Source organism: Emydura macquarii, unplaced genomic scaffold (genome assembly GCF_026122565.2).
Source record: "Emydura macquarii macquarii isolate MOO-44397 ecotype Brisbane River unplaced genomic scaffold, CSIRO-AGI_Emac_v2 contig_2473, whole genome shotgun sequence".
NCBI lineage: Eukaryota > Metazoa > Chordata > Testudines > Chelidae > Emydura > Emydura macquarii.
The window spans coordinates 679,853-746,472 of record NW_027132610.1 but is presented as its reverse complement, the minus strand read 5'-3'; the positions used below and the strand labels follow the sequence as shown (position 1 = coordinate 746,472).

At 43.5% G+C, this 66,620-nt stretch overlaps 2 protein-coding genes across 3 annotated transcripts; one reads left to right on the top strand and one right to left on the bottom strand.

Annotated features, from left to right (window-relative positions):
* Nucleotides 1-9,603: 9,603 nt before the first annotated feature.
* Nucleotides 9,604-36,688, top strand: SLN (sarcolipin). 2 transcript variants are annotated; one of them, XM_067562723.1, is made up of 3 exons: nt 9,609-9,755; nt 34,804-34,926; nt 36,104-36,688. In XM_067562723.1, the coding sequence occupies exon 3, from the start codon at nt 36,214-36,216 to the stop codon at nt 36,307-36,309; it is 96 nt and encodes a 31-aa protein (XP_067418824.1). In that variant the 5' UTR covers nt 9,609-9,755; nt 34,804-34,926; nt 36,104-36,213; the 3' UTR covers nt 36,310-36,688. The 2 variants fall into 2 exon arrangements, with proteins under 2 accessions (XP_067418825.1, XP_067418824.1); XM_067562724.1 differs by lacking the exon at nt 34,804-34,926 and having other exon boundaries at nt 9,604-9,755.
* A 23,702-nt stretch (nt 36,689-60,390) lies between these two features.
* On the bottom strand, nt 60,391-61,668 carry LOC137163144 (uncharacterized protein F54H12.2-like). The gene has a single exon (XM_067563294.1). The coding sequence runs from the start codon at nt 61,666-61,668 to the stop codon at nt 60,391-60,393; it is 1,278 nt and encodes a 425-aa protein (XP_067419395.1).
* Between the last annotated feature and the right edge of the window lie 4,952 nt (nt 61,669-66,620).

Genomic DNA, 66,620 nt, shown 5'->3' with positions numbered 1-66,620 from the left:
GACTTTCATGAGAATCGGATCAGGGACTATAGCTATAACGGTGGTGTAGTAATGGGTTAAAAGTTATAGACCAGTGCTCTAATGACACGGTGAACAGGAATTGAAAGCAAAAGCTGCTGCAGGTTGTGGGTTGAGGTGTGGTGGCTTGCAGACAAAGGAATGATGCAAATGCTGATTTCTCTAATAAAAATCCCATATAAGCTTTTTTTCTCTGTGCTGCAGTCTTTGCAGGTGGTACTGCTCTGAGAAGATGGGAGATGACAAAGAACAGAGCAGGATAGGAAATGAATTGCAGTATATGAGATGAGGTTTGGCTTTACATTCAGTGTACATGCTTATGTTTTGCAGCACTAAGAAATCAGAAATGTCATCTGTATGTTTGTGAGGCTTCCGGAATGCCGTCTAAGGGGATGCAGTGATGTGAAGAGAGACAAAGAACATCTGTTTGATTTTAATAAGGCATTTCTTATGTTCCAGGGGAAGCTTTACTGGGTACAGAAGCTTAACTGCTTATATGAAAAATCTATTATTTTACCAGTGTGTTTTATATAAAATGGGGGGAAAAGAGTACGACAGAACACATACAGACATGCACAAGTACACACCCAAATACACACACACACTTTTTGCCTGTCCAAGTAGGCAAATTTATAAAGGAGCAGTGAGGAGAGAGGCATGGGGCACAGTCAGCTGCCTGAAGAAGTGTCCAAAATGATGAAGCTGTTAGAGGAGTCCCTCAAATCTAAAAAGGATGAGGAAATAGAAGAGGGAGTCTCCTTCTTCATGATTTCCCTCTCTCTTCCTCTTTTTACTAACCTGATTAGATTTTGTACAAGGACATTTTTAGGTCAGAATTGTTTTTTTTTAAATTAATATATTTTCCCCCTTCAAAAACTGAAACCTAAAAAAGGAAGAAAAAAAAAGGCATCTTGTAGTTCTCCATAAGTGGAATCCCCCCCTTCAAAGTATGTCAGATAGTGATCTCATAAACAGCTGTCAGTTCTGGCACGTGGCAAGAAGCCTAGAATGTACTATTCTTAGATGAAGAAAACATAAGTAGGTCAAGTTACAGCGGTTCTTGTAAACATCATCTCCACGAGAATCAGAAACCGATACAAGGTCAGAAAGTTGTACCAAGCTGAGCACAGAGAGGAAAGCATGACAGGATAGATTCAGTCTTAAAATATCCGTCCCTCCATCTAATTTCAAATTTTACCAAATTAGTTTTGTTTCGTATTCTGCCTTCAGTGGCACAGTGTGAGAAAGTTTTACACCACAAAGCCTTCACTAAGGCAACGGGCAATGGTTTGGTGATGTTTTATTTATTTTAGCAACCCAAAGGAAAGCTAAAGAGATCAGACCAAAAAGGAAGTTGCACCTTGGATAGCTACTTAACGCGTGCTAGCAAAATATAATGCATGAAGGACTACAACAACCATATCAATTACAGCACTTCAGAGTCTTCTTTTATGGTATCTAGATTGGTGTTCCTCTAAATTCTTCACCTGCTTCTGGACATTTAAAGTTTAGCTCTTTGCAAGCACTGTTGTGGTACAGCCAAGAATTACCGGCTTTAGTCTACAAATGGGGAAAGAGAGGCACAGTGAAGTTCAGGGCCAGATTCTGCAACTCTTGCTCAAGTTTTACTAGCCTCCTCATGAAGTACTGTATTAATCAGCAGAATAAGAATGGCAAAAATTTGGCTTTAAGTGTTTTGCCTATGGCTGGTCAATGGCAGAGACAGGATTAGAAGCCTGAAATGTCTAGTTCCCAGTCTTATTTATCAGGCCAGACCACAGTGTCTTCCCCTCCCCCCCAGAAATTAGCTGTTTTTTCTTTTATTTCTGGTGATCAGCAAGTCACTTTCATAAATACAATTAGCTGTGATCTATCTACCTACTTACAGGTTTGGTTTTTTTATTAATAGTGCCCATCACCGTTGTAATTAAGCATTTATGCACCGTCTCTCACTTCCCCATCCTGGTCAGTCTTCCAACACATTTTGAGCTACTTATACCTCCTGGTTGTGTAATATCTGGCCAGAACTGTAGGGGCACAGGGTCTGCCCATGTATGGCTGCTCACTGGGAGCAAGTCTCCTGGAAAGGAGGAGTTAGGGGCAGGAACAGACAGAGCAGGCTGGCCAGCAAGTCTGGCTGGTTGCACAGAGAAAGAGTATGCTGCCCCTCTTAAAGGGCTGTAGCAAACTACTCCCTGCAACCTCCACAGCACAGCCAGGGAGTTGCTTCAGGAGTCAATGTGCCTTGAAGCAGAATGCCTCCTGATGCCCTACTTGGGACGATGCAGTTCTGCACTGCCCCAGCTACGGGCTGTGGCTACATGCTATGTGCTCCATTGAAATCAATGGGAAATGGCCACTGACCCAACACTTCCTCTCTGGGAGGCGATGGATTCACAGCCTCCAGGGTAACCGAGCATTCTGCACCACGTGATGCATTCAAACGCGTTTTCAAGAGTCTACCATCAACAAAACTCCCAGGCTGAAAATAAGGTTAACGCTGTTATTCAAATGCCTGTTATCAGCTCTAATAGACACATTCAGCCTTGACTGCACTTGTTCAGAGAGTCAACACATTCTCACCTCTCTCTTCCTTTCTCACGGCAATGTATTATGTCGCTTGCTTGCTCCTCGACCTATAGATCTAATAGGAACATTTGCAAATTAAAATATTTTAAATTATTTTAATTTTATGGTAATCTTTTCTACAGTAGATTGGATGCAGATTTTAACTCTGCCTGCTTTCATTTATTTCCAGGCTTCATTCCATATTTTATCTCTTTGCTTCTGGGCTGCTCCCAGCAAACTTCTTAAATCTTTTCCTAGTTTCTTATCCATTAAAATTTTGTTTCTATTCTGATTTCTCTTAGGTGTTATGTTATACCTCAGGGATCGTCTCTCCCTAGATCAGGCATTACCAAACTTCTTCTCAAGCTTGCATTTCAAGAGGCATGAGATCCTTTTCAAGTTATGCTCAGCTATGCATTCTCAACCGTTATTTTTTACTCACAGATGTAGAAGAAAGAGATTAATGTTCCAGACCTTTATAGTCACCTTGAAAGAGGCAGTGAGCCAGGAACATGGGTCTCTGTTTTGCATTCGTAGGAATCACCCTGTGCAAAAGGGAAACTGCATGAGACAGAACTTCTGTATTTAATGGCAAAGGAATACAAGCAAATATCACTCCAGAAGGTTGTTTCAGAGTAATCCAGATGGACAAGTCACCATGAGAAAAATAAACAAAATCTTTCTGTGACTGATGCTCATACTACTATTATATTATTCAAGTGACCCAGTTACAGCTGGGCTGTTCCTTGCCCTCATTAAAACATAGTTTAAAATTGTATCATAGTTGAGACCAATTTGTATCCCAGAAACCAGGTTAAAGTCTTTGACAGTCCAGGATTTCATTCAGAGTTGCCAACTCCTAAGGATTTTATTATGAGTCACGTGATGTATGGTGTTTTCCCTTAATGTTCCAGTTTCTAGAGTCATGTTATTATGTCATAAATGTCAGCTTTCATTTTAAACAAAAAGTAAGTTTTTAGCTCTCACGGTTGCAGAGAAAAAGCTTCAAAATATGAATTTTAAGAGCTCAAAAACCTGAAGGCCAATAACAAGAATCCCAAATTTATTTATTTTCAAATCTCATGATTTTAAGCAAATCTCATGATTTTTGAACTCTTGAGGTTGGCAATACTACGATGAGGTCCCAGGTGGCTCCTAGTCACACTATAGCTCTGAAGGGGAGGGGACACTGTGCTGTAACAAGCTACCCTGTCTCAAATATAATTATAGTGTAGATGAGGCCTGCAGGCAGAGGTACAGGTGATTCAAACAAAGCATCTTCAAGTAACAGAAATAAATAAAGTATCAACTACAACTACAAGAATGTGCAATTCGGGAACTTTTGTGAGTATTAAAGAAAATGACACCAAATAGGTGTCAGAATGACTGAGAGGATCACAGCACAACTGGCTAAAATTCTGCTGATGAGCAAACAAAAACCGGCTAAGGTTAAACCTGACAGAGACAAAGATCAACTCGTCTATAGCAAATTCCAAAAACAGACTAGTTCACAAATAAGAGGAGTTAAAGTGTGGCCCTTTACTCAAGAGCAGGTTATTATTTCAAGTTTTTCTAGAGAACATGGAAGTTGCTTGTGGTAGGAGAAGTAGAACTCAATAGCTTATTAATGTGCATATTCCGGATTGGAGAATAATAGGAAAGAAGCAAGTAGTTATTGGCAGGGCTCACTGCATCAGACAACAATGCAGCTGTGCAAAGTATTGCCTCGTTGCCCTTCTTTCTGAATCTTTTTGAATCTGCTGTATAATTGCTCCAGGATCTAAGGTTTGACTTAAAATTAAATCTCTAGCCTTTATAGTTGCAAAGATAACCTTAAAAACATTAAATGAACATATATCAAGACAGCTATGTCTGCCCAAGTCTACAGACAGCTTGAAAAAATTGCTCTGGCCAAGCCTACATCTAAACCTTAGTTTGACCTAGCTACATTGCTCAGGGCTGTGAAAAATGTAATGCCCTGTGTGACCCAGTTAGGGTCGACCTAATACGGACAGTAGATGCAGCTAGGTCAATGGAAGAATTCTTCCATTGACCTAGCTACTGCCTCTCAAGGGGGTGGATTTATTACAGTGATGGAAAATCTCCTTTGTTGCCATAGTGTCTACACTACAGAATGTAGCTTCAGCACTGCAGTTGCGCCACTGTACATTTTGTAGGGTAGCCATCCTCTCTGAGAGAGGTACAGAGAACCCCATTCATTTCAATGGAGAGTTAACTGTGAAGCTTAATGATGTCATCATTATTCAGGATTCACAGATTTTCATAAAAGCAGAAACATCAAGCTAATGCATGTTCCTACCATTGTTTGTTGTAGTGGAAGCTACCGAGAAGAGGTGTAGTGGGGTAGGCAGTTCTTGACACGATTTGATGGGGTGTGGAGTGATGAACCCAATCCCAATTGCCAAATTTAAGGTCACCTCTCGCCCTATCCAAGGCAAAAAAGAGAAGACACGGTCCCTCCACAGTCGCAAAAGCTTCCATTGCCTCCTGGATAGCAAGAGGCATGCCTACGCATCTGCCAAACCCTCCAGCTTTTCCCTTGGCAGCTTCTCTGATGCTAAAACAGGTACAGGAATCTGCAGAAGGTTGAAATGTGAGACTAAGGTTGCAGCATAAAATATATTCAATTAACATATTTAAAGAAGAGGTACTGGACCGATCATGCTGCACTGGATTATAGGTGAGAGGGTGGAGTCAGTGCCACATTAGTCAGGCCTCTCTGCTGCATAGGTCATTCAAACCTGGCACATCATTTAGAACTATTGTTCCTCATAGGACAGGGGGCACTGGTAACCAGTTAAGTTTGTTTAAATTATTTAACAAATAATAGTTATATAGTTTTATATCTTGATGTGAGCGTGGCTGCTTGGGGGCTATAATGAGGATGCTTACTCAGGGAAAACTGCAAGGAATAGGACAGATAATCCCCCAAACTGGTGGTTTATTCTATAATTAGATTCACTAAGCCAATAACAAAACAGCTTCTGTATTACCACACGGGTTACCAAGAAGCCAAGATATAGTCCCCTTTAAGCAATCCAGCCTTTGGCTCCCATCAAGACAGCCAGTCTAGTACAGTGAGATTACTGAAAATGTTATTCACCGTACTTAAAGTTCTACCAATCCCAAAAGACCAGACACATTACCCAAAAAAAGAAGAGAGTTGCTGTGGTTAAAAGATCAATATACATATAGATCTGAGTAAAGTTCTTGCTCAATTTCATAGCAAAGACAGTGAGGCTGCTGATCTGCAAAAGTCCTTCTAGAATCAGTTCAATAGATTATAGTCCAATAGGCAGTCTATGTACGATGATTATTCAAATTCTTCCATGAGAATGTTCAGGCTGGATCTAGAGTCAACCTGGATCCTTAAGGCTTAGACTTTCCCTGTAAAAGATTAAGCAGTTCTGAGATAAAAAAGGATCAGGCCCCACTTCCTTTTAAGCTGAAGCAGATTTTTAGCCTCTACAAACTAATTAGCTCACATTGTTAAACTACTAAAAAGATATAGGTAAACACAGACAAATACAACTAGTATCTATTCTTGATTGCCCAACAATACAGACCTACATTTCAAGGACTCTAGTCTATTTAACAAGACTTTGCTAACTCTCTCTAAGGCATGGCCCTGTTTGCCATTTCAATAGTCTTCCAATATGTCCTTAAGGGTTGCTTTTGGGTCACTCAGCCTGCTGGTTGCTTACCTCTTGCCGGCTCAATGTCACACTTGACTTTGTATTTATTGAAGGGTGCATTTTGGATTAATTTAATTTTTTTAAATGGTCACAAAGCTTGGGAAAGGAAGAGGACTAGCGTTCATTAAAAGTTAAATAAGCACAATCTGACATTTATGGGAAAGAAACCTTAACAGCTGTTTTATAGATTCATAGAATCTAAGGCCAGAAGGGACCACTGTGATCATCTAGCCTGACCTCTGGTACAGCACAGATCACAAAACTTCCCCAAAGTAACATCTTTTAGAAAAACATCCAATCTTGTTTTTAAAACTGTCAGTGATGGAGAATCCACCATGACTCTTGGTAAATTGTTCCAATGGTTAATTACTCTCGCTGTTAAAAAATTATGCCTTATTTCCAGTCTGAATTTGTCTTGCTTCAACTTTGGATATTAGATCATGTTATACCTTTCTCTGTTAGGTTGAAGAGCCCATTATTAAGTATTTGTTCTGCATATAGATACTTATAGACGGTAATTAAAGTCACCTTCTCTTTGTTAAACTAAATAGATTGAGTGCCTTGATTCTGTCATTATAGATCATGCTTTCTAGTCCTTTAATCATTCTTGTGGCTCTTATCTGAACCCTCTCCAATTCATCATCATCCTTCTTGAATTGTGGGCACCAGAAATGGACACAATATTCCATCAGCAGTCGCACCCGTGCCAAATACAGAGGTAAAATAACCTCTCTACTTCTACTTTAGATTCCCCAGTTTATGCATCCTAGGATCGCAATAACTCTTTTGGCCACATCACACTGGGAGCTCATGTTCAGCTGATTATCCACTATGACCCCCAAATCTTTCTCAGAGTCACTGCTTCCCAGGATAGAGGCCCCCATCCTGTAAGAATGGCCTACATTCTTCTTTCTCACATGTATACATTTACAAGTAGCCATATTAAAATGCATATCGTTTGTTTGCACCCAGTTTAGCACGTGATCCATATTGCTCTGTATCAGTGACCTGTCCTGTAGATTATTTACCACTCTTCAATTTTTGTGGCAACCGCAAACTTCACTGGTGATGATTTTGTTTTCTTCTTTATGTTTGGTCTATGTTTAATAGACAAAGAGTGGGACAGAATCCTATAAACCCCTTGTCAGTCATCTAGAGGGGCTCGAAAAGGCCTCGTCTGAAATAAAATACATCCTACTGAGACTGGTTTCCTGCTTTTCTGTGGCAATGTGACCTGATGAATAACAATTGGTGCTGAGGATGTGAAAAGCACAACTGTCACACTGGACACATATTATGGGTGTGCCCCTGCCTATACCTAAAATAGAACTAGATGAGCAAAGTTCTGAAATGCGTACTAGGATACCAACTCCCAGCTTTACCATTTCAGTACTATTAAACAACTTCACTCAAATCACAAGCTTCTCTGCCCCAAGAAAACAGTTGGTAGCTAGTGCAGCACTAGGTACCAAATGATTAATGCTACCCAGGTGGTGTAGCCGCTCCCAGACATTAAAGAACTGTGGATGGGAAACAGGATCCTTTGAAAAACTAATAAACCAGCTACATGACAATGTGGCTAAAAACAGGGGGCCCATTTTCCAGCTTTTCATTCCTGCACTGAGCAAAGAAATAGGGAAGGCAGGGGAAGGAGGTGTGGGACATGACTTAAAGCCACCTTAATGATCAGACTTTGGGGCTAGTGGTGCCCCAGGCAGTTAGGCTCAAGACTGCACTTACTTGTGTTCCATTTCCCATGGCCTCCAACGAGCCCTGGGTAACTGAGATTAACCATAGGACAGTTTGCTCTGGATACCTTCCCGTTCTGAGGCTTCTTTTCCTTAGCTGTACCCGCAAAGTGCCCTGCACAGGGGACTGGGAGTAGCACCAGAGCAGAATCCTTAAACAAATCTTCAGTCCAGTGCTTGGATTGGGTGATGCAACCTGCATACTTTGTGTTTGGCTGCAGACTTGCATGCCAAAATCTCAGCTTTCACTTAAAAACCAAAGTCTCTCGCTGTTGCTGCAACCCCCCAGAAAATGTGACGCGAGTGTCAGCATGTGACTGATGCTGTGATGTCTGCCTGAGTCTGCTGAGAGCCTGACACAACAGAGGGTATAAATTGCCCTCTCTATCTCAAGGAGGTGTCAAATGACAAAAAATCTACACAGTTAATCATTTCATTGCTGCTCAAAGCACAAAGAAAACAGGTTTCCCAAAACAACCTATTTTCCTAATCTAGACAAAGCTGCAGTGAGATGGTGCAGGGAGAACCCATAAAATGTGAGCTTTTCCCTTTCCTACTGTTCTGCTTTTTCCTGATCTTTTCCTTTCCTTCCCCCACTTCCTCCCTTTTCTGCCACAATTATCCCATGTATCAGACCAACCTTTAGAAAGGGATCCAACAAAGTAGCAATTTAAAAATTCAAAGCAACTTACCTGAGAACCAAACGCTAGGGAAGAAACTGTCAAATGTTTAGTTTTCTTTTTAGTTAATTTACTGTCAATTGTTGGTTTATATATATACATATATTTTTTTTTCCAGCATTAATTTGTGAAGATTACTTTCAGGAAAGGTGGGGGATTTAAAAGTCTGCTGGAAGAAGTGTGTTTGAACAGGGGACATCATAGTTTGAGAAGTCTGAAAAGAATAGTAGTATTAATAGTTGTACCTTTAGAAGGACTTCCATCTGAAGACTACAAAGTTCCTTACAAAAATTAGGGCTCCCTTTTGGATTGGCTAGAAGGCTAGCACCAGGTCTATGCAATATTTAAGTGCCACTTCAGTACTCGGAGTAGAGCTTAAGTGATGCATACACATTGCGTTAACCCTACTGATTTCAGTAGGACTTCTTGTGGAGTAAAGTACTCAGTATGATTAAGAATTACAGCATCTGGTCCTTAGTTAAGTGTATTTGGTTGGCTTAAAATGAATTTCAATTAAAACTAATCTTACTATGGATGTTTTAATTGGATTAGTTTTCTAAATAGATATATATGCTTATTGTTTGGGTGGGTCAAATGGAATGGCAGTGCAGAAATGCAACAACTACGTCCATACTCACAACTGTCTTGCTTTAGTCAGCTTGAGTCTCAATCTTTACACAGGCTTTATATTTTGGTGTCAAATTAGGTGGGTGAGAGAGAGAATGCAATGTCTTAACAACCCATTCCTGGAGGGTGTTTTCAGCACAATGAAAGCAATTTACCCATGTGAGGCCTGTCAACTCTAAGGGCAATCATTTGACTAAATCCCTAACTTGCAACAGTAAAAAGGCTGCACTAAGAATGAGTTAATGAAGACAGAGAAGGATGCAGGCAGATTGCAATGTTCGATGCACCAAAAATCTTTCTGCAGCCCATCTCCTACAGTTCTGTGAGGTATTCTCTGTTCCCCTCCCCTCTGCAGCTCTGGCGGTGTCTCAGCATTGCAGCAGAAAGGAAGTTATCAGGTAGGAAATTTCCCATTCATCATGCTTTTCCTGACTTAGGGCCAAAAACTTCCCCTTCGTCCCACAGGAGCAGAAGGCCCTGAAAACAGCACACCTGCAGCCATTCTTCTGAAGGAAGTAGGCCTCCACGAGGTCACGTGGGGACATTCACACTCTCTGTGTGCTTCAAACTGCGGGGCTTTTCCCTGTGGCATCATGAATTGCGGGTTTGAGGACCTGGTGGCAGAGGTAAGCCACTGTGCTGATTCACAGGCATAACTTCATCAAACTGCTGCTACAAACCATTGGCTGCAGCGGTAACAACAAAGCAGCTGCACAGCTGCTGTGCTGGGCAAGATTTTTTCCCTCTCGCCTACAGTGAAGAGCCAGTTGTCTCAGACTTTGCACAGTCTATGTGTGTACACATGGGGCATTTGGCACTTAATTTCAACAAGGAGATTAGGATAGAGAAAGAGATACTGGCAGCAAAGAAAATAAAAGAACATATGAGCTGTGATCCCACTAATCTCTCCTCCACCCTGCGGGCACAAAATCCTCTGACTTTGCTGCAGAATCTATGACACCTTGGTGGGCAGCCACATATTTTCATCATCTGTGCACACTGCCTGTTGTCTAGTTTCTAAAATTAAAAGCTACGTCTTGCTGTGCCTGAAGAATTCGTAGCCCTGTTGTGACAGGAAAAAATACCAACTGAACTTCAGACCATGTGAGTTTCCTTGCAACAAATGACACAAATTTTGGATTAGCAACATGAAAAGTGAAGACAGGGCAGCGTCTTCATTAGCTTGCTCATACAGTGAGTGGGGATGGAGGCATGCATTAATATTGACCTGTACCAGAAATGAGCAAAAAGGAGCTGGGATCTGATATGCTGGAAGCCAATAAAAAGAATAATGATGAATAGAGAACAAGAAAAATGAAATGTACCGGGGTCTGTCACTCTCTATATATGTATATTTTAAACCTATTTTAGCACTTATGATGGTTTCTGGATTGACAGCCTAAGAGAAAAACCTATTTTCCCCAGAATGAGTATAGCATAGGCAGTTGCAATGCAAACTTCTCCAGCCTGCCTTGGCAATATGATTTAACCCTGATTTAAAGGGACCACAGAGTGAAAGAGTATCTTGCTCTCCTTGCCTATTCAGTGTTTGGTCTTTCTGGGGTCATCTGCAATAATGGTTTTTGTGTTGCCAGCACTTGCCCTCTAGGAATTGGCATGAGACCACCCACTCATTTCACAGAGGCCACAGAACAGCTGCCAAATTCATTCTCCACCAACCTGTGCTGCATTTACACTGGAGGCACACAGAGGTGAAATACTCTGTATTTTGTTGCCAACCTTCTTGAGCTCTCAGCTCCCCCCTGCCTGTCACTTTCCATTTATTTATTGCTGTGTGTGAAGGGTTTGGGGTTTGAGACCTGAAGATTTGCAGCTTCTGGCTAATGAAAAGATGAGGATTTAAACATTTTTTTTTTTAACATTTCAATTGTTTAAATATTTATTTCATTTTTATTGCTCTGATGTTTTTGAGGGCCCTGGTCACAGTGTGGTAAAGTTGCAATTGGCTACAATATGAGCAGGATCAAGTCCCTCATTCAGAGCTATCACTAGCTGATTTTACCAAGCAAATATAGAGACTTGTGTTGTGCTCCCTAAGTGCTTTGCTGAACCAGGGCCTTAAGAATATGCTTAACTTGAAGCATGGGAGTAGTTGTACTGAAGTCAGCTGGACTGCTCATGTGCTTAAAGTTAAACGTGCTCAAGCATCTTGCTGAATCAAGACCTAATAGGGTGGATCATCGCACCCTAGGAGTTCCACACACTGCAAGACCATGTTTGGGTGAGATAGCACAGCGTGGAGAACTATATATTTTCTGCACTACTGCAAAAAAATATTCAACTTTAGGCATCTATATCCAATAGACATCTAAATAAAAGTGACTTGACATTGACCTGGTTGAGCTACCTGTACCAGACAATCACTACACTGCTGTGTTTTGACTCTCACTGGGCCCATGTGTTTTTTTTTAAGCACCACTTGGTCCCTGGGTAGTCTCTGGCACCCTTCCTTGGCACAGACTCTCGGTCTGATACCCCTCATTGGAAGTGGGGGCCCCACGGCACAGCTCCTCTAGCCCTGCAGGACCAGTACTGACCTCCAGGACACTCCATAGCTTAGACACATCCTTCTGCAGCGCTCTACCTCAAGCACACTCTTCTTTACAGCTTCCCTTCTCAAATCGTCACATCGGATCAGTTCACCACCCTGAAAGACTTTGTTTGGGTGAAATGGCACAGTATGGAAACCTGTACATTTACAGCACTATGGTAAAAATATTTAAATTTAGACATCTAAATCCATGATTAGCACCTAAATAAAAGTGACTAGATATTGCTGAGGAACCCCAGCTCCCACTGACTTCAGCTGGAGTTGGATTGCAAATCAAGACATTTTTATTTAAGTGCCTTAACATGGATTAAAGTGTCTAACTTTAGGCATCTATATTTAGCTATATGCAGGTCAGATGTAGCACCATTGACCCTAATTGCTTTCACCGAACAATTAAGGTAACTTTTTGCTTTCTTTAGATGCATTTCTCTACAGCCTGCGGATATTTTAGTTTCAGTCCTCAGACCATATATGGACTCATTCTCTTGTCAGTTAGGTCAGCTCCATCAGCTAAGTACATTTTGGAGCTGACCTTTTGTAGCTACGTTTATTAATACCATATGAGGAAACAAAGGTTTTTCTACAGTAAAATATTATAGTGGATTATTCTCTTGTACCCCTACGGGGTCATCTAACCATTCTAATATTTCTTGACATAGCCATGTCATCTGAAAAAACAATTAATCCAAACTTTAGCTGAAATATTAAATCACAGGATCTTCACTGTAACAATAATTCATGCATCTGGACAAATCCTTCTGGAGTCAGATAATGTCCATCTGACCCTTAAAGAGGTCGAGAAGCAGAGAGTGACAGGCATCCGACTGAAATAAATGCAAGTTATGAAGTGGTTACCAAGAAAACTTTATGATGTAAAGAGATGGGGTAGCTATGGCAGAAAGATATCAGAGCCCTATTATTCACAGTGTGCATTTGCTATAGATTGGATTTTTGTTGTCTTTCAGACTTATGGAATACAGGAGTCTGGGAAATCAGCCAAGTCACATGCATATATTGAAATAGGTGCAATGTGCATACATGCAAACCACAAGCAGCAAAGAAAAGCATGCTTTAAATGCAGTTCTCACCAAGTATTAAAAGGCCTGCAAAGTTAACTCTCTCTGGGATTCTGGAAGAGAGGCTGTTACAAAGATTGAATTGTCATCACCCTTCAGGAAATTATTGTTAGTGTGACCCAGAGCAGCGAGCTGAAGTTTGGGGCCCTGCAGGTTGTTTCTGTTAGAGGGAGAGGTTGATGAGAGGTCAGGGGCGTCTTTGACGCAAGCCTGTTTATTTACAAAGACTACACAAAGTCTGTAACTTGAGCACAGGCAGAATCAAACAGCAGGAGGCAGTTTCTTTGCTCATGGCGTCAAACCCCTTTCAGCCAGCCCTCAGCCCAATCAGCTTTCTCACTAGGCTTTTCTCAGGGCCATGCTCTCTCCCGGTGGCTGTGTCCGGTGCTTCCTTGCTGCTTTCGCTCTCAGCTTTTCTGGTCTGTCTGTTGTTTCTTTCACAGACACACAAACATTCACAATAAAATAGTCAGCAAAACCCACCTGCCCACATGTGCCTTTGTTCTGGGCAGTGACATGTGCCACAGTTTCAGGGTAACTGCCCCTCTATCCGCCCCTGTGTGGTCCACTCCAGTCACATCTCAGGTCTGCAGCCATTACCTGTCTCTGGGCAGGGACTTTTGTCCAACACCGTTCTGGCCACGGGGTATAAGATTCATAGACTTTAAGGCTAGAAGGGACATCATGATCATTTAATTTGACCTCCTGCACCTTGTAGGCCACAGAACCTCACTCACTCACTCCTGTAATAGACCCCTAACGTGTGGCTGAGTTACTGAAGTCCTCAAATCATGATTTAAGAACTTCAAGTTACAGAGAACCCACCATTTGCACTAGTTTAAACCTGCAAGTGACCCATGATCCATGTTGCAAAGAAAGGCGAAAACCCCCCAGGGTCTCTGCCAATCTGATCTGGGGGAAAATTCCTTCCCAACCCCAAATATGGTGATAAGTTAGACACTGAAAATGTGAGCAAAATCCACCAGCCGGACACCTGGGAAATAATTCTCTGTAGTCGCTCAGAACCCTCCTCATTTACTGTCCCATCATTAGCCATTGGAGATATTTGCTGCAAGGAGTTGCAGATTGGTTACATGCCATTGTAGGCAGTCTCATCACATCATTCCCTCCATAAACTTATCAAGCTCAATCTTGAAGCCAGTTAGATTTTTTGCCCCACTGTTCCCCTTGGAAGGCTGTTAAACTTTTGTCTAATTTTAAGCCTAAATTTGATGGCCAGTTTATATACATTTATTCTTGTGCCCACATTGATGCTTAACTTAAATAACTTCCTCTCCCTGGTATTTATCCCTCTGGTGTATTTGTAGAGAGCAATCACATCTCCCCTAAGCCTTCTTTTGGTTAGCCTAAACAAGCCTAACAAGCCTCTTTGAGTCTCTTCTCATAAGGCAGGTTTTACATTCTTTGGATCATCCTAGTAGCCCGTCTCTGAACCTGTTCAAGTTTGAATTTATCGTTCTTAAACATGGGAGACCAGAACTGCACACAGTGTTCCAGATGAGGTCTCACCAGTGCCTTGTATAATGGTGCTAACACTTCCTGTCTCTACTGGAAATACCGTGCCTGATCCATCCTACGACTGCATTAGCCTCTTTCACAGTCATGTCACATTGGTGACTCATAGTCATCCCATGATCAACCAATACACCCAGGTCTTTCTCCTCCTCTATCACTTCCAACTGATATGTCCCCAGTTTATAGCAAAAATTCTTATTAGTCCCTAAATGCATGAACTTGCACTTTGCACTATTAAATTGTATCCAATTTCTATTACTCCAATTTACAAGGTCATCCAGATCTTCTTGTATGTTATTCTGGTCCTCCTCCATACTGGCAATACCTCTCAATTTTGTGTCATCCGCAAACTTTATTAGCACATATGCACTTTTTGTGCCAAGGTCAGTAATAAAAAGGTTAAATAAGATGGGTCCCAAGCCGATCCCTGAGGAATTCCATTAGTAACCTCCCTTCAGCCTGACAGTTCATCTTTCAATATGACTCATTGTAGTCCCCCTGTGACCAGTTCCTTACCCACCTTTCATTTCTCATATTAATCCCCATCTTCTCCAATTTTAACTAATAATTTCCCATGTAGAACTGTATCAAATGCCTTACAGAAATCCAGATAGATTAGATCTACTACATTTCCTTTGTCTAAAAAAATCAGATATCTTCTCAAAGAAAGAGATCCGGTTGGTTTGGATGCATTTGACAAAGTGGGTAGCAGCCCATGAAAGCTTATGCCCGCAAAAATTTGTTAGTCTTTAAGGTGCTACAGGACTCTCATTATTTTTGCTGTATACAGACTAACACGGCTACCCCTCCGGAACTTTTGACTTCCTCTTGTCTTTCATCTTCCTAAACATGCTGTTTTGTTGTTTTTTGTTCTCTCCTGGCATCACTCTGCTGAAGAAATCTTCAAACTAGGAAAAGAATCTGCCCTGATGGACACTGATGCCCCTGCAGAGTCTCATAGGGGATTAGGAGCCAAAATAGGGTGCATACATTACCCTACTTGCTCAATTATTTCCTTATTTAGGGTAATGTCTCTTTTGTGTAACTGCTAACGGTAATTATCTTTATTTTCAGTCCAACTGTATCTTTTTGCCTTCTATGCACAAGCTCCCTTACCAGTTCTTAGTGAAACTAGACCTGTTTCCATAAATCTTCCTGTGCTCTCTGTGCATCAGAGGTTAGTGAATTACTCCCACATGAAGTTTATATATAGTTTTCTACCTACGCCAGGGATTCTTGAGAAAAGATGGAAGCACCGGGGGTGGCACCAGAACTTCCAGTTCCTCAGCTGGTGTAAATTAGCATAGCTCTTTGGACTGGCCCATTGTTTGTTTGTGTGAACTGCACACTATAGTTTAAAGAAGGCAAATTTGACTGATTGTGTATTTCTCAGCCTCCTTGTCCCCTTTGAAGCAGCTGGAACCCTAGGCATGCCAGGAGGAACAGTCTGCAGCCATCCTGAGGGGAAATAAAAGGCTCCTTTTGCTCTCTTTTGTCAGCACAATTGTACAAGGGCCAGGAACAATCAAGCCTTTAATGTATCCCTTGTTGAGCATTCACCTTTTGTCTGTCCTTTTTAAGCATATTGCTGAGGTCTGATGGTGTCCCATACATATTTCCTAGGAACTCTGTGTAACCGTTGTGGGTTCTGTGTTTGTACAGAGCCTAGAACAAGGGGGCCTGGTCCATGACTAGGGCTCCTTGGCACTAAGGTGATACAAATGATAATAAAAGAGATCTGAACACAATGTGCTTTCCTTCTTAGTCAGCCTTTCCTGCAAGACTATGACCTTATGCCTTTTCCAGTGCTTCATCAATCAGATAAAGTGACATCTTATTAAAAATCCTAATCAAAATCCAGAAGTTTATATTATAAATATTTCATAGGCTGTAAATTAAACAGCTGCTCTCTTGTGGTAATGCTAATAGCATTGCCCCAGTCTGCTGGGATTCTCATTTACCTGATGCATGTTATGAGCACTGCGGCTCTCTTGTAAACTGCCTCTCGCCTGCATTAATAATGAGCACCAAATGCTGTCGTCTTCCACCCGTACAATTTTGTGTTTTGTTTCACTCATCCCCAAAGCATCTACAGAGGGGTCAAGAGGTGGGAAACCCTGGGAAATGGACTGGGGAGGGGAAATGCAACCATAGGGTAGATTTGGATTGTGAACTCCCACAAAGGACAGGATCAGGAAGGAGAGTTAAGAGCTGAGATTTTGGTTTGGCCCATAGTAAAATTTGGGGTCATTCGCAAAATTTGTAGCTGAGTTCAGATTTCAACATTCCTAAAGTTCAGTGCAGTTACGCATTGTCTGTTCTGATCTATAATTCTGGTCCTGGCCAATCTCTAATATCTAAGCACTGTCTGCAAACCATATTTATTTATCTGATGATAATGCAGAGAGAGAAGAGGATTGTTTACTTTTATATTTATTTAAATACAAAACTTCAGTTCACATCATTTGGTGCAGCATGTTTCATTTCAGACTTCATGCAGCTCACTCAGGGTAAATGAACTACGTGACTAGACAAGCATTAAAACAGCCCTTCCCCCCATGACTTGGTCTTTGGGCATATCTAAGCACTTAAAGGATGGCAGAGAGAGAAGAGTGACTGCTGAGCTTCGATCAGCTCCATCCTTGTTTTCCTTCATACCACTAGAACCTGAGCCTACTTCATTTTACATAATGAACAAGACACAATGCCACTAGTCCTAATTTCACCTGTGGTGAAAACACCAGCTGACCTCAGTAGGAGCAGGATGAGACTCTTAGCGTATGTCTATACTGGGATAAAAGTCGTGCTGCATGGCTGCACCTGGCCAGGGCTATAAAAATTCAATGTAAATGCTCGGGCTGGAGCCTAGGCTCAGAGCCCAGATTCCCACCCAAGCTTGAATGTCTATACTTCAATTTTTAGCCCCGCAGCCTTAGGCCCACGAGCCTGAGTCAGCTGACCTAGGCTCTGAGACTCAGTGCTGGGTTGTTTTTTTTTATCAGTGTAGACACACTCTTAGTGGGCTAAGGAATGTGAGGCAGGCCTGTAACCATGAACAGAAGATAAATGTAGCTGACTGAAACGTGGCTGCTTAAATTAAGGTCATATTTGCTATTGCATTTCATATTTCTCTCATTTATTTGGCTCCTGTGTTGCTATGGTTACTTGTTACTGTTGCTCAAAAAGGTCCATTTCAGTCCATCAGGGAAATACTGAATGTGGGCAGTTAAAAAACAAAACAACTAAAATACAGCATTATCTATAACAAAGATCTCCAGAGTGGCTCAAATCTATTAAGTGAATACTGCAGGTACTGAGGTAATTTCCCACTCAGTTTGGGCTCGTAATATAAATGATGATCTTTGCTGATTTCTCTGTATAAACACCCATCTATACCAGTTGAGTATCTGGCCTTGTAACTGAACAGGGAATGTAATACTAATACTGTAATTAACCCCACTTCCCAGTGGCGGCTGTAATGTTGTGAGATACCAGCCCCTCTGGTGTTTGGTAACATGCTCTGTTTATCACCAGTTCATAGGTAAGTGCTCTAGGGAATCTGACATATTATATATATATTTAGGCACAAATATTTTTCTAAAGCATCTAAGATTTTGGTTCCATCTTGCCTTTCTCTCCATCTGCTAGGTGTAAGTGCTGACAAGTGAGGCAGCAGTTCGCCTACTGCTGTGTTCAGTGGAGCCACTCTGACTGCCATGCTGTCTTTGTCCAGCCTCCAAGCTACTTGGTAATTTGTCCAGGTTGCCTGAAGAAGCTGCACTTTTCACAGACATCCCAGGCATTTGCATTGTGGCTGGCAGTGGAATCCTGCTCATAGCCATTATTAAAGGGACTCAGGGAATCCAGACAGCCATAACAGAATTGAAACAGTAAAGAGCTGCACAGAAGGTGCCATTTGCGGTGCACAACAGGAAGTTTAATTGATCACACAAAACCCACAAACTAGGGTACATAGTTCTTCAGAGCCACCTCCAGACACCTTCTCTATAAACCATATCCCATGTGTAAAGCACTCCTTTAGCACCGCGAGCACTAGTCTCTACAGGAGCTAGTCTATTCTGAGTTCAGAGGATTCCTTGCCTAGGGCTGCCAGAAACTAAGAAGTGTAAATTCCCTAGGCACAATTACTTCAACTACTGTCACAACTCAACAGCTTCTAACCCTGTCCCCAGGGCCGTGCAGTACTGGGGTTTAAAGGTATCAGAATAATTGGGTTTCTCTCTGCACTGTCCTCTTGCTGGGCATGTGCATTTGCCCCCTCGCCTCCTGTTTGCATCCTGTGACCTCTGCTCAGCCAGGTGAAGAGAAGGCATCCATGAATGAACTAGATGGTTCATTACAACAATATAGGCACCGTTAGCCATTCTACTGTAAAGTTCTTTGCCTCTATCTGTAGAGGAGTGGGGATGATTATACAATATGGGCCTGATTCGGGTTCTGCCCTATGCCTCTGAAAGCGTTCAGGCAGTGCTTTCCCCGCCCTCTAGAGGGTTTAAGCCAGAAACCCCATCTTTATACTCCCTAAACAGAAGCAGGAGGGGGATCATAGTAATGCCAATGATGGCAGGCACTCTAAAGAAGGGACAGCATGTGGGGCCCTCACTCTGTCCACACTGGCTGGCAAGCTGACCTGGTGCAGATGTTACACCTCCAAAACTGTAGGCCCCATTTCTTGGCATGGTCCCCGCAGCACCCGTGAGACAGTCTATCTGCCTCTGTCCTCCTCACAGTCAAAATGCCTGTGAACACAACCAGCGATACAATGATCCTCTGAATTCATCCCTGCAATATGGCTGGGGCTTAGCCACTCTTACATAATAGCTCTTACATTACAGGCTGAGTGTATCACACAGCACTGGCATAGCAGTTGGTGGCTATGGTAGCCAAGGGTAAAAGGTATGAAGTGTATTTAGGATATAGAGGTGAAATATAAGGATTAATTAATGTTGTAACACTGGGCCTACAGGCCTGAAGCCTGTAAAATATTTAGCTTAGCAAAATTAGGCCTTGGGATTTAGGACAAGTTAGCATAAGTAAGTTAATAATAAACCTACTGTGTTTATGCCTATGTGTGTGATATGCTGATGTTTTGACATTTACTGCTGAGTTTGGATACTAATGTCAAGGAGAGAACAGTAGACACCACAAGACAACTGTTGGTAGACACACGAGATGACTGTTGGTAACCAGGGAGAAATGTTAGAGACTTCCTTAAGGTAACCCATTGTTACCATGGTCATATGGTCATGTAAATGTTAATGAGTATAAGGGGAACTAACAAGTTAGCCTAGGAAATATGTGGCACCCTAAAAGTAGTGGGGTGTGGAAGTTCAAATAAGGAAAAGGGGTTAAAACCTTCATAAATGTGTCTGACCTCCATTGGGCATCAGCATAATGCATTATAGAAGCTACATCCCATCCTGCACGCCGTGGTGGGGGGAGATACCAGGCTGATAATCCTGGGTGAGGATGAGGATGTAGGCTTTTTCCACAAGGCATGACGTGAGTAATGCACATATTGTGCATTCTTTATTGGTCTCTCTCTCTCCTTTACCAAATTGCTGTGTGTGTATTGTTTGTTTTGTTGATAAAAGTAAGTATTATAGAAAGAGCACTAGGCAGTCTCTGTTGTGCACCACGGGGTTTCCCTTTCGATTAATCACCTTTCTACTGTAGAAAGCCTTGGGGGCTGAACTTTTACAGATTAAAGTAGGGGTGAACCCTCACCTTGAAGTGGGTAATTGGTTAAAGTAACTGTAGCCGGGAGTGGTGGTCCCCCTCGGAAAAGGACCCAGAGGGGGAGCTGGACCCACCCTGGCTGGTAGAGCCCTGAAGGAAAACCCCTGACCAGAAGCAGGTGGGCGGGTTCAGGCCATCAGAAGCCCCAGGGACACCACCTGCCCGAAAGCAGGGGGTGGATCCAGGCCTTTAAAACCCCGGCCTGCGAGCTCAGTCAGGTGGAGATGGCCGAGGGAGAAGGATGCCTCTTCCTGGAGGCGCCCAGCTAAAACCAGGCTAGAGACCCATGCTGACAGGGAGTGGCTGGTCTTACCCACCACCTGGGAGCCGGAGGAGGGCCCACCGGAGTAGTACAGAGCCTGGGACCCGAAGAACCTACTGGCCCTGCCCGGGGGCTGGAGGACCTGGAGGAGCTGCCCTCTGTGGAGGAACCCATGGAGTTGCCAGAGCTGCCACCCGTTGATGAGGAGGGCCTTGTGGGACTACCACACCCCAGTGACCCGAAGGAGGCAGGTACCTGGGGGTCCAGGGAGGAAGAAGCCCAGGGGCAGCCATAGGCCGTGGCTGAGTCTGGGGCAACCTGGGCAGTGTGTTGCAGCAGGAGCCCCGCCAACCCTGTGGCAAACGCCTTTTGCCACTGCGAGTGCCCTGGGCTGGGACACAGTGGAGATGGATGGGCCTGCGTCCCCCTTCCCTAGCAACCCCGAGAGAGAGAGCCTCACCCTCCATATTGCTCCAGAGAGTGGGCCTGCTTATTTGCCAGCCCCACCTGAGGGCCTGGCAAAAGATTGCCTGCCCGGGAAAAAGATTTGAGACTGCTCCCTGGCAGGAAATAGCCGGGAGGGGTGTTCCCCCTCGGAGAAGGACCCAGAGGGAGAACCCTAGATGCTGCCCCCCCTCACAGGGGCCCGTCCACAGTAACCCATAATGATAGATAAGGTTTCAGTACATAATAACCCAGTGCAAACCTTTCCATGCAGCAAGTATTTATAGGCTGCCTTGTAAATGACTCTGGAGATTTAAGACACTTGCATAACAGCTGTATGAGTTAGAGCTGAAAGCCTCTCACATAGCCGTAGGGCTGATATGGCTGCTCATGAGGATAAAAATTGTATTTCTATGTGGTGCCAAAATGTTGTTTGCCACACACCCTCCTATTTTCCTGTAAGGAAACAGAATTTGACGATGCATCTGATGAAGTGGGTTGTGGCCCACGAAAGCTTATGCCCACAGAAATTTGTTAGTCTTAAAGGTGCTACAGGACTTTTGTTGTTTTTGCTGTATACAGACTAACACAGCTACCCCTTTGGAACGTGTTAATGGTATAACAGAATGCGTTATACTCAGTGACAGCTTCACTGTCTCCAAAGTGTCTTGATGTGATGGCAGACCTTACAATTCTTCATCTCCAGATGTTACGCAATATATGGCTAACAGTTATAAGGAAAAATCTAGACAATTACAAGGATGATCACACTCCTCTTTTTGCCACTGATGAATTCTGTTAATTCATGGGTGTTATGTCATACTCCAGAAGAGCCACCAAATTCTTCCAATGAAAAGAGTTACACACTGACAGCTTCTGAGGATCAGCTGCTCTGGCACTCTTTAAGCAGTAACCATTCCAGCAGTGCATTACCTGCTCCAGTGGCATGTTGAAGAAGGAATGACAAGAAGGGACAGGGTTGGTGGAAAAGGAGGAAAATAAGAGGGCATTCTTGTGTAAAATATGTGGAAAGGCAGGGCAATTTTTAATTAGGTTGCTAGGATTTCCTCTCAAGTTTATCAGATGGACAATGTTGCCTTAATGTTACTCCTTATATAGCTAACAATTATAAGGAAAAATCTAGAAATCTTCCTCTGCTTCAGTCTCAAGTGATGCCCAGGGAAGAATTCAAAGAGGAGGAAATCAAATGAGTTGAGATAAAACAAACAAAAGAAGAAAACAACCCTGGAAAAGGCCAAGGACTGACCTTTAGGGAGCACTAGTGTAGGCTGTGGTGGGCTAGCTATAAAGGAAAGTCACAAAAATAAAGGAATTGGATAGACAGGCATTGAACAAGAAGGGCAAAGTGTCTAAGACTCCAGCAAACTGTACCAATTGACTGAAGAGATTGTCATGGTTGATGCAATGCTGGAAGTCAGGAAGGATGAGAGGGGAGGGGGTTCCCAGGCCAGACTACAAAAAGAAGATTCTCTAGGAGATTCACTGGAGCACAATTAAAAGGGTACATTTGATTAATCAAAAGGGGTAAGAGCAAAACTGGAAATGATCAAGGGTTGTTGTTTGGGAGAGAAGGTTAGCTAAATAAGATGATTTTCTCCAGAGATTTAGTACTGTGGGCACTGGTCCCGATCCAAAGCCCACTGAAGTCAATGAGAGTTTTTCTATTGACTTGAATGGGCTTGGGATTAAGCCCTCAGACTGCAAGCTTTCTCTAGATGAGTTTGTGAAGTTGCTCAGTTTGATCTGCTGATTACATGGTGATTTTAAAATGAAAAGCCTGAGGAAAAACCTTCTTTTCTAAGACTAAATAGAATAAATGAACAAGATGTTTACTGCATGATCAGGTCACATGTTATGATACTGCATCATCAGGGTCCTTGGGGTTTTGTTTTGTTTTATTTTTATTTGTTTTGCAACTGTTTTAGGAATTTGGTTTATCTAAATTCTACCGTTTACTCTGAGTTTGGATTCCACTTGGGACATCCTCTGTCTTGATCTGGATGATTAAAATAAGAACACTTATGTCACGCTGGCAGGATTTTGGGGGGGGGGGGGGGGGAATGGCTGCAGCACTGGCCTGCTTAATGGCCCTGTCACGCTGGCTGGATAAGGGGGGTCCTTGAGGTGTATTCAGGAGCTCTGATTACTCCCTTCTACACCTGTCTCGCGCTGGGGGTGTCACGCTGGCTGGATTCGGGGGGGGAGGGGGGGCATTTATTATAATATTTAACATCAGTATGTCAAAATCATAATTCATGTGAGATAATGCCATGTCAGGTACTGTTAGAAAGGCTATAATGTGCTAAGTAAGATGATGATGTTTATGTTCATGTGTTATGCGTGTAATGGAAGTTATGGCTACGGTTGATATATCTGTATTTCAAATTGTGCTGTATCTGGGTAACGCTCCAGACAGGATGGCTGCAGGGATGGCCTACTTAATGGTCCATTAAGACATTCACAGGTGCAAGGGGCCCAGGGGGAGAAGCCAGGGATATACCTGATGAGTCACCAGGACTTGCTCATGTGACTCTGGACTCCATTTTGGTTCCTGTGAAATTCCACAAGCAGCATGGCAAGGGCCAGAGGACATAAAAGGCAGGTGCCCAGGATCCATTTTGTCTTCACTCGGTTTCAGCCACCTATCTACCTCTGGATCAAGTCATCTGCAACTGAAGCTGTGAAGCAAAGGACTGAGACACATCCAGATACTGGATGTATACCAGAGGGACTATACAAGCCGCAAACTCCACAATTCTTCTAGAAACCTGATATATATGGACTTTCAACTCATTTGTATGTATCTGATTGCTTTAATCCTTTAACATTTCTCTTATAGTTGGTTTCTTTTTATAATAAACCTTTAGTCGTAGTTACTAAAGGATTGGCTGGCAGCATGGTATTTTGGATAAGATCTAAACTTATATTGATCTGGTACTGTGGCTGACCTTTTGGGTAAAGAGCATAGAGTTTTAAATATCTGGTCTCTTTACTGGACCTAGTGGCTGATTGGGAACCAGAGACTGAAATGCAGTAAAGGGGGCTGTGTATATTTTTATTTTGGCTTCTTGATAACTGGTGTGGGGAATCAGAAGCATTGTTTGTGGCTGGTTGGGAAGTCTGACTTCAGTGTCACCCACCAGTGCTAGGAGAATCTGCTCTCCTTTTGAAGCCTGCCCTGACCTTGGCATTTTCAGGTGGCTACCCTAGGCACGGACAGGTCACAACTTAGTAACAGAACAAATAAATGTGCTTCAATAAGTTAATTTTGCAGGGCACATATATTGTCTTGAGTGGCCTTGGATTGTTGTGCAAGTGTGTGATGCCATGAAAAGGCACTGTTGTGCTGGCTTATAAAGCGTGGTAAGGCTCAGGAGATCATTGGTGGCTTTGCATGCATGGGGTTCCCAAACTGTATTGGGACAATTGATGGGACCCAGGTGCCTCTTATTTGCCGCTCTTCCCCCTCCAACCAGAGTGCAGAATTTATAAAGAGAAAGGGGGTATTCCTCCATGGTGCTCCAAGGGCTGGCTGACTGCACTGGCAGATTTGCAGATATAAATACAGTGGTGTCTGGAAAGGGCCACAGTGCTAGGAGCTTTCTGAACTCAAGGCTATTTACCTTAATGGAGAAAGGACTTTTTGCCCCTAGGATCATCATGGACACTAATGGTGTGGATGCTGCTACAGTTATCCTGGGAGACCCAGCTTATCACGTGCTTCCCTAGTTAGTGAAGCTGTTCACAGGCTGCTTGGATAGAAGGAAAGAGCTGTTTAACCACAGCCTCAGTAGTTACAGAGTGGTAGTGGAGCATGCATTTGGCCATTTGAAAGGAAGGTGGCACAGCTTGTGGAATACGTTGGAAGCAACAGAAGAAACCATGCCAAAGATCCTAGCAGCATGTAGTTTTTTTGCACTGTGTTTGTGAGAGTAAGGGAGAATGCCTTAGCGATAGGTGAGAGGCTGAGGAGCAGAAACTTGCTCAGCAATTTGAGCAGCCAGCAAGGCATCCAATAGAAAATGGGAGCAGCCGGGGCAATCCTATCGGGGATGGCTAATGCTCATACTTTGAGTCTCAGGGCTGAAAATGCGCAGCTGTGTATCCCACCATTAACTTGTGGAGGGGGGTTGGGATGGATTGTGAGCTGTGCTGTGTTGTTTATGGGTGGTGCAAAGTGAACATTGTGGCAGCCTTTACCTTGCGACTGCGCCTAGATATCGGAATCTATGGATTTTTCTATGAAAAATGCATTGACAACTCTTTAGAAATGCATTTTCAACAGTTTGTATTATTAAACGCTGCATTGTGTAACAAACCGATGTACCAGTGCAATTAGAACAATAGTGAAAGAAAAATGCAAAGTGCAGAAAACAAAAAAAAGAAACCAAGATTGAAAGTGAAGTAGTGCAGTGGAGGGGAGAACACAACAAAGGGAGCCGGGGGATTCAACTCACAGACGATTATATGCCAGCCTGTGCCTCTGCATCTTCTCGTTCTTGGGCCTTCCAACCATGACTGGCAAGTTATTAGAGGTATTAGATGACACAAAAGAGCTGGGCTCTCAGGTGCAGCTGATCTCACTGCTCTGAACTTAAGTCTATGCAGGGAATGGCCTCTGGGAGCACTGCTGCAGTAGTCCAGCTGGGAGGAGTTGGTGTTCCCTGTATTGTCTAGGGGCTGCAGAACATGGCTGGGTCCTGGTTTAAAGCTGCATTGCCTGTGCCCTGAAGTCTGTGTGTGTGGCCATAGAGCATTCTGGCTCTGTGTTGCCTCTGGGAGTTGCCTCTGCATCGGCCTGTCTTTTTCAACACTGTCTTCTGCCGTGACGAATTCTATCCCTGGCCATGGTGACACCCTTGTCGGCCACACCAACAATCTCTGTGGAGAGCTCCATCTTTTTATCCCTCTCTGGCCTCAACTACTGCCTCCATCTTTCTGCTATTTTTGTTTTTCTTTGGGACTCTGCAGTCATGTCTGTGAACATTTCCATCCCCTCCTGCCCCCCAAGGTTAGCCAGCTGCTCAGCCACTGATAAAGGCGCTGTCCTTGAGGGTCTGGCTGCTGCAGGAAGCCATGACTATGAGAGTAGGAGAAAACCCACAAGCGATTATTGTTCATGTTCCACAGAGGCTGTGATAGCAGTTTTTATATGCATTTCTGACTTTCCCTCCCCAAGACTCTTTCCAGTCTTGGGGAACCTCAGAGATGGGAAATGGTGTGCATGACAAGGGCTGCACTGGGATTTTTGTCTGTGCAAGGTATGCTGTTTGAGTTTGCTGTTGTATCTTGGAGGCTGGGGTGGTGGGTTGGGAAATATGTTTCCAGTTTGGGTTTGCGGTTTTGCTTATATGGTGTCGGAGGGGATTAGTGGGGGGTGAGCTGGATAGTAATCTTCTCTACATCCCCCTTAGGCTGTCCTGACTCTTGACGGTGTTACACTAGATCAGGTGAGTAGGAGGCAAAAAATGCAAAGGATAAACCAGTTAGATGTGCTGTGAAGTTATTCACCAAGATGGTTCCCGCAGAAGTGCTGTAGGAGTGCACGGGAGTGGCAAGCTATATGGGCGGGTCAGGGGAGAGAATGATGTTGCAGTTCTCAACATAATGTTCAGACCAAAATAAAGCAGAATCTAACACTGAGAAATTGCTCTATCTCCACTGCAAGCATGCTGGAAGTGCAGAGAAAAATATGTAGGGTTCTGCAATGACTGTCTCAAGCATTTCATTGTTCCCAGAGTGTTTCTCTATGTAAACTCGAGGCTACGTTTACACTGACAGCAAAATCGCCGCCACCAGATCGATCTTTCAGGATTGATTGAGTGGTCAGTGTAGACCCACTCAATTGATCAGGAAGTTGACTGAGTAAGCCCACCCCCTCAAGTAGCATAGCACTGAGTCTGTTCCCGTTGGCTCAGCACAATGAGAACAGTGCGCAGAAGGGAAGCTGAGCAGTCGACGTCAGTTACGCAAACTACTCCGCATAGTTTGCATAACTCCCATCGACTGCTGCCGAATCACGCGGTCAGTGTGAACCAGCCCTCAGAGAAGCATTAAATGCTCTGCCATCCCTACGGTAAAGCTGTTTTCCTGTACGAATGCATGTGACAGTGCATTTGTACCTCACCAGGGACCTGTAGTCTTTGTACTTTTATGGGCACCCAGTGTCCATGTCTACCGCATTGAAATGAGATACTATATAAGAATGGTCATAGTGGGTCAGACTAATGGTCCATGTAGCTCTGTATACTGTCTTCCAAGAGTGGCTGGTGCCAGATGCTTCCAAGGGAATGAACAGAACATGGTAATTAACAAATGATCCATCCCCTGTCATCCAGTCCCATCTTTTGGCAGTCAGGGGCTTAGAGATACCATGAGCATAGGGTTAAGTTCCTGACCACCTTGGCTAATAGCCATTGATGGACCTATCCTCCATGAACTTGCCTAACTCTTTTTTGAACCCATTTATACTTTTGACCTTCATAACATTCCCTGCCAATGAGTTACACAGGTTGTCTGTGCATTGTGTGGAAAAAGTACTTCCGTATGTTTGTTTTAAACCTGCTGCCTATTAATTTCATTGGGTGACTCCTGGTTCTTGTTATGGGAAGGGGTAAATCACACACACCTATTCACTTTCTCCATACAATTCATGATTTTATTGACCTCTATCATATCCTGCTCAGTCATCTCTTTTCTAAAATGAACTGTCTCCATCTTTCTAATCTCTCCTCATATGAAAGCTGTTCTATACCACTAATCATTTTTGTTGCCTTTCTCTGTATTTTTCCCAGTTCTAATATATCTTTTTTGAGGTGGGGTGACCAGAACTGTATGCAGTATTCATGGTGTGGGCATACCATAGAATTATATAGTGGCATTATGATATTTTCTGCCTCATTATCTATCCCTTTCCTAATGTTTCCTAATATTCTCTTAGATTTTTTGACGACTGCTGCACATTGAGCAGATATTTTCAGAGAACTATCCACAATAATTCACAGATCTCTTTTTTTGAGTGGTAACAGCTAATTTAGACCCCCATCATTTTGTATGTATAGTTGGGATTATGTTTTTCAGTGTGTTTTACTTTGCATTTATCTTCATTGCATTTCATCTGCCATTTTGTTGCCCAGTCACCCAGTTTGTGAGATTCCTTTGTAACTTTTCACTGTTAGCTTTGGACTTCACTATCTTGAATAATTTTGGATTAGTCTGCAAACTTTGCCACTTCACTGTTTACTCCTTTTTCCAGAACATTTATGAATATGTTGAACTGCACTGTTCCACTACAGATCTTTTGGGAACCCCAATATTTACCTTAATCCACTATGAAAACTGACCATTTATTCCTACGCTTGGTTTCTATTTTTAAACCAGTTACTGATCCATGAGAGGACCTTCCCTCATATCGCAGGACTGCTTACTTTGCCCAAAAGCCTTTGGTGAGTGACCTAGTCAAAGTTTTCTGAAAGTCCAAGTACACTATATCCACTGGATCATCCTTACGCACATTTGTAAACCCCCCTCAAAAAAAATCTAGTAAATTGGTGAAGCATGATTTCCCTTTACAAAAGCCATGTTGACTCTTCCCCAACATATCATGTTCATTTATGTGTCTGATAATTCTGTTTTTACTATAGTTTCAACCAATTTGTTTGGTACTGAAGTGAGGCTAATTAAGAAAATAGATAATTAAGTACAATAGTCACAATTGCAAAGGTGGGGAAACTGAGGCCAACAGGTGACCCAAAAGTATAATTAAATGGCAGAGCCAGGATTAGAACTCAGGATCTCTTGACACTCAGCCCCCACTTCCTTTAGGTAAATAGCACCAAATATTTGATAACATGTTATAGCTGCTCCTGTCCTGCCTACGGATTGGTGGCCATTGTGCAGTTGCTGAGATGGGTGACCATGGGCTTATTAGGAACAAACAGGCTACATAACTATCCATCCCTGTGAACTCTGAAGAGGGCTCCTGATTGGCCAGTTGCCTGAAATGTAACCCCTTTAAGAGGGAAGTAATAGGAATTCAATCTGTGCTGCCCTTCACCTCTTCCACTAGAAGCCATGTGCTGACTGTGTCATATTGGATAGATGTTATCATTAGTTTGTTGTTCTGCTGTTGCATGTTTGTCTATTTATTAGTCCATGCTGTAGCAAAGACACAATGTTAATCATAATGGTCAGTGATCTTAGGGCAGTAAGCAAAGGAGAAACTTCCATCCTGATATTACCAATTCTGTCAGCAGCCTTCAACAGTCGATGCTGGGCTGAGGTGATATTTACTTAACTACAGAAGCTGGCAGAGTGAGTGGAATTTTCTTAAAATGGTTCCTTACTTTCCTTTCAGAGATATTGCAGGAGAGTTAGTGCTGGGCACAGCTTTTCCTCCCCATGGGAGACGACTAAAGAATATCATGAGAAGTCATGAGCTACAAGGCCATCAGTATATACATAGCTTCAGAGTTTAAGGCCAGAAGGAACCATTAGACCATCTAGTCTGACCACATGTATATTACACGCCCTTAAAGTTGGCCTGGTTTCCCCTGTATGGAGCCCAGTAACTTGTGTTTGTTTGCCTGAAGTATATCTTGTGTTTTGGCTAAAGCATAACTTCCAGAAAGGCAACTGATTTTGACTAGAAGACATGAAGAATCCACCACTTCCTTGTTCCAATGGCTAATAGCCCTCACTGTTGAAAAGGTGTCTTATTTCTAATCTGAATTTGTCTAGCTTCAGCTTCAAGCCACTGGTTCTTGTTATGCTTTTCTCCACTAGATGACACTTGGTTCTAGGTCTCCTTTTCAACAGACTCTGACCGAACTATTTCCCTGTTCTGACAGTGCCTAGTGCCTAAACAGGTCTGGATGAAAACCAGCTGATTTAGGATAAATCAAGATAAGCACTTTAGTGAAATGGCAAAGGCAATGTCTGTCTTTCAACTGAAGATGTCTAACCACCCGTTTTCAAAGTGGTCTGTAATCGCAGAATGCGATCATACACCTCACTGCTCCTGGATGCCTAGACTTTAGCACAGGCCAGGAGTACATTTCTTAGTCTCTTGCAGTCGAGACAACTGTAACCATTCCTCTGGGATGGAGACCTCATCCCGGTATCTATGACTTTGTACCTTAAATCTGGACTACTGAAACTTGCTTTTCTGAGAGATAACGCTGAGTGCCTCTCTACAGCTTCAACCAGTGCAGCATTGAGGATGCAGGGAAGCATGGGGAGAGCATATCATGGAAGTAGGAACTGCAAGTTACCTTCCAGAGTAAAATTCATGAGTTGGTCAGGAGCTGCATTTCAGACCTTCAGGGTTTCATAGATATCAGAGAGATTATCTCCGCTTATTCCCCCACCTAGACTGAGATGAGAGCAGGCTTCTGTGCCCCTAGGTATATGTCTTGGTATCAGCTTCACAACATTGGAGCTGAGATGTAAAATACATATTTTTGACTAAGCTTTCCATAGCAGGGAAAGCCTCTTCCTCTGATATTTAATCTCTTGCATGCTATTGACTGTCTCACTTTGCTGCAGCTAACTCTGCTGCCTTGAGGAAAGGGTGAGGCAATATGTGATCATCAATTCTTGTCATATCATTTAGTTCTTTTTAACTAGTTTGAAGGGGGCAAAGATAATATGTTGGTGTCACCTTAGAAATATTACTAAGGCTTTCTTTCTGTTGTCTTAACTGGTGGCACATAAGTTTTCCTGATAAAGAAAAAATCAATTGGTGTCATTGTGCTTACTTATTATTCTGGAGTCTGAATCTTAATGCTGCAACTTCTGTTAAGGGGGCAAAGGTGAGCACCTTATAGGAGGGTTACACTATGAAGGGATTGGGTTTTTTCTCCCAGCTATGCCATTTGGGAGATGGGGGTATTAATGCTTTAGTCAAGTCTGGTATGGAATGTAGGTGAATGGCCTGGTGGCCATTTGGTTTACAAGACTAGGACATGCATGGACAGACCATGACTCAATGTCTTGGTCATATCTCATTTTGACTGCCATAACCTCATCCATTGAGGCTTCCTACTCCTCACCCAGGTCTCCTCCAGTCTGTTTAAAAAATACTGCTGCTTTCCTTCCCACCAGTCTGACCACGTCACCTTCCTATTTACTTTAAATTCCACACGGACACGGTCTGGCCCTAGCAGCACAAGTCAGAACAAAACAGCTATACACAAAAGAAGGGGCATCACAGAGTGGACTGTGGTCTTTAAAACTGAAAAGCCTTGTGCACTGAGGGGAGTTTTCAGTAGCTTCTCGAAGGAGAGAGAAGGTGAGAGGCAAACACTAAGGGCCTGCCCAGGTTTCTGTTGGAATTATAGGAGTTTTGTTAATGACTTCAGTGGGCGCAGGATTGGGCCCTAATTGTGAGGCTTACAGGTTTATGAGGCAGCGTAATGGAACCAAATGGACCAGTCAATAAATGATGAAGTGCATATACTTTATTTTATCTTATTGACATGATGGCATTTCAATAATCTGATACTGTCATCTTAGAATGACTTTTAATTGCCAAAGCAAATTCCAGAGAGCTATTGCCTATTGTTAATATGCGGAGTAATCTAACTTGGTGGATATTTTTATGGGCTTATACCCACACATGGTAATTATATGCAACATACACACACTAATGATTTATGTTCTATACAACTGTTCCATGTTTACCTGTGTGTGTATAGTAAGAGGTCATTTTTTCAAGTGTATCTTTTGGCAATATGCTTATGTTATACTACAGACCAAGATTCCAACACCACCATTGACCAGGTACTGACATTTTAAAAAAACTATTAATGAGATAGGCTGCATTCATTGTTGAAGGGGAGCCTTGTTATATAAAAATTACTTGGAAAGATTGCATGCTACTTGATGTGTAGTCTTGAAAGAATTTGAGACAGACATAGCAACTTTAAATATAGACCAGAGCCTTAAGTTTGAATATGTAAGGCATGAGGAGAGAACTTTGGCAGGGTGTATGTAAAATTTTAGAACAACCAAATCTGTCAAAAAAAAAAAAAAAAAAAAAAATCAAATGGTCAACAAAAGAAATATTTAGCACATCATCAAAACCCATGACTAGTATTTAAAATATAATCATTAACTTCATCCTTTTCCTTCCCTCCTCTTTCCCTTCATCATTAGATAAGGTAAGTCACTAGATTAAATAAAGCATGCTCTTTTGCTACTACCTTTAAGGTCTTTCACACTCCATAAAGAGGAGGGATATAGCTTAGTGAGAAGGTTCAGAAGTTCACTCTCTGGCAAATTTAGACTGTAGACTCTAATCTGTGGTATACAAAAGGCAGAAAAAGTGCCAAACATTGAGTGATTTTTTTTCTTTTACAGTTCAACTCAACAAATGTTCCCCATCTTAATAATATCTAATGTGGCTCTCATTAAGCTTAAGGTATTTTTGCAAGCCTTGTAGGTATCCTGCCAGATGGCACAAAACCTAAATGTAATACAATAGTTTGCCTTTTCTAAAGTTACTATGGACTATATCTGCCAATCAAAAAATGTTCTTCCTTTGCCAGCTGTGCCTTGTGGCGATATAAAAAGTTCTGTCAAATAAGTTGTCTCAAAGATGCCCATTGCATGAGGAAAAATAAATTCCTTCTGCCTTGAAGAACATTTAAAGCAGAAAGTCCTAATTAGGTAGAGTGTTATTGAGTTATATTTTGTATAGTGCCAAAAGTATTCCTGTTACTTTCTAGACAAGCACAGATGAGGGCAATGTCCCTGCTCTGGAAAGCTTACAATGTAAAGCCCCAAGCTTCCTAGCAGAGCTGCATGGGTGGGCTCTTGTATGGAAGACAATAGGGCTCCAGGCAGGCACAAGCATTGACTCCCTCGCCTCGGATTGCAGGACTGGACCTTAAAATCAAGTTCCGTCAACCTTATTCGCATTGACTAATAGTTTATTCCATAAGCAGTCCCAGTGAAAGCTCACAGAGTCAGGTCCCACACAACACAAGTAAGAGTGATGGATCCGATCCTATTTAGACACCACAGAGCTAAAGGAAGGGATGCAAAAGAAATGGTGATGTTTAGCATGTGTCTGGTTAATTATAATTTTGGGTGTTTCATTAACACCGGGAGGAAGAGAAGGTTAAGTTTTATAATGATCTTAGAGGACCTGTGATTTAAAGAGGGCCTAGAGGCAGAAAGGATGCCAGTCCAAATCAGGAAAGAAATAAATGGGCTGCATGGAAGAAGATGTAGACAAGGTGTAGAGCTGCTTTTACCATCATAATGATTTTTGATGGGAAATATAATTTCTGGAAAATGTCAATTTTGTCAAAAAAATTAATTTAAATTGCTCCCTGTTGGGAAAACCAAAATAAAATACTTCATTTTGGGTTTCTTTGGCTCTAATTGAAATATTTCAGTTTGTTGAAATGACCTGGAACGTTTCATTATGAGTCAGTTTTACAATTAAACTGCATTTCCCTGTGGTGCCACATGTGAACTGCATCTTGGGTATCTCAAGTCCCCCATTCTCTCCTATAGACTGGGCTGGTGGTTAGTTGTGTCGCTTGGATGGAACTGTATTATTTTCTCTGAAATAATGTCAGTAAATTATGGAGTACAAACTAGGACTCAATAGCTGTTAAATGCAAAAAGTTAGTGAAACATTAAGGCTATGAATTTAAATACACAACAGTCATATGAATGGGTAAATAATTTGTGTAATCCACAGTGTGTCGTATTTGGAAATAATTGTAAGGGCCAGATTTGAATACCCTTCCTAACTTGAACCAGATTCTGATATCCTGATTCATGCTGGGTAGCTCCTTATTCCAGCAGTAGTCTCATTGACTCATTGATATTCACTGTAATTAAGGGTGTAATTAATGGTAGAATCTTGGCCTACTTCTGTATTATATTATTCTCTTTCAAATGTATTTATTTGTGGAAAAAATGCTTTTCAATATTTTAATATTTTTGTTGATGTGTGTCCATTTTTACAGCTGCCAAGGAGCAAAGCTAAGGTAAAGTGGACAATATAAGTTCGTTGGACTTCAGAGCAGTGTAATTTAGTGAGGAGAATTCCACATTTCATGAGAAAATATTTTACTGCAATTTTTTTTATTGGATACTCTTTCACAGTGCTCAGGGGGTTGGAATGTTAGAGTAAGTCCCAGGGGAAACAGGCTAATAGGCAGAGTCCAGGAGATGCAGTTAATGGGGCACGGCCAATGCAATTGACCAGAATTTTCAAATACTTTACTTTGTTCAGTAAATATTATTTTATTTAATTACTGCATATCAGAGTGCAAAGATATTTTGCTCTAGCTATCTCTCTTAGACTAAATGTATACGAACATGAGAAGCTGTAGATATAATAAGTATGTAAGACAGCAACAGGGGCCTATAATTGTAAAGCAAACAATGTAGTCTGGACTTTGTTCAGTTTTTAAAGACCAGAAAATTACTTGTACAGGTCCTGAAAATGAATATGGAGTATTTCAAACCTTTTTGTTTTACATTACGGCTGAAGATATAAACTGGTGAATTTGAAGCACAAAAGAAATGTTTGTAAAATCCAGTTGGTTCCAAAGGGTTTTTACATCTTTCTAACATTAAAACAACTCACCAGAGGAAGAAATAAAATGGTCATATGTAAATCTATCCATTCGCCCAAATGCATAAATAGCCCTCACTGAGGCCCAGTGTAGCCTTTTTAAAATATTTAGTTGGTGATGTCATCACTTTTGTTGCCAATACACTTGTTACTCTCCTCCCTCTGACTACTTTAGTTCCAACACAGAGATTTGGAAGCCACACTGCACTGGGAGATAGGCAGAAGCTGAGGAAGAAATAATATCTACATTGACCTAGGTTCCAGAAACTGCAATAAGTGTTTCATTTATCCTTTTCAGGTAAAATCATGGATTACTTTTTAGGTCTGGATTTTCCTTTGTAGAAATAAAATATGAATCTGACAGAACAACATGAGGACATGGGAATTTGTATAATTGCATTATCATATATTGGGCTTTTAATATTTCATTAGTAAACTAGACAATTTCCAGTTAAAGTTAAAGCCTTCTGTCTTCATTATGGTATGATACTGAGCTTGCTCTTGTTTTCAACATAGCTGTTACTTTCTAATCTAGCTTCTCAATTAAGAGTTTGTTTGCATTGCTGCATTTCTCTTTTTTGCCCAGAGCTTATTTCTCTTTTCTGTTAGTTTTCATTTTTATTTACACAACACACAAATAGGATGAGGTGGTGTGGTTCTCATCACAAATGTTGTCCCTTCTCTGTGTGTGCCTAGAGAAATATACAAAAATCTGGATTTTCTGTGTTTAAGTGACTCAAACAAAAACAATAGCTGATTAAAAGTAATGACATTACTACTGTGAGAGAACTGTAGCAACTTGTAAATGCAGTAAAGTCCGAATAGTTTAAAGAAAATCCTATTTAATCAACTAGCATTAGCCCATGAATTTTATATTTTTCAGAAACAAAACTGTATAATCCTCTCTCTCCCTTTTTAGTCATAACAAAAATCCTTCAAGTTGTTTTCTCTTCCAAGCAGTGCAAAGAAAGGCTAAGTTTAGTGATTCTTCCAAATTATACTTGCAGTATTAAAGCAAAACCAGTATAAGGGAATGAAAAGAGAGAGAGGGGTAAATATTAGAGTTTAAGATTTGAATATTGGAGAAACATGTCTAACTACCTAATTTTAAAATAATGATACAATAACAAATATTTGAATATTAGTAATTTTTAATAGTGATATGTCTGCAGTAAGTATCACTTTAAAAGAATATGGCAGAAGTTTTTTTTAAATAACTGTGCAAGTTAAAGCTGACTTAAAGGATTGCTTGTTATGTGAGATGTATTTTAGGGTGACACTGAGAACATGTTTCTCAAATGATGGAAATCAAAGAAGGTGATAAGCTGGGAGAGATACTCTCTGCTTTTTAACTTCTGCAGCACACATGAACTTTTAGCAATAGAAATAACATTTACTTATACTTATATAAACTCTGTTAGGCTTCCTAGCTTCATATCTGTTTTGTTGGTATCTTTTTTTTTTTTTTTTTTCAGGAGAGGCTCTGACCTGGAGGCTGATCTCAAGGACGCTCCTGGCGGATTTCCTGAGGTTTTCCCTTTGCTTCAACTGTTAGCCTCTGCGCTTCCCCTGATTATTCCTGAAAATGGACCGATCCACACAAGAGCTTTTCCTCAACTTCATGATTGTCCTCATAACTGTGCTCCTCATGTGGATTCTTGTGAAATCTTATCAGGAGTAAAAGACTATGCCATATTCATTGAATGAATTTAAGTATGTGTCTGCAGAAGTATGTGACATCTACTGTACACATGATATTCCCTTCATGTAGATCTAGAATGTAACATTCTTTTTTACTCTAAAACACCTGTTGCCTGTGACAATCTAAGTGTTTTAAATGAGTCTATGACGATGTAATTATTTTATTCTTTGGCAATCTAGCTGTAAAATGTACAAGGCAAGATCCTCAGTAGTTGTTACATGTGATTGTCCCCCCCCAACAATTACTGTCTACATAAACTGAGACAAAAGAAGCATAAACTTACTTAGCTGAAAGAAATATGGAACCTTTTCATTTGTGTACTATTGTACTCTCCTGAATAAAGAAAAAATGTAAGACATGTTTTGTAGTCATTTTTATCCCTTCCTTGAGCTTATAATTTTTCAACAAAGGATATAGTGTGTGTACTTGATAGATACAGTGCAACAGTCATGGACGTTTGGTGGCTTGATTTCCTCTAGTTAAAAAGTACAAATAAAGGTCTAGTCAACTGCCACTGAGTCACAGGGGAACTCGTACTGAGTTACATGAATACCAAATGAGCTGATCACAATAGTTAGTACAATAAAATGACCAGAGAATATTCATGGCTAGACCATTATTTATGCTACCAGGTCTGTGAACAAAGACTTTAAAGAGATCCTTTGCCTTACTGCTGGCATTGCCATATAATTGCATCTTCTAAAGATGGATTTTGGATGTTACTCTCAGGGTCTAATTCTTGGGTTTCATAGAATCATAGGCTTAGAAGGGATCACAAGGGTCATCTAGTGTAACCCCCCACCCCACAGTTTGATCAAAGGGTGATTGGCACATGAGGTGGAGGGAACAGGGGCATGGTTCAACCCCTGGTATAAATTATTACAGCAGCCTCAAGGCTGCTCCAACTTCAAGAGCTTAAAAGAGACCACTACAGCAGCCAGCGATCACCAGAGCACAGAGGCACCCCAGTCATGCCCCTTGGCACCCATCCTACCCAAGGGGCTGCTGCTTGGGAGTGCAGTACAGTGAGCTAGGCTGGTTTTTGTGCTGCTTGGAGTCTCCCAGCAATAAAAGACTCTTCAGTTAGCTACTTTGGCCAACTTTAGGACTGTGCTTAGGTTTGGACCCAGGCAGTTCCTTCCAGCCCCCTCAGCTGTGAATCAGCAGCTAAAGTCTTCCCAAGATTTCAAACATGCCATTCTAATGGCTTCAAAAGATGTGACATTTGATATGTAATGAGGCTTGCATTAAGAGGTTTGGATCATTTTAAATACATCTCACTGTACTTACATTGGCTCACTTCCTGTCTAGGGCACTTTAAAGAATGAGTAAAGTTCAGGAGGTTAGATGTATGTTATCCAAGGATGGTTTGTTATGCTTTTATTTAGAAGCATAATGGCAAGCATGTTTTGGTAATCAGGTTAGCGCTTTAAAGGAAGATACTGAAAATCTCCGTGAATATGGCGGTAGCTCCGTATACTACAGTTGTTGTTTAAAGGTTGTTATTAAGTGAGTGTCATCTTTCTGTTTGGTCTGTACTTTCCATGCTGCGCTATAATTTTTCTCCTCCTCCATTTTCTCAATGTTGGTTGCAAAGCTGTTCTGCAGTTAATAGAATCTATCCTCTCCTGTAAAGAAATCCTCTCTTTAGCAGGATGCGTATTAAAATATGCAGTGTAATTGTAGCCATGTCAGTCCCAGGATGTTAGTGAGACCAGCTGGGTGAGGTAATGCCTTTTATTGGACCAACTTTTCTTGGTGAGAAATCCACAGAGCTCTTCTTCAGGTCTATGAAAGGCACTCCCAGCGTCACAGCAAAATGCAAGGTGGACCACATTGTTTAGCGTAAGTAGTTAGCACACACTGTAAGGGACCATTCAAGGTAGAGTGGCCTGTTAACACCACTGCAGTCATAGGACAAAAAGAGGGGGGTTAGCGGATGATGCATTGTTGTAATAAGCCATAAATCCAGTCTCTCTGTTCAGTTCATGATTTTTAGTGTCTAGCAGAGTTATGAATTTAAGCTCCCAGGCTCGTCTTTTGAAAGTGTTGTGCAGGCTTCCTTTGAGGATGAGGACGGAGATCAAAGATAGAGTGATCACCTTGCGAAAAGTGGTCACCCCCCAGGTGGTAGGGTGTTTTTGTCTTTTATCATTTTCCTATGTGAGTTCATTAGAGAGTGTAGTGATTGTCTAGTCTCACCCACAGAGTTGTTGTTGGAGCATTCAGTGCACTGGGTGAGGTTCACCATATGTTGTGATAGGCATGTGTAGGATCCATGGAGCTTTAAAGGTATGTTGATCATTTTGCATTTTACTGTGATGCTGGGAGTATCTTTCCCAGACCTGAAGAAGAATGCTGTGTGGCTCGAAAGCTTGTTAAAATGTAAGTCTTGTTTGTTCCTGGATATGACTGAGCTCTTTTGCCTTCAACATCCTCAGAGATGTGAAATTTCTTGTGAGAAAGCTGAGATGACATTAAATGAGTCTGTGCCAACAGAAGCCACAACCTTGGGGTTTGACTCATCTCACACCAGGAGCTGCCACAATTCCACTAATTTACACAATTTGTTTGCATTCCAAGGGCACATCTGAAACATGCAGGGAAGTCTGGGGAAGGACGTGGAAAATCTATTTTTAAATATAGTGAATACCTGATAATTCAATAAGAGTCTCATCTTTCATGTACTGTGCCTTTCTATCTCAGCTGTGCCTCTCTCATCCGGTATTATCAGATCTACACCAGGGCTTAAAAATAGATTTTCAGATTCTCTCTTGCATGACAGCTTAGACCATAGAACATTGCAGCTGTACACTGGATTCTTGCCATGTCAGCGATGAGAAACACACTGTGCACCCGTATACTGCATAGCAACACTTTCAGTAGAATAATATACTGAGCCATTTTACACATTTGGTCTTGTCACAAGATTCAGTAATAAAAAATTAGAGCTGTGGACTTCACTGTTTAAGAAGCTGCTAATTATTTTGGCCAGATTTTCAGAACTGTGGGAGCAACCCAATTTTCCCTGAAGCCTATGGGAGCTTCAGCTGCACAGCACCTTTGGACATCAGCCTATTTGAGACTCAATATATAATATTATAAGCACCTCACTTTTCAGGCATTTGTGACTGTCTCCTCAATACAGAGGTGAATTGTCTTTGGAAACTTGAGAATATTCCATTTAGCCTCTTTTGCACTGCCGGATTTTGAAAAAATGACAAATTCAGGGTTAAAGTAGGATGTTCTAGTGGTTAAGAGACTGATCTAAGACTCAGATCTAGAATCAGTTCTGCCAAGTCACTTAAGCTGTCTGCTCTTCATTTCCCAATGGATTATTTCCAAAACTTCTGACCTGACATGGAAAAATAATTTCAGGAAGAAATTTGCTTTACAAACACAGTGTAACCATTTGAAGATAAAGGTGTTGTGCATGCAGCTATCAGAAGCATTATATACTGAATACATTGCATGCATTTATAGATTTGAATATGCAATTCTAAATTAAGACATTCAAATAAAGATGAGGCCATTTATCTGAATGTGAAATCACAAACTCAGACATGTTCATGTGATTCCTCTTGAGTTGTGTGAGCTTTCAAATATATGTAGGCCAAAATTTTCAAACTAGGCATCCAAATTTAGGCAGGTGAATAGACGTGGCTAAATTTTTCAGAGCGATGCAGAACATTTGCAGCTGCCAATGTCAATGGGAATTTACTTTGGAATATCAGGCCACTTTTATTTACATGCCTAAACATAGATTAATTAGAGTGATCCAAAGCCCATTGAATCAATGAGAGGCTTTTTATTAGCTTCAGCAAGCTTTGGATCAGCCCCATGATGCCTAATTGTATACATCCAGGTATCAAAGCTTTGGCCTTGGTGCCTGATTTTCAGAAGTATTGTGCATTCATAACTTCAGCTGAAGCACAGAGTGTTCAGTGATTTTGAAAACAGATGACTGAGTTGGGTGGCTAAATGTAGCCAAGCTTTAGGCATCCATAATTGAAAATTTTAGCCTACATTTTCAATTGTGTTTTCCTAAAGGCTACAGAACAAGAGAATAGGTGTGATCAAAAAATTTCCATCAAAAATATTTGTCAATGAAAAATTGTTTTATGACTAAATTAATCTTTTTGGGAAAAGTGTCTGCTTTCAGTGAAAAATGTCATCTTTTTCTTTGAAACACACTGAATGCCTGAAAATGGAAATATTTAACTTTGGATATGCTACTACAGAACTTCATGGGAGTTATAGTTAAGTTGCCTCATATCCCCATTCTTTTCTATGGATTGACCCCCGCAGCCAGACTACATCTCCCATGATGCACCATAGTCAAGGACACCCATGATGAACTGCTTCCCTATTCCAAGAGAGGCAAACCATGATGCATCATGGGAAATGTAGTCCAACCAGGGAGCCCAGCCTACAGAGGAGAAATGGACCATGAAGTATATGGACCTTAGCTCCCATGAGGCACTGTGACAGTATTTCCCAACTGAAACTCTTTGGATTTTTGACCAAAATTTTTCAGTTTTCAAATTGTCACTGAATTTTTCCCTGGAAAACATAGAAAATGATATTTTGTGTGTGGTTTGGCAAAATATATCAGAGGAAATCCCCTCCAACTGCCTGACCACTTCCACTGGACATATCAAGATAGCAGTACAGTTTAGGTATATCATTTCTTTCTGGAAATGTTAAGTATCTTGGTCCAGCTCCCCAAAGATCTAACACCCATTGAAATCAATACCTCTGAGGATCTGGACCATTTAAACTACCTTGGCACAAAATTATGCCAGGGTGGTTCTGTTTATATAGGTCTGTTTGGAAATACCTTAGAAGCACTGAAGTATTCTTTCAATCAGAGGAGAACTTTGTATAGCTATCGATTGTTTTTACTGAGGCCATGCGTTAAGTAAGATCAGAAGGCTGACAAATGCTGACAATCTTGGATTACAGTGTAAGGAGTGTAGTGTGGCGCTTGATGTGGCATCTGCCCAGCGCCCCTGGGTCTGGTGCTTGTCTCAGGGGTCAGCCCTCGTCATAGCCTATAGCCCTGGCTGGGGCCCATGGGGTCTTCACCCCTTCTCTGGGGAGAGCTTTGGCCATCCCAGCTGTGGCTGGTGGGGGGTGTCTGAGCCCACCCTCTACTTCAGACACTAGCCCAGGGACCCTGATGGCAGCAGCCTCCCGTGGCTGGTGCACCTAAACTGTTACAGTCTTCCCTGCGCTGCTTCCCCACGCTGCCCTTCCTGGGCTTTAGTAGCCACCCTCCTAGTAGTGGCAGCTTTCCCCTATCGTGGTTCTGTCCCCTAGTTCACTCCTGCTTCTGGCTGTAGCTTCCTTCAGCTCCTGGCTCCTCACTCTCACAGCGCCAAACTCCCACAGCACTCTGACTGGAGCAAGAACTTTTAATAGGTCTTAGGCAGGTCCTTAATTATCCCCAGGTGGTCTCATTAGCCTAAGGTTACCCCTTCCTAGCTGGCCAGGAACAGAGCTCTGACCAATCTGAGGCTTACATATCTGCCTTCAGTGACTCTCTCATAGCCACTTGGCCATACCTTATCACAGAGCATTAAATCATTCTTCACGTATACTGCTAAGATGGTTTGTCCCTGTGCACAGGGCTTGCTCATAGGTTAGTTTTTTAATATTTTGGACTGGAAAATCTTTTGTCATTCTTCCCAAGGCCATATCATACAGATGTGCAAGCCAATCAACTCTGAAATCACAGTTTAAAGGGTTAGCTATTCAGCTTCTATTTTTAAAGCAGGAACTGTTTTGTGGGGCCGGTAACGTACAACAAGACTCTTCTTTCTATACACAATGGATCAGTTCCTTGGCTGGTGTAAATCAACATGACTTAGGGTATGTCTTCACTGATGGTGGAAAATTTGCTGCCATCAGATAAAGTGATCTGGATCGATTGAGCGGTCAGAGAAGATCTGCTCAATTGATCTGGAAGTCGACGTATTAAAACCACCGCCTCAAGTGGCATAGCGCTGCTTCGACGGGAACGCATTTCCCGTCGGCGCAGCGCAGTGAAGACACCGCGTAGAAGAGGAGTTATGAAGTCAACGGGAGTTACGCAAGCTACTCTATGAGTACTCATAGAGACTGCCACTGAATTTCCAGGTAAGTGTAGACCTGGCCTTGGAAATGAACAGGGGTACACCAATTTTAAATCAGCTGGCCCTTCATACAGAATGGATTCTCAATAGTTCTTCATCATAAGGATCAGGAGGAAGAAGAGTAATAATTTAGTGTTGTCAGAAATTTTAGGTAGCTATTATCTTTCCTCTTGCTGCAGTGAGTACCTTTGCCATATGGGCTTCGTATACAAGAAACTCAGTTGCAAAGATCATTTAACTTTCTACACATTTTATTTCTCCACATATCCAGAGAATGAGCTGAGAATGAGCTTGTGGAGAACTGTACTCCTGATCCAAAATGCCCATTTTCATTTTGTGTCACATCCCTCTCCTTTGGAAAGCAGTCAACAACTCTTTAACTTTCTACCTCAAGAGGAGGAAATCAGCGCATCAACCAAGAGTCGTATGTGAGCCACCCCTTTGAACTACTACATCCCCATTCACAGCACTGTACTGCTAGCCCTGCCAATATATAATGAGGCACAGAATGAGTGCAGCCCAGATGGTATACAGTTTGAAGTTCAAGTGTGTCATAGCCCTCACCAGTGACCTAGATATTCAGTAACTTTCTCAATTCCTTAAAAGGTGTTTACTAGTCTACAAAGTTGTTCCTGGGGCTATGTATTCCTGGAGTGCTTCCCACTGGATGCCTGTTGGAATTTGTACGTTCCTTCAGACACTGTGTATGACTCTGGCATTTCACTTTACTAAGACAAACCAGCCTAGACACACAACTTTAACTACTCAGCAGAAGCAACCCAACGTTTCAACCTAAGCTATGTAAACAGACTCAGTAATAAATATCTAGGATGGATTTTGAATGTACCTCTTTCTGCTGAAGTATTTATACAATTTATATTAAGTTTCTTGTCCTTATTTACTGCTTTCAGAGTGGTGACATCATTTTTAAAATAGTGGCCTTGTAGTTTTGCTGACAGCTGCATAACTCAGTATGAATAAGCTAAGCCTTCCAAGAACAATAGGAAAGCTTGATCTCTATAAACTATGGGCCAGATCCTCAACTGACTTCAGTGGATCTACACTGTTTTACATCAGCTGCAGATCTCTCTCTCTGTCTTTTTGTGATATTGCTTTATTTTCAGTGGATGTCTAGGTGTAGGACGGGCTCCTGCCCGGTCCAGTCCTGGCGGCCCTTCCGCGGGCCCAGGCTCAGAGGAAGGCCACTGCGCCTTCCTACACAACAGGGGAATGTTAGTCTTTCAGTCTTTCGCCCGGGCCCTCAGGCAGGGCGGGCGAGCGAGGAGTCTTTCGCCCGGGCCCTCAGGCAGGGCGGGCGAGCGAGTCTTTCGCCCGGGCCCTCAGGCAGGGCGGGCGAGCGAGGAGTCTTTTCGCCGGGCCCTCAGGCAGGGCGGGCGAGCGAGGAGTCTTTCGCCCGGGCCCTCAGGCAGGGCGGGCGAGCGAGGAGTCTTTCGCCCGGGCCCTCAGGCAGGGCGGGCGAGCGAGGAGTCTTTCGCCCGGGCCCTCAGGCAGGGCGGGCGAGCGAGGAGTCTTTCGCCCGGGCCCTCAGGCAGGGCGGGCGAGCGAGGAGTCTTTCGCCCGGGCCCTCAGGCAGGGCGGGCGGGAGGAGTCTTTCGCCCCGGCCCCCAGGCAGGGCGGGCGAGCGAGGAGCAGTGGCTCGAGTTTAGCGGGCGGCAGAGGCTATTTCCCTTTTGGGGATTGGCAAGGGTCAGAGGGGAGGGGAGGGGGACGCAGGCCCACCCAACTCCACTGCGTCCCAGCCCAGGGCCCTAGCAGTGGCACGGGTGTTGCCACTCAGTCGGCGGGGCTCCTGCCGCAACACGCCGACGGGGCGTTACCCCTCGTACAGCCACGCCTCTGGCTGTCCCTGGGCTCCTTCCTCCCCTGGTTCCCCGGTACCTATGTCCGTCGGTTCCTCGGGGTCGTCGGGGTACACTGCACGGGGTAGTCCAGTCAGTCCTTCCGCATCCACGGGGGGCAGACTGGGAAGCTCCTCAGCGAGGGGCAGCTCCTCCAGATCGCAGGGTTGTGGGTACGGTTCTGCCTCCGGCAACTCCTCCAGGTCAGAGCCCGCCTCCTGGGATTGGGCGTCTGGCAGCTCCTCCAGGTCCGAGCCAGCTTCTGGGCAGAACTCCCAGCCCTCTGGTTCAGGTGGCTCGTCCCAGCTGCTGCGGGCCTGAGGCTGGGTCCAGCGCCTCGGGCCTGGAGACCTCGGCCAGTCCAGAGGGCCCGGAGGCCCATCCCAGGCCTTAGAGGCGGGTCGCCGGGGCCACAAGGCCGGGAGGGGGTTACCTGCGGCAGTAGTCTGGCGAGGTTCAGCCCCTTTCCGCAGCTGGCGAGGCAGCGCGTCTGTCTCTGCCGGCAGCCTTTTTCCTTCTGGGCTGTAGGGCCTGATTTTTATAGCTGCCACCCTCCCTAAGGCTCCGCCCCCCCTGCTGCCGGGTTGGCCGCCCGGCAGGACCTATTGGGGCCCAGCTGTCTGGTTGCCGGGCAGACTGGGCTGCTGGACAGTCTAGAGTCTGATTGGGTGCCTACGGCCCTTCCGCGGGCCCAGGCTCAGAGGAAGGCCACTGCGCCTTCCTACACTAGGAATGCATCAAATGAAGGAAGGTACTATTAGACTTGTTGCTTTAATGCAGAGATGCATAGAAAGGGTTTAATAATAGGAACTCTTATACCTTGTGTTATACTCATTAATATTTTAATGACTGGAACTACTCCTGCTGTCCTGAGTCATTCTTGAATTTCAGACCTGGGCTTAAGTCATGCCAGATGGCAGCAAATTCTCATTCAGTTTGAATTGTTTGGTACATGATTAGATGCAGAATAAAATGTGTTCAACTTAAGAGTCTTTGCACTAACCTCTGGTGGAAGGTTTGCCACTATTTATAGTGGGAGCAGATTTATAGCTTTTAAGGCCAGAAAGGACCATTATGATCATGTAGTTTGAACTTTTGTATAATACATTCCACACACTTTCACCCAGTCATTCTTGCATCTCATCCATAACTTCCGGTTGAGCTACATCATGTATCTTATAAAGATATCCAGTGTTGATTGAAAGACTTCAGGTGAAGGGGGTTTCATCACAGTCCAAGTTAAATTGTTCCAAAGGTTAATTATCTTTATTAAAATAATCTCACCTGATTTCTAGTATATTGTGTGTTTAATTATATATGATCAGATATTTTGCAGTTCTATCTTCATTATTAATGTCCATATTAAAACATTAATCACAAATATCTCTTGGATATCAATTTCGATAAATTGCTTGCCATGATAAGAACTTAAAATAGCATTGTAGTAATTGTTAATTAATGGTCCATTGAAGAGATAGATGGCATTGTAGAGGTGGAAAAATACTAGATAGATCGATGAAAGAGGAAAATACTAGGAAATCAAACGAAGACTGGGACTTTTCATCTTGGAAAAGAGATAACTGGGGGGAGATATGATAAAGGTCTATAAAATCATGAATGTTGTGGAGAAAGTGAATAAGAAAGTGTTATTTACTCCTTCACATCAAGAACCAGTGGACCACCCAATGAAATTAATAGGCAGCAGGTTTAAAACAAACAACACACAGTCAACCTGTGGAACTCATTGCCAGGGGATGTCGTGAAGGCCAAAACTATAATGGGTTCAAAAAAGAATTAGATAAGTTCATGGAGGATAGGTCCATCAATGACTATTAGCAAAAATGCTCTGTGCTCTGACTATCAGAAGCAGGGAGTGGATGATAGGGGATGGATCACTTGAGGCCTGTTCATTCCCTCGAAGCAGCTGGCCTTGGCCACAGTGGGAAGACAAGATACTGGGCTAGATGGACCATTGGTCTGAGCCAGCATGGCCGTTCTAATGGAATGGGACTCATTGGGCAGGAAAGGGACTCATTGTTCTTGGAGAAAACACTTCCCATAAACATTGCCAGACCACCCTACTATAAGATGATCACAGCCATTGTAGTACTCGCTGTGATAAAAATAGGTAGTTAGCATGAAAAGAGTTGTTTTTGGTGATCACTTCTAGACAGTAGGGAAGGGATGAGATCAGTTTGCTTTGCTCTCACCCAGAAAGGAGCTATTTCAGATTAGCCTGCAGGTGCTACTGTAGCAAATAGCCAGGGTAACCTTCTCAGCATCTTAGAAGGTTCCGGATCCCAGCAACTCAGTTAGCAAGAGAGTGAGAGAGGGGAATATTTGAGGCTAGGGAAATATATGAAGGTAAAGCAGCACTGAGTGGGTTAAATCAGAGCAGTGAATACTCTAATAGGAGGATTGAGGACTGCAGTGTGCTTGATAGTTTGGACAAGCATTTATCTGATTGATGGTCATTTTCTGCAACACCAGAAAATAATTGAATTTGACATAGCTAACTTCTCCATGAGACCGTAAACAAACCATCCAAAAAAAGCAACCAATCTGAGGCAGACATATTATCTGTAGATATGAACAGAATATGTCACTACAAGATATTCCTTTTCATGTATGACAGGGAAAAATAATGTTAGAAATGCAATTGTTCCATCTGTACAAAGGTCCCTTACCTTTTAGAGATGGTACTGCAGTTCCCATCTTGCAGCTATACGGCAGAGAGCTGGCCAGGGTACTGAAACAAGAGTATAAAAGCTACCTTATTGTTTTTTCTGTAGTGCAATAAGCATGGCACTTGACAAGAGAACAAAATATATATCTCAGAGAGCTTACAAGATATGTGATTTTACAGGCAAGCAATAGAAAGGGTGAAGAGGACAAGGGTTAAGATAATGCATTTGATAAAAATGTTGTGCATGCACCTTGGAGGTGGTGTGTTACATTATTTTCCATACAAAAACATAGTGGGTGAGGTAGTATCTTTTATTGGACCAGTTTCTGTTGGGGAAAGAGACACGCTTTTGAGCTTACACCTTAAGAAGAGTTTGAATGCTTTCTCTTTCATCAACAGCAGTTGGTCCAATAAAAGCTTTTGCCTCAGCCACTTTGTCTCTCTAATATCCTGGGACCAACAGAGTTACAACAACACTGCAAATTATTTTCCAACACCTTCTCAAGTGTATGCACCCAAATACATATTCTAAAAGGTGCAGAATAGGTTTTGGCGGCCTATGAGAGGAAAATGTGTTTTGAGAAGAGCCTTATAGATTCATAGAGGCCAAGGCTATAGGGGACCTTTCTTATCATCTAGTCTGACCTTCTATATAACACTGGCCATAGAACTTCCCCAAAACAATTCCTAGCTCATATCTCTCAGAAAAACATTACAGTTTGATTTAAAAATTGTCAGGGAAGGAAAACCTACCACGACCTTTGGTAAATTGTTCCACTTGTTAATTACCCTCACTGTCATAAATTTATGCCTCATTTCCAGTATGAATTTGTCTAGCTTGAATGTCCAGCCATTGAATCATGTCATAACTTTCTCTGCCAGACTGAAGAGCCAATTAGCAAATATTTGTTCTCCATGTAGACACTTATAGCAGTGGCATACCGTGGGTCTCTGGCACCTGGGAGCCAATACTTACATTTGCCGCCCCCATCGGTGGCAGCAGCAGTGCCCCATGAGGGGGATCTGCAGGCCCGTTATCTGTTCTCCCTCACTCCTTCCCCCACTGTGGGGACAGCAGAGGTGGCAGGGAGCGGGAATGACAGGGGCAGATGCCCCCCGGATGGCCAGTGGTGGGAGGGCAGCATGATGGGCTCTGCCCGGCGCCCCGCCTTTGGCTGCCTGGCCCCTGTGCGGCTGTGGTCCCCCCGCTTCCCCCCACACTTGCATCCAGCATGATGGTGGACGGGTCAGGAGGATGCTTGCTCCCCCCTGCAGCGGGAGCCCTCAGCTGCTGGCAGGCCTGTGCTGGGGTCGGTGCAGCCACCAGGGATATTAAACCTGGTGATTGCCTGCAACAATGGCTGGTGACTCTTCCGAGGAAGGCACGGCCGGCATACCTCCCAAGGCTGGCACCTGGGGGCATGGCGCCCCCTCGATACGCCACTGACTTATAGACTGTAATCAAGTCACTGTCACGCTGGCTGGATTGGGGGGGGGGGGGGATTTATTATATTATTTAACATATGTGTGTCAAAATCATAATAATTCATATGAGATATGCCATGTCTGTCTTCAGTCTACCTCTAGAACAACTCATCTACAACTGAGCTGAAGCTCTGACACAAAGGACTGAGACCCATCCAGGTACTGGATGTACACCAGAGGGACTATACAAGCCTGCAAACACCACAATTCTACTAGAAACCTGATATATATGGACTTTCCAGTTATTTGTATGTATGTGATTGCTTTAATCCTTTAATATTTCTCTTATAGTTTGTTTCTTTCTTTTTATAATAAACCTTTAGTTTTAGTTACTAAAGGATTGGCTGGCAGTGTGGTATTTTGGGTAAGATCCAAACTAATATTGATCTGGTACTGTGGCTGACCCTCTGGGGTCAGGAGACACCTTTTTTGGTAAAGAGCATAGAGTTTAAATAACTGATCTCTTTACTGGACCTAGTGGCTGATTGGGAGCCAGAGACTGAAATGCAGTAAAGGAGGCTGTGTATCTTTTATTCTAGCTTCTTGATAGCCAGTGTGGGGAATCAGAAGCATTGTTTGTGGCTGGTTGGGAAGTCTAACTTCAGTGTTACCTACCAGTGCTGGGAGAATTTGCTCTCCTTTTGCAGTCTGCCCTGACCTCGGCATTTTCAGGTGGCTACCCTAGCATGGACAGGTCACAGTCACCCCTTAACTTCTCTTTGTTAAGCTAAATAGATTGAGCTTTTTGTGTCAATCACTATGAAGCATGTTTTCTAATTCTTTAATCATTCTCGTGGCTCTTCTCTGAACCCGCTCCAATTTAGCAACATCCTTTTAAAATTATGGGCACCAGACCTGAACACACTATTCCAGCAGTGGTAGCATCAATGCCAAATACAGAGGTAAAATAAACTCTCTACTTCTACTTGAGATTCTCCTGTTTATACAATCACATTAGCCATAGTATTGCACGGGGAGCTAATGTTCAGCTGATTATCCACCATGACCCCAAATCGCTTTCAGAGTCACTGCTTCCTAAGATAAAATCCCCTGTCCTCTAAGACTGGCCAACATTCTTTGATCCTTGAAGAAGGAGCGGGTGAATCAGTTCAGGCAGCAGGTTCCAGGCATAGGGATTACAGAGAAAAGGTGTGACAAGAGTGGAAGAGACAAAGGATCATTTGTTTATTATTTATTAGCACTCCAAGAATATGATGGACAGAAAGGAGCTTATAATCTAAATTTTAGCTGTTACCCAAGGGGGATTCAAAGTTACGGTGGGGGTGACATTGCCAGACTGACCCTCAAGAAAAATTATCATTTGTATTTTGTATATATACTAGAGGTGGAGTAACATGAGCTTTGGGGACTCCAGAGAGGAGGTGGTCACAGTAAGCAAGAGAGGAGATGATAAGGGCCTAGATGAGAGTTATAACTGCCTTCCCTTCCTTTACAATAACTCTTCCAGCTGATCATAAAGCAGCCCTGAAGGCGCTTGAAGGGTGATCTAACCACTCCTCCTCTCCTGTGAAAGCTTTCTCATGGCTAAAGCAGCCAGGGATCCTTTATTCCTGATTCTACCAGTGACTCTCAGTGCAATTTTATGGCCAAATTAACCCCTAGACAGTAGGTCACTTGCCTCTGCTCTCCAATTTCCCCCTCTGTAAAGTATGGATGGTACTCATTGAACTCCTTCATGTTTGTAAAGCACAGTGAGGTCTTGTAATGCAATGTAAGTGTCCAGTATTATTCTTTATAAATTAACAGGCATGTTTATGTTTATTTATATTATCCAGGTTATTTCCAAATCCTGCTTTCTTTTATTGCCAGAGGTTCCAGTGTTTGTTTTTCCGCTGCAGTGCTCGCTGCAGGTAATTTAATAAGGAAACTAATTTTCCACAATCCGTTTTGATCCTGAAAAGCAAGTGAGTTGATGTGTCCTGGAATTAATTCCTGGCACTATAAGGCAGGCATAGAATTGCAACTGTCACATTCAAGCATGCAGATAATACATCATCTGTCATTTCAAATTGCCTATGGATAAGTCACCTTCTCTTAAAGAGATACACTCGCTGATAAACACTTACCAGAAATTCTGATCTGACCCCGATGAAGACTAGACATCAGAGGAATGCCATGGTGTATGCAAGGCATACATTGCATGCCCAAGGACTGGCTGGGCCCATGGAATGATTCCATACTGCCCCCTGAACGTACATGGAGGATGCCATTTGGCAGAACAAAATTCTGCAAAATGGTATCCTCTGCATAGTGTGACATTGTACATATAAGGTCAAGCTGCATGGAGGATGCCATTTTCCATGCAAGGGTACAGTTGGATGGATGCCTGCCTAAAAATGTCACAGCACATCACTGCTAGATATCAATTTTATACAGATGATTGCATTTTTAGCAGTGTCTCAAATTATATTCCCCCAAGTAGAATAGGCTGTGTTTCTTCACAGTGCCCTATACCCTAAGGGCCAGTCTGGCTTGGGTTTCATTATTACACCTGTCATTTCAGTATCTAAGTGCAGTCCCCATGGTATCTGTAGAATAATGAAATAGAACAAGTGGGACAGAACATAGCTACCATCCAGTAATACGAATGGTAATACATAAGGCAAATGGTAGTCATTACAGACAGCCAGACTACATTTACAGTAATTGTATACAATTCCTGTGCTGGATAATGGTGTTTCATCTGCATGTATTGTAGAGGTGGCGGCACTGGGGGTGATAAAGATTCAGGCTCTGCCCAGTTCTGCAGTTCAGCCATGTGAGTGCTGTAGTTTTCCAACTGCACTGCAAAGTCTGGATGTAACATTTGTTTCTTTATGGAGTCTGAAAGAAGTTCCACATTTATGCAGCACTGGTATTCCTGCAAGATACCTGAATCATGGAATGGCTTTTTAAAGGGGAAATTGCATATTCATGAGATACTCAACTCATACTGTAGCTCATACACTAATCATGGGCGTGGAGGGGGAACCCCTTCTGCCCTGATGTTTCTATTATTGCCTGGGGCCTTGACTTTTCACCAGTCAGAGGGAATGAGAGTGCTGTGTTTTGAACACTGCTCCTTAAACACATTCCTGAGCTCACGGAGCTGCAGTTCCACTTATGATCTAAGTGATGACTACTTTGCCATCCCCTGTATCTGATTAAAGGGCAGAACTACAGCTGGTGTAATGTGGCAGCGCTCCATTGCAGTCATTCCCAATTTACACTAGCTGAGGAGTTGGCTCTGTGATGCTGTCTAGCTTAAGGAGATCATTAATAGTATTATTGATATCAATATTGCAAAATCACAATAATTTATGAACTATGCCATGTCAGATACCAGTGGAAAGGCTATATGTTGCTAAATATGATAACATTGTTCATGTGCATGTAACATCTTTTTATTTGAAGTTATAAATATGACTTTCCAGCTGGATTTCAAATGTGTTTGATCCTGGAGTATTTGTTTGTATCCAGTCTAGATGGTTTGTGAACGAACAATGCCAGTTGATGGCCCATCAGATGATACTTAGCTTTCACAATGCTCCATAAAAGGAGTTTGTTTTCACCTGGAGAGCCTGCCTGTGGATACTTTAGCCAGATAACAAGCAATGGCTGCTCCTATGACTCAAGGAAGCATGCAAGGACAGGTGATTTGCTCATGTGACCCTGGACTACATCTTTTTCTGTGAATTTCCACAAACTTAGCTAAGACAAAGAGCATTCAACCACAGGGCAGAAGGGATATAAGGCCCTGAAAACCATCCACATCTTGTCTTCATTTCTGCTTCCTACTTCTGAATTAACTCATCTGCAACCGAAGCTGTGAAACAAAGGACCGAAACCCAGCCAGGTACTTGGCATCAGCAGCTTCTGGGCTCTCTCCCAGCATTCTCTTTACTCTAGCACTGGTGGCTGGATATACTACTACAATAGGACTTATTTAGCGCCTTTGTTAAAATATGAAATCTAAGCGTGGGTGTCTTTTAAAGAGAGATCCTCTAGCTCGTCCAGAAGTCATGGATTGCCCTGGGTTAAATTCTATAGCCTGTGTTACACAGGAGGGCAGACTAGATGGTCACAACAGTCCCTTAAAATCTATTATTCTAATTGAAGGGGCAAAAGATGTAGATACTGAGAAAGGTCTGATTAAAGCCATACTTCCAATACTAGTAAGTGAAATTAGCATTTCACAGCTTTGGTTTTTCTCTACTTCATGAGTAAGTTTGAGATATTTTCAGCATAACAATTTGGGCCCAATTCTGTTACCAGCAGAAAGTCAACAGCAAAAAATGAGACAGCCTCTAAAAGATGCTTACATTCTCTGTTTTCTCCCCTTCACTATGAGAAGCTAGTGTCAGGTCAAACATGTCCCCTGTAAAGAAAGTTAAACAAAATAGAATAGAACTCAGCATGGAAGTGCATAGAACAACAAACTTTCAATCCCAGAAAAGAAGCACCTAAGAGGTCAGGCGGAAAAAAAAAAAAAAAATTTAAGTCCAATACAAACACCAGAAAGTAATCACAGAAAACAAATCGACATTATCAACTTGAATTTGGGCCAGAACTCAGCTTCTGTAATTTTTTTTTAAACAAACAAACAAAAAAAAACCAACCCTAAAACCAAAAGGAAAATCTCCATGATTTTTATAAAGCCTGTTTTCAAATGTATTCTCCATCACTGTATATACACCTAACCACTGCAACACTGAGAACCTGAAAGTGAAAATGATTATAAGCAAAACAAGCGGTGAGAAATGCATGTAAAACAGCAGCAGTGAAAAGGGAATTGGATTTTAAAATTATTTCAGTTTAATCTGAGATAATATCAAGAAGTGTGGGTTCACTCCCTCCCCCATGGTGAAGATGCTGCTTCCTTCACCCATGTTCAATACCACCTTCTTCTGCAAATTGTTCCATTGACTTCAGCTGGGTTACTTGCGGAGTAAGGAACTACTGAACAGGAATACAGGCAGCAGAATCTGACCAAATACAATTTGACAGCATCCTTTCAAGTGTAACAGAAACCTTTGTCTTTGTCCTGAGAGATGCTGAACACCCACACATCTCACTGGAATCAATGGGAATTTTGACAGCTCAGCACCTGTCAGGATCAGGGTCAAATGCCATTTTCTATAGTTCATGTTATTTCCAGGAAAAGAACATGGTTGATAAAAATTGAGCTGTATGTACTGTGTGTGGGTGTAGAGATATGCAGTAGAATTAGAGGGATTCCACCAGCAAAGCACTCATGCAATATCCCTTAGCCAAACATATATTATAATTTGCACTGCCAATAGTCTGCCTTTACGACCAGTAGCTCAGCTAAAGAAGTGTAATGTCACAATACAATGTGTCATTTAAGCTAAATACTACAAGCAAAATGATTGTTTCTTTGCATTAGCAAAGGAAGATCCAGTTGCCCAATTAGTTTTCAAATAATTTAAAAATATTTCCAGGAAAACAGAGGGAAAATGTACGCTACATAACATTCTTCCTAGCAAAAGTGAGGCTAGAGGCTTAGCTGCAGTGCTCTACACTGAGACCCAAGGAACCCAGGTTACATTTTTAATCAACTCAATCTCTTGCTCCCTTGACTTGCAACAAGGATTAGGAATGCTGCAGGAGTGGCTGGAGATTGCAAAGTATCATCAATCAGAACATTTAGCAAACGTAGCATTTTCTCTCTTCGAAGTGTTGCACAAAGTTTGTTTTAATCCTAAACCATGGTAGAGAGTAAGCAACATCCTCATTTTACAGATTGGGAAACACGGAGGTTAAATGATAGACCCACACAGATTCAGAGGCAAAGCCCCCAATTCAAACCGGGAAGATCCTGGCTCTCAGTCCAGTGCTCAGTCTTCCAGCCAGCACTGCCTCTCTGGAATGCTGGTGACAGATTGTGAAGGAAAACTCTTCCTGGTCAGAAAGCTGGTGGCTTTAAGATCTCAATATTTAACATTTGTGGTAGCACCTTCAAGGGCACAACCAGGTTGGGACCATTTGTGCATGGCACTGTGGAAACATAAAATAAATGCTCTGTCTCAGCAAACTCATTGGAAAAACAGCCGCTGAACAATATCAGGGGATGGATGGAGACTAGCAAGACTGAACAAGTGTTCTTGTGTGGCAGAATCTAAAGTCCGATTTCTGTGGGAGGAAGCTCACAGACTCACTGAGCCACCCTCTCCTAATAGCACATACCCATCTGGACTTTCAGCAGGAACAGCACTCTGTGCTCCAGGTAGGACAAGAACAGGAAGAACAAAGGTACTGTCTGTCAAGACTGAGGACAACGTGGACTGCAATAAAATAAATACACAAAACAAAAAATGGGTGGGGGGGGGTGCTTCTCAGGTGGCAATGGGGATATGAAGGGTCTCCAAGGGAAAGGGAAATTACATGTTTAGCATTATTAAATCCAATCTCTCTGCACACTACTTTCTCTGTTATTGGACCAACTTCTGTGGGTAAGAGACAAGCTTTTGAGCTTACAGAGCTCTTCTGCAGGAGTAGTACAAAGGGTACACTGTCAGTCAAGGGGCCACGTGACCGGAAGGTCCGCCTTACCTGCCTCAGTTTACTGGAATTTCCGCCTCAATTTGGCTCCCGACTTCCGGCCCCGCCCCACCGAGACCACGCCCCTTGACCTTCAGGCCACGCCCCCTGGCCTTTAGGCCACGCCCCCCAAGGCCCCACCCCACCTGGTCACCTGACATGCAGGCCCTCCTTGGGTTATGACGTCCTGGTCAAGATGGACCAATGGGTGAGGGTTATCCTCCGAGAGCGGGATTGGTCCCAGAGGGGGACCTGACCGGAAGAGGGCATTGTGCATTACACGCCACGAGCGGGGATTGGGGTGTTTGAATTTGTGCCAAGAGCAGGGATTGGCCCAGAAAGGGCTGGGGGAGGAGCGTGGCGTCCCCATCCCCAAGGGGAGCGGGGTTAGGGAAAGGTGCACCAATGGGGATGTTCGGACGACGGCGGCGCAGCCCCGGAAGGTTTGGGGCCTTTAACGCGTCTCGTTTTCTAGACAGGTTGGTTCACAGCTCGTGGAAAAAAACGCCGAGAGGGGAACATGGACGCCTTCACCACCCCCGTGCGGCCTTCGAAAATTGTTTTGGCTCCTCAGTTCTTGGCCCCCAGGCTTAGAAACCGCCACCTTAGCGACAGTTCCGAGGAGGAGAGCCCTGTGGCCCAGCCTTTGTTCGACACGCCGGAGACGCCCGACGAGCCTGACGGCCTCACGCTGTCCGTGCCCCTGGAGGAAGGCCGGTTGCGGGAGGAGGCCGAAGGAAGAAACGAGCCGCAGGTAAAGGACCGAGCAGGGCTGGTGGTGGTGGGGGGGGGGGGGTTAGTAGCCGAGCCAGGTACTGTAAATCTAAAAAGCCAAAGCCAAGCCGTAGAGACTTACAGCTATTTCTTTTTTTGAAAAATCTCTCGACAGGTCGACGATGCATTTTTACAGGCCTTTGAGAAGCTACACATCGATAGTCCTGAGGAAGTAAATCAACCACGCGTCAGCTGTTTTTGCACATGTGTGTTACACCAATCTGAGAGGGAAGCAGCTGTAAAAAGGGGGTGTGTTAAACCCGGCTGTTAATAAAGATTGTCAGCATAACTGTGTCTTTTCATACTTGTGTTATGCGCGACAACCATGTCAACGCAGGCGTCCGACAACTATCACAGGCAGAAAAAGAGATATTCGACCCCATCTATTCAGTGGCTGCTGTATACCGCTCACAAAGAAAATATAGAAATACGTCACGCGTTACGGGGTGGGGAGTTAAAGGTGGGGCCCTACTTTCTAGACGGTTACGCCGTCGTTGATGGGGTACGCACGGCTTTTGAGTTTAACGGGTGTTTTTTTCACGGCTGTGTCACCTGTTACCGTGAAAAAGCCCTGAACCCCATGACGGGGACGACTTTTGGGTTTCTTTATTACAAAACGCAGCTCAAAACCGACTATTTGAAAAGACTAGGATACGTAGTCAGGACTCTTTGGGGGCACGATTGGGCGGAGATGATAGAAACGGATAGAGATCTTGAGAATTTTTTAAACGAAACGCGGCTGCCTCAGCCTTTGGTCCCCAGGGACGCTCTTTTTGGGGGTAGGACTAACGCCATCTGTTTGTATTACAAGCCTAACCCCGGTGAAAAAATCCACTATTACGATTTTACCAGCCTGTACCCTTTCGTAAACAAAACCAAAGAATACCCTCTCGGACACCCCGAAATCATCGGTGACAAATTTGGACCTCTCAAAAATTATTTCGGAATCGCAAAAGTTAAAGTGTACCCCCCGTGAGGGCTCTTTTTTCCCATTGTTGCCTGTCAGAGTGGGTGGCAAACTCATGTTCCCGCTATGTCGAACCTGTGCGGAAACCGAACAGCGGGAGACGTGCACCCACACTGACGAGGAACGGGCCCTCCGGGGGACTTGGTGCACGGTGGAACTGAACGCCGCCGTAGCGAAGGGGTACGTGGTGGCAAAAATCTACGAAATCTGGCATTTTGAAAAAAAAACTGACAAACTCTTTTCAGAGTACATACAATTACACCTGCGTCAAAAACAAGAGGCTTCGGGGTATCCCAGCTGGTGCGATGATAAGGAAAAGCAAAATAAGTACATTAGTGATTATTATCAGAAAGAAGGCGTGATTTTACGCCCGCACGAAATTACCGTGAACCCCGCTAAGCGTCAAATCGCTAAACTGTTTTTAAATTCTCTGTGGGGTAAATTCGGCCAAAGAACAAATCTGCCCAAGACCAGCATCGTGAGAGACCCCGACGAACTCTTTGGGTACCTGTTTTCTCCCAATTACGAGGTTTCGTCCTGCGGGTTTATCGATGATGAAACAGCGTGCGTGTCTTGGAAGCACGCGAAAGACCGCTACTCGGTCTCCAGCAATACCAACATTTTCATTGCCTGTTTCACCACCGCTTATGCCCGTTTGGAACTGTACAACCTGCTTGACAGGTTGCAAGAACGGTGTCTGTATCACGACACGGACTCGGTGATATTTGTGCAAAGGGAGGGTGACTGGAATCCTCCTCTGGGGGATTATTTAGGGGACCTCACAAGCGAAATTCCGCCAGAGCAGCACATCACCGAGTTTGTGTCAGCCGGTCCAAAAACGTACGGGTACAAGCTGTCGGGGCGGAAAGGCCTGTATGAAAGTCAAAGGTATTACCCTGAACGTCGCAAACTGTGAAAAGATCAACTTTGACAGTTTGAAAGATTTGGTCCTGCACTATAGCGCCAACCCTGGGGAAAACACCTCCGAAAAAATAGAGGTGCAGCGTCCCTCTATCGTAAGGAACAAAAAAGAGTGGCAAATAGAGACAAAAACCCTTAAGAAAACACAAAAAGTCGTTTACAACAAAAGGGTCCTCAAAGACGGGTTTAAAACGCTGCCCTACAGCTTTTGAAAAAATGGACACTAGGTGGAAGCACCCGTTTTCTGTAATTCTCGCGGGGCCTAGCAACTGTGGGAAAAGTTACTTTATAAAAAACGTGTTGGATAACGCCGAGCGAATGTTGTCTGTCATGCCTGAGAACATCGTGTGGTGTTACAGTTGTTGGCAGCCTCTGTATAAAGAACTGCTCGACAAATATCCCTTTATCAATTTTGTAGAGGGGGTGCCCGATGCTTTTAACGACGACCGTTTGTTTCCAACTGATAAAGTAAATATGGTTATCGTAGATGATCTGATGAACTCTGCTTGCGAAAGCGATGAAATTGAAAAAGCCTTTACCAAGTATGTGCATCACAGGAACCTAAGCATTATGTATATAGTTCAGAACGTGTTTTGTCAGGGAAAAAAGAGTCGCACGATTAGCCTAAACGCCAAGTACATGGTTCTGTTTAAAAACCCCAGGGATAAATTACAAATCGCCACGCTTGCCCGGCAAATGTACCCCGGCAAGGCGCAATTCTTTCTGGAAGCTTTTGAGGATGCTACCAAAAAACCTTACGGCTACCTGGTGGTGGATTTAAACGCTTCCACACCAGAGGCTTATAGACTAAGAACCGGTCTTTTCCCTCCAGACTGGCCGGCGGTTTATACTTTAAGAAGAACAACAGCCGGGTATAAAAAGAGGTGATTTGTCGGACGGTCTTTTTAACAGCCGGGTCGGCCGACCGAAAAACATGTCTAAGCGCGTAAAAAGAAACCTGGTCCTTTTAAAAATACTTAGCAAATCGTCACCGCAGCAAAGAAAGGCTATACTGTGTTCGGCTTCTGACGATTTAGTGGCGGCCGTCTCAGAAATAGCGTTGAATACTTTAAAAGGAAACATACCTTTAACACAGAATCAAGTGCGCGTGTTGAAAAAGGGCCGGACGTTTATAAAAACTCTCTCTAATAAGAGGGTGTCGATTAAACGAAAAAAAAAAACATCTGGTGAAGCAGTCTGGAGGGTTTATCGGTCCTCTGTTACGTTTTGCTATTCCTCTGCTAACTGGGTTTTTGACTAATCAATAATGGAGCACGCGGAAAAAATGTACCTGGTGCCCAGCCGCCAGTTGGACCAATTAAGGGCTCCCCCGGAGGAAAATATCAGAAATAACGCCACTCGCTTGCTGGATGCTGAAATGAAGTCTGTTCTTCAGAGGACTGACTTAGATGAACATGAAAAGGCTAAACTATACGCCTCCGTGCTTCAAAGGTACCTAACGTACGTGAAGCAAGGCGACGCGGCTCAAGAAAAAATAAGTCTCTTTTTACCAAAACAGGACCAGGAGCAAATCACGCCCCTAGAACCACCAAAGACCTTTGACCCTGTTGCTCAGGAAGTATTGGATAGCGTAGGTAAGCGCTATAAGAAAAATGCAACTATCTTGCTAAACAAGCTAGGGCAAGATAAAAATATATCTTCGTGGAACGAGAACGGGGCTTTTGTGTACAAAGGCTCGGTGGTTAACGGCTCTAACATGCTCGACTTGGTCAGGACCGTCACCCAAACGCGCGCCGTTCCCAGCGGACACGAACCAAAAGGGTGGGACATGTTGATGAGGGTCATGGCGGAGCTAAATGTGCCATCTACCATCATGGGCAACGTGACCAACAGGGGTCTTTTGGAACGCCTGAAAACTGCAGCCGTAGTTAATCAGAAACCTTTTTTGCCTCCTAAAAAAACGAAAACTGGCTAAAAGCTCTGAATGGCTCAGTGTGTAATGTTTTTTTTTTTTCATGCTCTAAATGGTGTATTTTTGCTTTAAATAAAAAGGCATGTGTTTTTTACGATTTAATATCTGTGTGTGCTTTTTTAAAAAAAACCAAACATCATTTTGTTTTTTTAAAAACCCCTCGCTAGGGGCGCTTTATTAAGAAACACGACTATAAAAGTCATTACAAGATACACATGTCTGGGCATGTTGAAACATATTTTGGGCATGCCCGGGCTTGCCCAAGAATTTACTTTTTATATTTCTTACAAAATTCACCACCATCCGGTCGTTTTGCACTACGTCGTTAGAATATAATTTTAAAAACTGGTCAAAAGGTAAACCCTTGCTACGGTGGTGTAAAAAAAACACGCAGTGGTAGCCACAGGCGACGGAGCGGTGGTCTTGTAATTGTCTAGTGTGAAACGCGATGTCGGCGGCATTTTTGTTTAAAAATTTCATGATGCTTCTAGGAAACAACACGCTGTCCGGGGGGTGTCCGTATGAGTCAAAAAACTCTCCGCGGTCGCCCTCCGCCAGGTACAAGGCGAGCCAGTGTTCACCCGGTTGGTTGTGCGGATGCGTGTTGACCACCAAGCCCAGGGGTCTCCGAGACAGCCTGCCGCCGGGGAGCCAATCGCTAGGGAACACATCTAAGAAACCCTCTTTTGTGTCAGGGTCCGCTGATAAGACACGCAAGAGCTGCACGGTGTCCATGTTCACATGTAGTCAAACAGAACGTTTCTTCTCTGATTTATCTCTATGACGTTGTCAAAAACCCCATACACGATCATATTGACGGTGGCCGTCAAAGCCTTCGCAAAACGTATTTCTGCTCTCAGGTTCCCGGTTTTAATCAGGGAATAGTGGTCGGCGCACTCCTGGTCGGGAGACAGGTCGAAGGCAAACAGCGTGTAGCCCTGTGCAAATTCCACACGGTCGATGAGCAGCGCGCGATCTTTCATGTGTTTACCGGCCGTCTGTACCAGATTCATGTACTCCCTCACGCAGCGCCCGGCCTCAAAGTCAGGTTGCAAGGGCTTGGTGGGTATCTGTTCACCATCCATGTACAACGCCACGAAATTAATATCGTAATGTTTAAAGTGAAAAGGGTTTTTAGCATAATTACCACTGAAGGCGTCGTTATCCACAAACCCCAGAACAAGCGTTTTGGGCAGCTGTCCCAAAAACAGGTTCTCCTGGTTACTGACCCTGCTGCCTGCGGGGATGCTAAACACTTTCATTCCCACACGGTCCACGGGGTATTTAGCATTAGCGGTAAGCAGGGCCTCAGCGTGCCCCAAACGGACGCCTGGGGCCACCCGTACTTTCTTCACAAAAAGGGACGCTGAGACGATGCGCAGCTTATAGCCTTCAGCCGCATCCCCCATCAAGCAAAAGGCATCTTTACAGCGTGTCAGTTTAATTTTCACGTCCACGCCGTTCAACAGAAGTTTTTCTTGAAAAAACAGGTCGCTGTGCAGATGGCCCAACAGCTCTATCGTCCTGCTCTGGGCTGTCAAATTTGACCTCTTGACAAACCCTAGATTCTCGCCGTCCCGTGCCACGTCTTCGTGTTGTCCGGGGGTATCTTTGAAAAACAGACCGGCGGAAAATTGCGTGGCGAGAGTGTCGTCACTGTAATTGAGCACGGCTTCTATAAAGGCCCTGTAAGGGTAACAGTTGTTGCTTTGACTTATGAGGCTGTCTCCCAGCGTGACATCCAGCTGGCTGAAAATAGATGCCACGGGATAATTCACCAGCCCCACAGCGGCGTCCCGGGCGAGGGCGGTCCCATCTCCTTTTACGATCTTGCAACAGAGGTACAGAAGCGTGTTGTTTAAATCCATATAATCTATGCCGTTCCCGGCTATAAAGAAGTCGAGGGGGATGCCTCCGTAATGGCCGATAGCGGTGGCACCTCGATGTAGATGCTTTTCTCGATGCTGGTCTGGGTGGGGGCTATTTGGAACAAGTCTAGTTCGGATTTGGCACATTCATCAGACCCACAGTGAACGAAAGCCATGGTGATTAAAATATGTCTTTTTTACCAGGTGCTGGGCGTCTCCTACGCTTCCCCTTGGTCTTTCGCTTATGACGGCCCCCGTGCGTCACGGCCTTTCTTTTAAAGGGCTTCGGTGGTCCCGTGCGTCGTTGGTGTGAAGCGCTCCTCTTTCTCCTTTTAATGTACAACAATCCCGACCCCTCCTGCTCGGGAGGGTTCCCCACCTTCTCCAGAACAGCCCGGGTGACGTTGCCTACCACGTCTCTAGCTATGTTTTTAGCGGCGGTTTTGACGTGGGGTTTAATGATCTCTAGCCCCCTCCTCAAAAGCGGTACGGCTTTTCTGAAGAGGCTACGGAATATTCCACCCACTCCTGCACTGTACATCACGGGGGACCCGTGATAACCGGGAAGGGCATATCCAGCTTGGGCTTTGTAATAGTTGCTGTAGACGACCGGGTCGCCATAATTTTTTAGGATTACCATAATGTTTTGTTTTGTTTTTTAGAAGCCTCGCTCTCTCCGGGGACGCAGGTGCAGTTTGACGATCACCTTACCAGAGCGAAATGAGACGTATTTGTTCTGGTCTGTCTTTATTTCAATGGTGATGGTGTCGATGTGGTGTTTACTGACAGGAATGTAGTGTGGTTTATCGTAGGTGATGTTGACAAACTCGTTGTTTGTTCCTCGGACGGGCACGCAGCGTAACAGTGGAACGGAAAAGTCCCCCACAAACTGGTGTTCCACGATGTCCGTGTACAAATATAAAGAGTTAAAACCCCCTGTGATGTCTGCCGTGAAAAGGATTTTATTAACACGGCTCTTGGGGTGCAAACCAAGAATATGAGCCAACTCTCCAACCGTGGAAAACATATAAGCTTCATCAGCGGCCTTAAGTCTAACTTTTCTACGCACGGGGTCATAGTTCAGCACCATCTCGGGTGCCCCGGGTTGACTAGCCACAGTGCTGTTCATATGTTCCAGTAATTCGGGCAGGGACGAGTAATAACCGCGTCGTAGGACGAAATTCCATTTTTTATCTCCATAGGTGATTTCGAAAGGCGTGGCATCGCTGATGTTGTTCCAGCTGTGTGGGTACTGTATTTCCACTAACCCGACCTCCCAGGCCCCCGGGAGATCCAAGGATTTAATTAGTTGTACAGTAAAGTTCGAGTTGGTGTTTTGGGGAAAAACCCCAGAGCTGGCGTTGCTAGGTAAAGTAATGTAAAAGCCTCCGTCGCTCATTTTCTTTTACAGGCGTCTAACGTCGCAGAGTTGAGAAGCTTCCACCCAGCTGTTAAACTTCGCGGGCCACCCCAACCATTTCACCAAAAGCTGCTTTTTTCTCCCTTTTCCTTTCTCCGCTAGAACTTTTTCAATCCTGTAAACCCTGTCCCGTTTGGGGTTCACTTTTTGTAATTCTTCGGGGTAAAAAGATCCAACAACTGCCTCGCCCGCATAATCTTTTAATCGATATACAGGCCTCTGTCCCCTCGTTAAGATTTCAGTCACTATGAATATCTCATCGGTAAACGTTTGTTCATAACCTTTTTCAAAAGCGCCTTTGGTTTTAGATAGTCTCACGTGATCACCCTGTCTAAAAAGGGCAACAACCGGTTTTACTTCTAAACCGTCTCCGTATACTGTTTTCCACACTTTCAGAGAATTTGAGGGGTTCACGTCGATGGGTCTGGCACGTATGGTTCTGTGAAAGCTCCGGTTGTAACTCTTTATAAACTCGGGTAATGCTTCGATGTAGCGGAAAGTGTTGCGGGAGGTAAAATATCTCCACATCCTAGATTTTAAAGTTCTGTTAAATCGCTCCACAACCCCAGCTTTGACTTCGTTATTAGTAACAAAATGGCAAACGCCGTGCCGCTTTAACAAACCGCTTAAAGGTTTGTTTAAAAATTCTTTTCCCTGATCGGTTTGTAATTTCTGAGGCACACGCCCTTGGCTAAAAATAGCTTTAAAGGCCGCGGCCACTTCGCCACCAGTCTTCTTTTGGAGGCCTAAGGCCCATGCGTATTTGGATAAAATGTCTATCACTGTTAAGATGTACTTAAAACCGTTGTTGTGTTTGGCAAACCTTTGCATATCCACCAAATCTGCCTGCCATTGCGCGTCCACGTCGGAAACGACCGTCTTGTTTCTTTTAAAACGTATTCGGGCCGGTTTGTGTAAAGCGTAAGCATCCTGGTCCGAAAGCCAGGCTTTTACCGCACCCCTGCTCAAAGTTTTACTATGCTTTTTGGCCGCTTGAAAAAGAGAGTTCACCCCTCCAAAGCTCCCAATTTCCCCAGGGGTGTAATATATTTGCTTTAAAAGAGACGCCTGCGTTGACATGGTTGTCGCGCATAACACAAATATGAAAAGACACAGTTATGCTGACAATCTTTATTAACAGCCGGGTTTAACACACCCCCCTTTTTACAGCTGCTTCCCTCTCAGATTGGTGTAACACACATGTGCAAAAACAGCTGACGCGTGGTTGATTTACTTCCTCAGGACTATCGATGTGTAGCTTCTCAAAGGCCTGTAAAAATGCATCGTCGACCTGTCGAGAGATTTTTCAAAAAAAGAAATAGCTGTAAGTCTCTACGGCTTGGCTTTGGCTTTTTAGATTTACAGTACCTGGCTCGGCTACTAACCCCCCCCCCCCCCACCACCACCAGCCCTGCTCGGTCCTTTACCTGCGGCTCGTTTCTTCCTTCGGCCTCCTCCCGCAACCGGCCTTCCTCCAGGGGCACGGACAGCGTGAGGCCGTCAGGCTCGTCGGGCGTCTCCGGCATGTCGAACAAAGGCTGGGCCACAGGGCTCTCCTCCTCGGAACTGTCGCTAAGGTGGCGGTTTCTAAGCCTGGGGGCCAAGAACTGAGGAGCCAAAACAATTTTCGAAGGCCGCACGGGGGTGGTGAAGGCGTCCATGTTCCCCTCTCGGCGTTTTTTTCCACGAGCTGTGAACCACGCTGTCTCGAAAACGAGACGCTTTAAAGGCCCCAAACCTTCCGGGGGCTGCGCCGCCGTCGTCCGAACATCCCCATTGGTGCACCTTTCCCTAACCCCGCTCCCCTTGGGGATGGGGACGCCACGCTCCTCCCCCAGCCCTTTCTGGGCCAATCCCTGCTCTTGGCACAAATTCAAACACCCCAATCCCCGCTCGTGGCGTGTAATGCACAATGCCCTCTTCCGGTCAGGTCCCCCTCTGGGACCAATCCCGCTCTCGGAGGATAACCCTCACCCATTGGTCCATCTTGACCAGGACGTCATAACCCAAGGAGGGCCTGCATGTCAGGTGACCAGGTGGGGTGGGGCCTTGGGGGGAGGGGCGTGGCCTAAAGGTCAGGGGGAGTGGCCTAAAGGTCAAGGGGCGTGGTCTCGGTGGGGCAGGGCCGGAAGTCGGGAGCCAAATTGAGGCAGAAATTCCGGTAAACTGAGGCAGGTAAGGCGGACCTTCCGGTCACGTGGCCCCTTGACTGACAGTGTACCCTTTGTACTACTTGCAGGTATGGGAAACTAACCCAGATCTGAATAGCTGTTCTTAAGTTCAAAAGCTTGTCTCTTTCACCAACAGAAGTTGGTACAACAAAAGATGTTACCTCAGCCACCCTGTCACACTAATATCCTGGGACTGACACAGCAACAACACTGCATACTACTCTCTCTGTAAAAGAGCAGACGTATCACAAAAGCAACTGGGTTATCATTACTCTGACACATAACTAGATGTTATTTTCTGAATGTATATGTAGTTGGCACCTTGAGAAAAGGCATCCCATTGCTGTGAAGGTCACACTGTTAGAAAGGTAACACTGACCTCTATTTTCCCTTGCAAATTCAGATGTAGAGGATTAAATATTGGGTCTTCTTTTAAGATCTCAGCAGGCTGCAACTACGTGCAAAACACCACAGCCTGTATTTGATTGTTTTGCTGAATGAATTAAATATGGGGGAGAGAGGAGACAGAATTCTAAAGCAACAAAAATTATAATCCAGATCCTGTTTTAGATGCTTTTTTCAAGTTTGAGATAGAAAAAAAATCATTTAAATACAATGTTGCTGGCATTAGATCTGTTACCCACACCAATACTGTAAGCAATCTCTCCCCAAATTCATGTTGATTGAGTACCAAAATCATTGAACCAACAGGTGTCTTATTTCTCCTGTTTTCATGTACTTTGTGTGCAACAGACAGTGGGTATTCTGAGTCTCTCTAGTTTCTAAGTCATTGGGGAAAAATTGTGGTCCTTAAAGTCAATGGAAGATTTGCCTATGAAAACAGAGTAGGATCTGGGTGCCTACCCCTACCTGGGAGATGCAATCCACATCTGTATCATCTTTCTGGAGCACAGGAATGACAGCACCAAAATCTAGATAAGAGATTCCTAGAAAAGGCTAACCCCCTCCTTGATTTTTAAGTGTCTGGCCCAACCTATAAGGAGAAGAAGCTGCTTCTACAACACAAACAGACTAATGAGGTTTGGATTAGAACCTGTGGAAAGACTCCCACAGGATTCAATGGGCTTTAGATCAGGCCCACATTACTTTTCGTGTTGGCCAGACAGATGCACTGCTGAGTTGGTTATGCTCTTTTCCACCCAATTACCTCCCTGAAAGCACAGAAACATTCATTTTAATTTATGCATCTTAGAAATAAAATCCACACTGTTTCCCTGTTGAGAATGCCAGATAATTTATTCATATAATTCACATAATTGGGCAATACTCAAAATTTAATCTCAATACGCAAGTAATTACACCAACTTTGACTAATACTAAAATTGATTGTTTAGAAGATAAAAAAATACTCAGGGTATGAAATGCCATGGTGAACACTGATCAGTCATAGTAACAGACACCATGTTTAAGTGATCTGGAAAACCTGTGTGGTTTTCTTCTAAACCTTCTAATCAGTTATTTCTCACTGTTCTTGGGAACTGAGTTAG

Bases quoted from the DNA above. Each gene is read 5' to 3' on its own strand.
- SLN (XM_067562724.1), top strand. From the start codon at position 36,214: ATGGACCGATCCACACAAGAGCTTTTCCTCAACTTCATGATTGTCCTC.
- LOC137163144 (XM_067563294.1), bottom strand. From the start codon at position 61,668: ATGTGCCAAATCCGAACTAGACTTGTTCCAAATAGCCCCCACCCAGAC.